The sequence below is a fragment of the Salmo salar genome, chromosome ssa13 (assembly GCF_905237065.1).
Source record: "Salmo salar chromosome ssa13, Ssal_v3.1, whole genome shotgun sequence".
Lineage (NCBI taxonomy): Eukaryota > Metazoa > Chordata > Actinopteri > Salmoniformes > Salmonidae > Salmo > Salmo salar.
In genome coordinates, this window is record NC_059454.1 from 16,804,179 (window position 1) to 16,871,116 (window position 66,938).

General features: G+C 42.6%; 1 protein-coding gene across 1 annotated transcript; it reads left to right on the forward strand.

Moving 5' to 3' along the window:
• Window positions 1–14,001: 14,001 nt before the first annotated feature.
• Window positions 14,002–47,746, forward strand: LOC106566530 (E3 ubiquitin-protein ligase TRIM39-like). The gene is made up of 8 exons (XM_045692724.1): window positions 14,002–15,507; window positions 15,631–15,726; window positions 28,963–29,193; window positions 29,330–29,352; window positions 39,619–39,623; window positions 46,607–46,791; window positions 46,928–46,950; window positions 47,740–47,746. Exons 1-8 carry the CDS (start codon window positions 15,106–15,108, stop codon window positions 47,744–47,746), a joined length of 972 nt encoding a protein of 323 aa, XP_045548680.1. The 5' UTR covers window positions 14,002–15,105.
• The last annotated feature ends 19,192 nt before the right edge of the window (window positions 47,747–66,938 follow it).

Below are 66,938 nucleotides of genomic sequence, written 5' to 3' on the forward strand. Positions count from 1 at the left end.
AGCATTGTTTCACTTTGTTTCAATTGTCTAACTGCAGCCATCATCTATGACTCAGGGCCTTCATGTCTCAGGCCCCGTCTCCAACGCCAGGACCCCTCAATGATATGACTGCCACCTACTGGTGGGATGAGTTTTTGGTGTTGAATGAAAATGGCTGAATTAATGTTAGCATAGTATTACAGCTTGTACGCTTTGTTGCATGGATCTTAATGCTTGTATTTCAATGACACTTTAGATATTCTGTATTTCCCCTGATTGTCTATGAAATTAAAATGTGGGTCAAAATGGAAATAAAAGTATTAATCAGAGTTTTTAATATAGGCTATGCTATCATTGTATTGTAAATCATGTGCAATTTGTTAGCTTAAAATTGATGTGTAATATGTTGATGCATTGGATAGCAGATGTAACATTAACAGAACTGCGGGAAAACAGTGCTCGTCAGACGGGGGCAAAGGACACTGTGTACCGTTCATACGTTCATTAGTTTAGACATAAAGTGCGTTTTCAGTCGTTTGGATGCTGTCCTCTCTGAGGTAAACAGAAAAAAAATCTTCCATGTCATGTGTCAGGCCCGGAAGTGATGACTATGGTGTTGGAGAGATGATGGGCCTGAGTGATGATGGGTCTGAGCGATGATGGGTATGAAAGATGTTGTGCCTGAGAGATAATGGGCCTGAGAGATGATTTGTCCGAAAGATGATTGATGGGTCTGAGAGATGATGGGTCTGAGAGATGATGGGTCTGAGAGATAATAAGCCTGAGAGATGATGGGCCTGCGAGATGATGGGCCTGCGAGATGATGGGCCTGAGAGATGATGGGTCTGAGAGATAATGAGCCTGAGAGACGATGGGTCTGAGAGACGATTGGTCTGAGAGACGATGGGTCTGAGAGACGATGTGTCTGAGAGATCATGGGTCTGAGAGATAATAAGCCTGAGAGATGATGCGTCTGAGAGATAATAAGCCTGAGAGATGATGGGCCTGAGAGATGATGGGTCTGAGAGATGATGGGTCTGAGAGATGATGGGTCTGAGAAATGATGGGCCTGAGAGATGATGGGTCTGAAAGATGATGGGTCAGAAAGATGATGGGCCTGACAGATGATGGGCCTGAGAGATGATTGGTCTGAAAGAAGTTCATTAAGAATTTACCTGTTTACTGGTGTGAATGGTTTAAGCTAAATTAGGGTAATTCCTTTTAGGATGCCTGTGCTCCTCATTCTAAGAGAGGTGGGCTATGTTGTTGCAGGGCACTACCAGATTATATTAAGTATGATGTTGCAGGGCACTACCAGATTACAATGCATTCAGAAAGTATTTAGACCCCTTGACTTTATCCAGATTTTGTTAGCCTTATTCTAAAATTGATTAAATAGTTTTTTTCCTCATCAATCAACACAATACCGCATAATGACAAAGCAAAAACAGGTTTTTAGAGATTTTTGCAAATGTATTACAAAAAAAACCGGAAATAACAAATGTACATAAATATTCAGACCCTTTACTCAGTACTCAGTACTTTGTTGAAGCACCTTTGGCAGTGATTACTGCCTCGAGTCTTCTTGGGCATGACTCTACAAGTTTAGCACACCTGTATTTGGGGAGTTTCTCCCACTCTTCTCTGCAGATCCTCTCAAGCTCTGTCAGGTTGGATGGAGAGCGTTGATGCACAGCTATTTTCAGGTGTCTCCAGAGATGTTCGATTGGGTTCAAGTCCAGGCTCTGGCTGGGACACACAAGGACATTCAGAGACTGGTCCCGAAGCCACTCCTGCGTTGTCTTGGCTGTGTGCTTAGTCATTGTGCTGTTGGAAGGGGAACCTTCACCCAGTCTGAGGTCCTGAGGGATCAAGGATCATCAAGGATCTCTCTGTACTTTTCTCTGTTCATCTTTCCCTCGATCCTGACTAGTCTCCTAGACCCTGACGCTAAAAAACATCCCCACAGCATGATGCTGCCAAGACCATGCCTCACTGTAGGGATGGTGCAGGTTTCCTCCAGACGTGACTCTTGACATTCAGGCCAAAGAGTTCAATCTTGGTTTCACCAGACCAGAGAATCTTGTTTCTAATGGTCTGAGAGTCTTTAGGTGTCTTTTGGCAAAATCCAAGTGGGCTGTCATGTGCCTTTACTGAGGAATTGCTTCTGTCTGGACACTCTATCATAAAGGCCTAATTGGTGGAGTGCTGCAGAGATGGTTGTCCTTCTAGAATGTTCTCCACAGAAGAAATCTGGGGCACTCTCAGAGTGACTATTGGGTTCTTGGTCACCTCCCTGACCAAGGCCCTTCTCACCCGATTGCTCAGTTTGGCCGAGTGTCCTACTCTAGGAAGAGTCTTGGTGGTTCCAAACTTCTGATGGAGGCCACTGTGTTCTTGGGGACCTTCAATGCTCCAGAATGTTTTTGGTACCCTTCCCCAGATCTGTGCCTCAACACAAACCTGTCTCTGAGCTCTACGGACAATTACTTTGACCTCATGGATTGGTTTTTGCTCTGACATGCACTGTCAACTGTGGGACCTTATATAGACAGGTGTGTGCCTTTCAAAATCATGTCCAATGAATTGAATTTACCACAGGTGGTGTCCAATCAAGTTGCAGAAACATCTCAAGGATGATCAATGGATGCACCTGAGCTCAATTTCGAGTCTCATAGCAAAGGGTCTGTAAATAAGGTCTTTTCATTTTTTATTAAAAAAAATCTGTTTTCGCTTTGGAAATTTTTTGGGGGAAAAAGTCAAGGTGTCTGAATACTTTCAGAAGGCACTGTATATTCAGATAGGAGGGGTTCGCTTTGTTGTTGCAGGGCACTACCAGATTATATTCAAATATGTTGTTGCAGGGCACTACCAGATTATATTCAGATATGTTTTTACAGAGCACTACCAGATTATATTCAGATATGTTGTTGCAGGGCACTACCAGATTATATTCAGATATGTTGTTGCAGAGCACTACCAGATTATATTCAGATATGTTGTTGCAGAGCACTACCAGATTATATTCAGATATGTTGTTGCAGGGCACAACCAGATTATATTCAGATATGTTGTTGCAGGGCACTACCAGATTATATTCAGATATGTTGTTACAGAGCACTACCAGATTATATTCAGATATGTTGTTGCAGGGCACTACCAGATTATATTCAGATATGTTGTTGCAGAGCACTACCAGATTATATTCAGATATGTTGTTGCAGAGCACTACCAGATTATATTCAGATATGTTGTTGCAGAGCACTACCAGATTATATTCAGATATGTTGTTGCAGAGCACTACCAGATTATATTCAGATATGTTGTTGCAGAGCACTACCAGATTATATTCATATATGTTGTTGCAGGGCACTACCAGGTTATATTCATATATGTTGTTGCAGGGCACTACCAGATTATATTCAGATAGGAGAGGTTCACTATATTGTTGCAGAGCACTACCAAATTATATTCAGATATGTTGTTGCAGGGCACTACCAGGTTATATTCAGATATGTTGTTGCAGAGCACTACCAGATTATATTCAGATATGTTGTTGCAGAGCACTACCAGGTTATATTCATATATGTTGTTGCAGGGCACTACCAGATTATATTCAGATAGGAGAGGTTCACTATATTGTTGCAGGGCACTACCATATTATTTTCAGCTATATTTTTGCAGAGCATTACCAGATTATATTCAGCTATGTTGTTGCAGAGCACTACCAGATTATATTCAGCTATGTTGTTGCAGAGCACTACCAGATTATATTCAGCTATGTTGTTGCAGAGCACTAACAGATTATATGGCCAACCACATTGCCTTTGCTGATAGCTACTTTATTGGGGGAAAATGTAGGTTCTATCAGAGACGGAAGAGGAAGCGAGACATCCCACTCCCACATTTTTTCAGTTCATATACAGTCAGTGAACTAAGCAGACCAGACCCAGCTGCTATCACATTGGTGCCTGTAAGTGGAAGCTGGTGGGAGGAGCTATAGGAGGATGGGCTCATTGTAATGGCTGGAATGGACGTTTGGAACGCAGTCAAACATGTCGTTTCCATTTTTGATGTGTTTTATACTGTTCCATGTATTATATTCCAGCTATTACAATGAGCCTGTCCTCTTCCAGCTCTTACCACCAGCCTCCACTGGTGCCTGTGAGAGAGCCAGCCCCCTAAGCAGACTGGAACATGACAAAGACTGTGGAACTATGACTGTGATATGTGGTTATCTAACCTAGCTAGGATGAATACACTAACTGTAACTCACTCTGAATAAGAGCCTCTGGTAAATTAATAAAATGTAATGCAAATGTAATACTATTGAGTAAGTTTATTGTTTTTCAAGATAACGGTATATATTTTTGTCAACTATTTTTATAATATTTTGCCATCTGGACATTTTGAAAATACTCAACTCTGGAACCAGTCACTTAAATACCACATGTTTTTGCACCTGCTCTACTGACACTGTCTCTGTCAACTGTTACTGCTCCACACCAACTCAATAGGCTACCGAGTCCTCTGTCTTAAAACACTACAGTATGACTGTAATAGATGCCTATAGCATGGCACTGAGGACAGAAAGGGGAGGAAGATGGATGAGAGACAGGGAGGAGAGAAAGAGAGAAGTAGATAGAGGGATGGGGGAGAGAAAGATAGATTAGAGAGAAAGAGGGATCCTGCCTGGTAATGCTATAGAAGAGGCTACTGAGTTTAGTTGGACAGAAAATGGTCCTGGAAGTTTCAGTGTAAGCCTACCCATTGCTGTTGCCGTTTTAAATTTTCCTGGCAACCTTCAGAACGAAAAACATTTTTTTTCCCTTTCCTCTCTTCCCGAGCTTATTCTTCCTTCCACAGCGATTAAGGAAGAGAGACTGGCACTGGTAAACCATGTTAAGATTATTCACAGTAACTTCAAGAGACTGGCTGAGTTCTCATGTTTGAATAGTAAGTAATCCTTAAGCAGACAGACTCACACGCACGGACACACACACACAAACACACACACACACACACACACACACACACACACACACACACACACACACACACACACACACACACACACACACACACACACACACACACACACACACACACACGTACATATTCATTTATGCCTTGGTTCAGTTTGATACAAGGATGATGTTAGAAACCATGAGAACCCCAGTGCTGATCTTATTATCATAAGGTAACTCATTCCAAGCATATGTGTAACTTTTTCTTCTTAAACGTACTCTGTGAAATGACTGAGGCAGCAACATGTCTGTCTCTGATTCATTATGTGGAAAAAAAGAACAAGCATCAAACAGCAAGGTTTTCTGAGAGTTGCATTATAGTGAGAAGATTAAAACAGCACCTGGACTGCTCTATATTCAGAGCACACACTGAATTGTTTTGCCCAAAGCATCACATTCCTCTTTATTTTTTTTACGGCCACTTCAATTAAACAAAAACCACTTTGCTGCTACAAATCAATCCATTATTTTTGCTTCTTTCTTTCATTCTCCCACCTTCCCTCCATCAGCTAATTTCAGATATGCAATCTCCTTTTAGCTCCTTCTGCTCTCTCATTGGCTGTGCTTCGGTGCTCCTTATTAAAATGTATATTTTCAAATCATTCTTCAAAGGGGAACTGTTAGCCCGGAGAACCAAACCAATGCTCCGTGTAACAGGAAATTAAAAGAAGGCTGAGTGAAACGAGATATCCCGTCTTTGTCGTTGCATTCTGCATTCGGCGCATCAGTGTGGTGACGCGAGGTGGCCATGTATCTCCCGGGTGACAAAACATGACAGAGATATCTTTGACTCCATCTCTAACAGTTTACTGAGGCCTGGATGTAATAAACACATAAGACTTTGATGTGTAGGTGTGTTGGAACGTCTTGTGTTGACAACAGCTGCCTTGGGTAAATTGCGAACATAGTGTAGGGGATGGTACTGTATCTCTTTGAAACCATTCACAATCACCATCCTTAGAGCGTATGTGCATCATAGAGTTGTTCACTGCTTGTTTCATTAACTGTTCAATTGCAAAACATTGACCCAGAGATGACAACAAGGCCATCCACTAAATCCTCAAGAAGTCAATATGATAACTGGTATGGGAAAAGAGGCTTCTGGCTGATGCAATAATACTTTGGTTGTTCTCTACATTTGTCCTATTTAACACATGTACAAGTGTGTATTATATGCATGAATTGGAAATGTGTTTTTTCATATCCCAGCAGCCCCTGAGACACCCTCAGAGAGTGCGGTCACACTGGCAACTCTGGAGCAATTAGTGTTAATGTGCCTTGCACAAGGCACATCAACAACAACAAAAATTCACCTTGTTGGCTGAGGGACTCAAACTAGTGACCTTTCAGTTACTGGCCCAAAGCTCTAACCGCTCAGCTACCTGCCAACCACAATGTGATTGGCCCAGGCTGCAATGTTTAATTAATCACTGACTTATCAAACCCAACGCAGGCTCTTTAACCTGCACATCAAAAATCTCCTATTTGATCAAACCAATAATTGACAATGGGTGATAACCCCGCACATTGTCTCCTACCGGCCATATCCCTGCTCACTAACTAACCCAGACCTTCTTATAAAGGGGGATAGAGAGAATGAAAGAGGGATGGAGAGAGAGAGCAGTCCTCTCCTCTGTCAATACCTTTCTATCATTAAAGTGCAGGACGCAGCAACAAGACTCAGGGCTAGGCCCCTTTTTTCTCAATTTCTGCCTGAATGACATGCCCAAAGTAAACTGCATGTTGCTCAGGCCATGAAGCCAGGATATGCATATAATTGGTACCATTGGAAAGGAAACACTTTGAAGTTTGTAGAAATGTTAAAACAATGTAGGAGAATATAACATAAAATATGGTAGGAGAATATCCAAAGAAAAACCAAACAGATATTTTTCTTTTGGAGAGACCAAGGTCAAATTGAAAATTAACTCCCTGAATACAATTCCTATGGCTTCCACGGGGTGTCAGCAGTCTATGTTCAAGGTTTCAGGCTTGTAACTTCAAAAACGAATAAGAAATATCAGTTTTAGTACAAGGACACAGTCTTGGAAATTTGTGTTTGCGCGTGCCATGAAGACAGGACGCACCTGCTAAAATCGGTTGAACATACTTTTTTCCATAAGAAATATTACAGTTTGGTTACATTTTAGGGTATCCGAGGAATAAATAGAAACGTATTTTGACCTGTTGAAACAAAGTTTAGTGGTAGATTTTTGGATTCCTTTCTCTGCATGTTGAATGAGTGGATTACTTAAATCGATGGCGCCAACTAAACTGACTTTTGGGTATAAAGAAGGATTTTATCTAACAAAATGACACTGCATGTTATACCTGGGACCCTTTGGATGACAAATCAGATGACGATTTTCAAAAAGTAAGTGAATATTTAATCGCTATTTGTGAATTTATGAAACCTGTGTAATGGCTGTCGTCGGAAGAAGACCAAGGTGCAGCGGAGTTAGTGTTCATCTTGATATTTAATACAAACAAAGAGAACACTATACAAAAAAACAAGAAAACTGACAGCCAAACAGTCCTGTCAGGTGAAAAACACTAACAGAAACAATTACCCACAAAACCCAAAGGAAAAACATGCTCCTTATGTGTGATTCCCAATCAGCAACAACGAGCTTCAGCTGTGCCTGATTGGGAGCCACACACGGCCCAAAACAAAGAAATACAAAACATAGAGAAATGAACATAGAACGCCCATCCAATGTAACACCCTGGCCTAACCAAAATAAAGAACAAAAAACCCCTCTCTATGGCCAGGGCGTTACAGTACCCCCCCCCCCAAGGTGCGGACTCCGGCCGCAAAACCTGACACTGAAGGGGAGGGTCCGGGTGGGCCTTCTTACGGCGGCGGCTCAGGTGCGGGACGTGGCCTCTGCCCCACCCTTGGCGTCGCCCTCTTAGGTGGCGCACCTGGCCACGCCGAAGGTCTGGTGGGCGACCCTGACTTCGCCCGGCTGGCGGGCGACCCTTGTTGCGCCCAGCTGGCGGACGATCCTGGCTGCACCCAGCTGGCGGGCGGCGATGGCTGCGCCCGGCTGGCGGGCCACTCTGGCAGCTCCGAACAGGCGGGCCACTCTGGCAGCTCCGAACAGGCGGGCCACTCTGGCAGCTCCGAACAGGCGGGCCACTCTGGCAGCTCGGGACAGGCGGGCCACTCTGGCAGCTCCGGACAGGTGGGCCACTCTGGCAGCTCCGGACAGGCGGGCCACTCTGGCAGCTCCGGACAGGCGGGCCACTCTGTCAGCTCCTGACTGGCGGGCGGCTCTGGCAACTCCTGACTGGCGAGACCCACTGGAGGCCTAGTCCTGGGAGGTGGCACAGGACGGACCAGGATGGGGAGACCCACTGGAGACCTGGTCCGTGGAGCAGGCACAGGACTGACCAGGATGGGGAGACCCCCTGGAGGCCTAGTCCTGGGAGGTGGCACAGGACGGACCAGGATGGGGAGACCCACTGGAGGCCTGGTCCGAGGAGGAGGCACAGGCTTAACCAGGATGGGGAGACCCACTGGAGGCCTAGTCCTGGGAGGTGGCACAGGACGGACTAGGCTGGAGAGATCCACTGGAGGCCTGGTCCGAGGAGGAGGCACAGGATAAACCGGGCTGTGGGGGAGCACTGGAGTTCTAGCCTTTACGTTCTTTACCCATACTCCAGGCTGACTGCCCACTTCGGCCCGGCACGGGCGAAGAACAGGCATTGGGCGAACTGGACCCTCCCAGCGCCCTGGGGACCCAGTGCGCAACGCCGGCGCAGGATAACCTGGACCGAGGAGGCGCACTGGAGACCAGACGCGCTGAGCTGGCACAACCCGTCCTGGCTCGATGCCTGCTCTCGCATGGCACTTGCGGGGGGCTGGCATGTAGCGCTCCGGGCTATCAACGCGTACTGGGGACACCGTGCGCTTTACCGCATAACACGGTGCCTGACCAGTACTGCGCTGCCTCCTGTAAGCACGGGGAGTTGGCCCAGAATTAAATCCTGGCTCTGCCACACTCCCCGTGTGCCCCCCCAACATTTTTGGGGGGGCTGCCTATCGTGCCTGTTGCGCTCTCTCTCCTCATACCATCGCCTCTCCGCTCTCGCCGCTTCGATCTCCCACTGCGGGAGGCGATAATCCCCAGCCTGAGTCCATGGTCCCTCTCCGTCCAGGATTTGTTCCCACGTCCATGAGTCCATCATGCTGCTCTCCTGGTGCTGCTCCTTCCTCCGCTGCTTGGTCCTTTTGTGGTGGGTAATTCTGTAACGGCTGTCGTCGGAAGAAGACCAAGGTGCAGCGGAGTTAGTGTTCATCTTGATATTTAATACAAACAAAGAGAATACTATACAAAAAAAAAAAAAACTGACAGCCAAACAGTCCTGTCAGGTGCAAAACACTAACAGAAACAATTACCCACAAAACCCAAAGGAAAAACATGCTCCTTATGTGTGACTCCCAATCAGCAACAACGAGCTTCAGCTGTGCCTGATTGGGAGCCACACACGGCCCAAAACAAAGAAATACAAAACATAGAGAAATGAACATAGAACGCCCATCCAATGTAACACCCTGGCCTAACCAAAATAAAGAAAAACCCCTCTCTATGGCCAGGGCGTTACAACCTGTGCCAGTGGAAAAATGTTTTGATGTAGGGCACCGTCCTCAAACAATCGCATGGCATGATTTCGCTGTAATAGCGACTGTAAATCGGACATTGCAGTTAGATAAACAAGAATTTAAGATTTCAACCGATATAAGATACTTATATGTACCTAAATGTTTAATATCCATAATTTTTATGATTATTTATTTGAATTGCGCGCCCTCTAGTTTCACCGGAAGTTGTCACGCTAGCGGGACGCCGAGGCCGAGAAGGTTAAATCAAATCAAATGTAATTTAATTTTGTTGGTCACATACACGTGTTTAGCAGATGTTATTGTGGGTGTAGTGAAATGCCTTTGCTTCTAGTTCCAACAGTGCAGCAATATACAGTTGAATTCGGAAGTTTACAGTGCCTTGCGAAAGTATTCGGCCCCCTTGAACTTTTCGACCTTTTGCCACATTTCAGGCTTCAAACATAAAGATATAAAACTGTAATTTTTTGTGAAGAATCAACAACAAGTGGGACACAATTATCAAGTGGAACGAAATTTATTGGATATTTCAAACTTTTTTAACAAATAAAAAACTGAAAAATTGGCTGTGCAAAATTATTCAGCCCCCTTAAGTTAATACTTTATAGCGCCACCTTTTGCTGCGATTACAGCTGTAAGTCGCTTGGGGTATGTCTCTATCAGTTTTGCACATCGAGAGACTGAAATTTTTGCCCATTCCTCCTTGCAAAACAGCTCGAGCTCAGTGAGGTTGGATGGAGAGCGTTTGTGAACAGCAGTTTTCAGTTCTTTCCACAGATTCTTGATTGGATTCAGGTCTGGACTTTGACTTGGCCATTCTAACACCTGGATATGTTTATTTGTGAACCATTCCATTGTAGATTTTGCTTTATGTTTTGGATCATTGTCTTGTTGGAAGACAAATCTCCGTCCCAGTCTCAGGTCTTTTGCAGACTCCATCAAGTTTTCTTCCAGAATGGTCCTGTATTTGGCTCCATCCATCTTCCCATCAATTTTAACCATCTTCCCTGCCCCTGCTGAAGAAAAGCAGGCCCAAACCATGATGCTGCCACCACCATGTTTGACAGTGGGGATGGTGTGTTCAGGGTGATGAGCTGTGTTGCTTTTACACCAAACATAACGTTTTGCATTGTTGCCAAAAAGTTCGATTTTGGTTTCATCTGACCAGAGCACCTTCTTCCACATGTTTGGTGTGTCTCCCAGGTGGCTAGTGGCAAACTTTAAACGACACTTTTTATGGATATCTTTAAGAAATGGCTTTCTTCTTGCCACTCTTCCATAAAGGCCGGATTTGTGCAGTATACGACTGATTGTTGTCCTATGGACAGAGTCTCCCACCTCAGCTGTAGATCTCTGCAGTTCATCCAGAGTGATCATGGGCCTCTTGGCTGCATCTCTGATCAGTCTTCTCCTTGTATGAGCTGAAAGTTTAGAGGGAGATTTGCAGTGGTCTGATACTCCTTCCATTTCAATATTATCGCTTGCACAGTGCTCCTTGGGATGTTTAAAGCTTGGGAAATCTTTTTGTATCCAAATCCGGCTTTAAACTTCTCCACAACAGTATCTCGGACCTGCCTGGTGTGTTCCTTGTTCTTCATGATGCTCTCTGCGCTTTAAACGGACCTCTGAGACTATCACAGAGCATGTGCATTTATACGGAGACTTGATTACACACAGGTGGATTCTATTTATCATCATTAGTCATTTAGGTCAACATTGGATCATTCAGAGATCCTCACTGAACTTCTGGAGAGAATTTGCTGCACTGAAAGTAAAGGGGCTGAATAATTTTTCACGCCCAATTTTTCAGTTTTTTATTTCTTAAAAAAGTTTTAAATATCCAATAAATTTCGTTCCACTTCATGATTGTGTCCCACTTGTTGTTGATTCTTCACAAAAAAATACAGTTTTATATCTTTATGTTTGAAGCCTGAAATGTGGCAAAAGGTCGAAAAGTTCAAAGGGGCCGAATACTTTCGCAAGGCACTGTACATACACTTTAGCCAAATACATTTAAACTCAGTTTTTCACAATTCCTGACATTTAATCCAAGTAAAAATTTCCTGTCTTAGGTTAGTTAGAATCACCACTTTAATTTAAGAATGTGAAATGTCAGAACAATCGTAGCGAGAATGATTTATTTCAGCTTTTATTTCTTTCATCACATTCCCAGTGTGTCAGAAGTTTACATACACTCAATTAGTATTTGGTAGCATTGCCTTTAAATTGTTTAACTTGGGTCAAACGTTTTGGGTAGCCTTCCACAAGCTTCCCACAATAAGTTGGGTGAATTTTGGCCCATTCCTCCTGACAGAGCTGGTGTAACTGAGTCAGGTTTGTAGGCCTCCTTGCTCGCACACGCTTTTTCAGTTCTGCCCACAAATTTTGAATAGGATGGGGGTCAGGGCTTTGTGATGGTCACTCCAATACCTTGACTTTGTTGTCCTTAAGCTATTTTGCCACAACTTTGGAAGTATGCTTGGGGTCATTGTTCATTTGGAAGACCCATTTGTGACCAAGCTTTAACTCCCTGACTGATGTCTTGAGGTTGCTTCAATATATCCACATAATGTTCCATCCTCATGATGCCATCTATTTTGTGAAGTGCACCAGTCCCTCCTGCAGCAAAGCACCCCCACAACATGATGCTGCCACCCCCGTGCGTCACGGTTGGAATGGTATTCTTCGGCTTGCAAGCGTCCCCCTTTTTCCTCCAAACATAACGATAGTCATAATGGCCACACAGTTCTATTTTACAATCTTTGTCCCCATGTGCAGTTGCCAACCGTAGTCTGGCTTTTTTATGGCGGATTTGGAGCAGTGTCTTCTTCCTTGCTGAGTGGCCTTTCAGGTTATGTCGATATAGGACTCGTTTTACTGTGGATATAGATACTTTTGTGCCTGTTTCCTCCAGCATCTTCACAAGGTCCTTTGCTGTTGTTCTGTGATTGATTTGCACTTTTCGCAACAAAGAAAGTTAATCTCTAGGAGACAGAAAGCGTCTACTTCCTGAGCGTTATGACGGCTGCGTGGTCCCATGGTGTTTTTACTTGCGTACTATTGTTTGTACTGATGAACGTGGTACTTTCAGGCATTTGGAAATTGCTCCCAATGATGAACCAGACTTGTGGAGGTCAACAATTTTTTTTCTAAGGTCTTGGCTGATTTCTTTTGATTTTCCCATGATTTCCAGCAAAGAGGCACTGCGTTTGAAGGTAGGCCTTGAAATACATCCACACGTACATCTCCAATTGACTCAAATTATGTCAATTAGCCTATCAGAAGCTTCTAAAGCCATGACATAATTTTCTGGAATTTTTCAAGCTGTTTCAAGGCACAGTCAACTTAGTGTATGTAAACTTCTGACCCACTGGAATTGTGATATAGTGAATTATAAGTGAAATAATATGTCTGTAAACAATTGTTGGAAAAATTACTTGTGTCATGCACAAAGTAGATATCCTAACCGACTTGCCAAAACTATAGTTTGTTAACAAGAAATTTGTGGAGTGGTTGAAAAACTAGTTTTAATGACTCCAACCTAAGTGTATGTAAACTACCAACTTCAACTGTAAGTAATTTCAAAACATTTCACAACAAAACCTAACAATAATACCTCACAAGCTTTTACAGATTCTTAATCGAGAGCATCCTGTCGGGCTTTATCACCGCCTGGTACGGCAACTGCACCGCCCTCAAACGCAAGGCTCTCCAGAGGGTAGTGAGGTCTGCACAACGCATCACCGGGGGCAAACAACCTGCCCTCCATGACACCTACAGCACCCGATGTCATAAGAAGGCCAAAAAGATCATCAAGGACAACAACCACCCGAGCCACTGCCTGTTCACCCCACTATCATCCAGAACGCGAGGTCAGTACAGGTGCATCAAAGCTGGGACAGAGAGACTGAAAAACAGCTTTTATCTCTAGGCCATCAGACTGTTAAACAGCCATCACTAACATAGAGAGGCTGCAACCAACATTCAGACTCAAATCTCTGGCCACTTTAATAAATTGACTTATAAAGGTATCACTAGTCACTTTAAATAACGCCACTTTAATAATGTTTACATATCCTACATTACTCATCTCATATGTGTATACTGTTCTGTACCATCTACTACATCTTGCCAATGCCGCTCGGCCATCGCTCATCCATATACTTATATGTACATATTCTTATTCATCCCTTTACATTTGTGTGTATAAGGTGTTGTTGTGAAATTGTTAGATTACTTGTTAGATATTACTGCATTGTCGGAACTAGAAGCACAAGCATTTCGCTACCCTCACATTAACATCTGCTAATCATGTGTATGTGACCAATAAAATCTGATTTGATTTTGATTTGATTGATACACACAAATCTAAGTAAAGGAATGGAATTAAGAATATATAAATATATGGATGAGCAATGTCAGAGCGAACGCTGTGGGAGAAAGGCAAGACTGCCAAATGCCTGCCTGATGCCCGTCCAAATTTACCCACAATCCTCAGCGTCCGTTCCCTCTCCTTTGCTCCCAGAATGCAAAGCCTCTTAGATGCTGGGACCCCACCACAGTTTGGCTGGGACAAAAGAATTGTGTGAAATACCCGGCGGGCCTGTGCTTTATGGCTGGCAGCTTTACATATAAAACAGGCAGGCCTATCTGTCTCCTCGCAGGCTGCGGCCACAAAGTCCGAATCCCAGCTTTGAGCACTCTGAGGATCCTCACTCTGGAGTTCTGAGGAGAGACAGATTAACACCACCAAACACTGCTCCTATCCTCTTGCCTGGCTGACGGAGGGATTGGTGAGGGAGGGGGGGAAAGCTGGATGATAGTGTTACAGAGGAAAGTTTATACTTGTGAATGTCTCTGACTAACTTTCACATGTTCTGTAGCAGAATACCTGTCCCTTGTTTGGGGAGTTGGTTTGTTGGGGTGGAGTCACCATCTTGCTCTTGGCAGACTGCTGCTGAAGTTGACTGCTTTGCACTTCCATACAGTTGCTGTCCATGGTGCTGAATTGACCAGAGACATAGATATTCAGAATTCAGCTAACAGTCAAGTCAGATGAGGAGAAACCTTAGATCAGTTTATTTGGTAAATTTCATACACCTGGCATTTTGAAGCAATAAAATCCAGTTATATTTAAGTAAAGACTGACATCTAGTGGAAGTGTCCTGCACAGACTGAAACTGATATAAAAGACAACTTCCACCCTACTCCTGCTCAGCAGGAAGGAGCAAAGCTCACAACAGAACAGCGCTGTAACATTCAGCAATTAAATATTCAGTGAACTGTCTTATAGAAGGACCAATAAACTTTGTAAACAACCAAGAATCAAAACAACAATTGAAGGCTAAGGAACACCGTCATCCAAATATAGATTTAGACTTTTTAAAAGTAAACCTTCGTCAAAAGACTTGAAAGTAAAGTGAAAGTAAACCTTCTGTTCCAAAGCCATAACAGAAAGATAAGCCGTGAGACATGGCCTCTAAAACTTCCCTCTCCGAGGTTGATTTCTCCTGTTCTGTGTGTCGTAACATCTTCAAGGATCCTGTGGTCGTGTTGTGTAGCCACAGCTTCTGTAAAGCCTGTCTGGAGGAATACTGGAAACAGAAGACATCTTGGGAATGTCCAGTCTGCAGAAAGAAATCAATGGAATTCCCCCCCTGTAACCTGGTTTTAAAGAACCTGTGTGAGTCCTACTTACAGGATAGAAGCCAGAGAGCTTCAGCAGGGGCTGAGGTGCTCTGCAGTCTGCACAGTGAGAATCTCAAGCTCTTCTGTCTGGAGGATAAACAGCCCATCTGTTTTGTGTGTCAAACTTCAAAAAAGCATAAAAGCCATGACTGCTGCCCAATAGATGAAGCTGTACTGGATCATAAGGTAGGATATGTATTTAACACTACTTGACTTACAGCATGTACATATAGTCACGTAAATAAAGATCTGTGTGCCAATCCACTCCTCTTACACACAGCATCTCTTTATAATGTTGTTTCTTTCCAGGTGGAACTCAAAACTGCACTGGAGCCCTTACAGGAGAAACTGAAGGTCTTTAGAGAAGTTAAACTGACATGTGATCAAACAGCCAACCACATCAAGGTAAGAATACAGAGTGAAGCTGAGATACAATGATACTGTAAATATTTATCATTACCATGTGGAATTATGGATATTGATGATATCTTTGACATTCCTCTCTACTGTCTCCAGAGCCAGGCCCAGCACACAGAGAGGCTGATTAAGATGGGGTTTAAGAAGTTTCATCAGTTTCTACATGAGGAAGAAAGAGCCAGGATAGCTGCACTGAAGGAGGAAGATGAGCAGAAGAGGTAGCCCGTTTGGTTCAGTATTGTGTGCGGGGTTAGGGTTACCCTGTGTGGGTGTATTGTCTGATCCCCAGGCCCCAGTATTGTCTGATCCCCAGGCCCCAGTATTGTCTGATCCCCAGGCCCCAGTATTGTCTGATCCCCAGGCCCCAGTATTGTCTGATCCCCAGCAGCAGGGGCCAGGAAATGGACTAGCACATGGGAAACCAGGTCCCCTTCCTTGTATGGGCAGAACACCACCTTACAATCATAATGATGTTTCATTTGCAGTTTAGCCATTGTAGACTGCTGGTCCGCCTCCTTGGGGGCCTATGTGAATCGTGTGGTCAGGTCTTGTGCATAAGCAGCGGGTGTGGTGGGGGCTGTTGGTGTAAGAGAGGAGTTACAGTTAAACAGGACATCCACTGGCAGACAAGGCTCTCTGCCATGAGCTTGAAAGTAAGGGTTGAAGCCTGCACTAGATTGCACACTTGAATTGTAGTCCAGCTCCACCTGTATATTTGTAGTGGCTGGGTGTATTGATACACCATCCAAAGTGTCATTAACTTCACCATACTCAAAGAGATATTCAATGTCTGCTTCTTTTTTTTTTTTACCCATCTACCAATATGTACCCTTCTTTGCCAGGCAATGGAAAACCTCCCTGGTCTTCGTGGTTGAATCTGTGTTTGAAATTCACTGCTGGACTGTGTGGCCTTACAGATAATTGTATGTGTGGAGTACAGAGATGAGGTAGTCATACAAAAATATATTTTTTAATACTATTATTGCTCACAGAGTGAGTCAATACAACTTTTCATGTGGCTTGTTCAGCAAATGTTTACTCCTGAACCTTTTTAGGCTTGCCATAACAAAAGGGTTGAAAACTTGTTGACTCAAGAAAAAAAAAAAAAATTACATTTTGAAAAACACAATTTCACTTTGACATTATGGAGTATTTTGTGTTCAACAGTGACTCTTTTTTCCAATTTAATAAATTTTAAATTCAGGCTGTACCACAACAAAATCTGGAAAAAGTCAAGGGGTGTGAATACTTTCTGAAGGCACTGTATACTGTACACACAGACAATTCCGGGCTCTTGTTTTAGGAGTTGGTTTGTTGGGGTGGAGACACCATCTTGCTCTTTACAGACTGAATGTAAAAACTAGTCCAATGTACAGTACCAGTCAACAGTTTGGACACACATACTCATTCCAGGGTTTGTGGGCTATACTCGGCCTTGTCTCAGGATGGTAAGTTGGTGGTTGAAGTTATCCCTCTAGTGGTGTGGGGGCTGTGCTTTGGCAAAGTGGGTGGGGTTATATCCTGCCTGTTTGGCCCTGTCTGGGGGTATCGTCGGATGGCGCCACAGTGTCTCCTGACCCCTCCTGTCTCAGCCTCCAGTATTTATGCTGCAGTAGTTTATGTGTCGGGGGGCTAGGGTCAGTCTGTTATATCTGGAGTATTTCTCCTGTCTTATCCGGTGTCCTGTTTGAATTTAAGTATACTCTCTCTAATTCTCTCTTTCTTTCTCTCTCTCTCTCTCTCTTGGAGGACCTGAGCCCTAGGATCATGCCTCAGGACTACCTGGCATGATGACTCCTTGCTGTCCCCAGTCCACCTGGCCATGCTGCTGCTCCAGTTTCAACTGTTCTGCCTGCGGCTATGGAACCCTGACCTGTTCACTGTGAATACTATTATTTGACCATGCTGGTCATTTATGAACATTTGAACATCTTGGCCATGTTCTGTTATAATCTCCACCCGGCACAGCTAGAAGAGGACTGGCCACTCCGCATAGCCTGGTTCCTCTCTAGGTTTCTTCCTAGGTTTTGGCCTTTCTAGGGAGTTTTTCCTAGCCACCGTGCTTCTACACCTGCATTGCTTGCTGTTTGGGGTTTTAGGCTGGGTTTCTGTACAGCACTTTGATATATCAGCTGATGTATGAAGGGCTATATAAATAAATTTGATTTGATTTATTTATTTATTTTCTACATTTTATAATAATAGTGAAGACATCAACACTATGAAATAACACATATGGAATCATGAAGTAAACAAAAAAGTGTTAAACAAATCAACACGTTGGCTCAAACGCAATAAGAGGGAAAGAAATTCCACAAATTAACTTACAACAAGGCACACCTGTTAATTGAAATGCAAAAAGGGTGACTACCTCATGAAGCTGGTTGAAAGAATGCCAAGAGTGTGAAAAGCTGTCATCAAGGCAAATGGTGGCTACTTTGAAGAATATGACATATCAAATATATTTCCATATGTGTTATTTCATAGTTTTGATGTAGTAAATAGTAAAAATACAGAAAAACACTAGAATTAGTATTTGTGTCCAAACTTTTTATTGGTACTATAGAATTTTCTGCTGCTGAAGTTGACTGGTTTACAATTCTGTATAGTTGATATTATTGCACTGTTGGAGCAAGGAACACAAGAATTTCGCTACACCTGCAATAAAATCTGCTAAATATGTGTATGTCAATAATAAGATTTTTTTGTTGTTGCTGTCCATGGTGCTGAATTGACCAGAGCCATAAATTGGAAGATATCTGCTTACTGTCCTCTGTCAACTCCAGTTCAGTTTCATAAACCTAGCATTTAGACACATTCAAGGTTGACTTTGGGCATGACAAATGGTCCAACTCTGCCTTTTTCTCAATTTCCGAACAGAAATGGGTTGTGGCTTTGGTGGTTCATTGATGTATCATTCTGGTCATGTGCGCTGTGACTGACGTAGCTAGTTCGTTAGCTAAGCTAGTCACAATAGCTAGTCAGTAACTCCTCCAGTCTGTGTTGACGTCAATTCAAAGGATTTGTAGAGATCGGTAAGAAATGGCACTTCAGTAGTCAAATATCTTATTCATCAATTTCTCATAGTTTTTAAGCGTTAAATTACCTGGTATGATGGTACATTGATCCGTTATACAGTTTAAAATCCAGTTATATTTAACTAAATACTGACATCTAGTGTAGTGTCCTGGAAATTAGCAGAGAGCTCCACCCCACTTCACAGTGACTATACGTACATACCCCAACCAGAAGCCATGGGTTACAGGCAAGATTCGCACTGAGATAAACGGTAGAGCTGCTGCTTTCAAGGTGTGGGACTCTAATCCGGAAGCTTATAAGAAATCCTTCTATGCCCTCCGACGAGCCATCAAACAGGCAAAGTGCCTATACAGGGCTAAGATTGAATCGTACAACACCTGCTCTGAAGCTCGTCTTATGTGGCAGGGCTTGCAAACTATTACAGACTACAAAGGGAAGCACAGCCGCGAGCTGCCCAGTTACATGAGCCTACCAGACGAGCTAAATCACTTCTATGCTCACTTCGAGGCAAGCAACACTGAGGCATGCATGAGAGCATCAGCTGTTCCGGATGACTGTGTGATCACGCTCTCCGTAGCCGACGTGAGTAAGACCTTTAAACAAGTCAACATTCTCAAGGCCGCAGGGCCAGACGGATGACCAGGCCATGTGCTCCGGGCATGTGCTGACCAACTGGAAGGTGTTTTCACTGACATTTTCAACATGTCCCTGATTGAGTCTGTAATACTAACATGTTTCAAGCAGACCACCATAGTCTCTGTGCCCAAGAACACTAAGGCAACCTGCCTAAAAGACTACAGACCCGTAGCACTCACGTCCGTTGCCATGAAGTGCTTTGAAAGGATTGTAATAGCTCACATTAACACCATTATCCCAGAAACCCTAGACCCACTCTAATTTGCATATAGCCCAAACAGATCCACAGATGATGCAATCTCTATTGCACTCCACACTGCCCTTTCCCACCTGGATAGAAGGAACACCTATGGGAGAATGCTACTCATTGACTACAGCTTAGCGTTCAACACCATAGTACCCTCAAAGCTCATCACTAAGCTAAGGATCCTGGGACTAAACACATCCATCTGCAACTGGATCCTGGTATTCCTGAAAGGCCGCCCCCAGGTGGTGAGGGTAGGTAGCAACACATCCTCCACGCTGATCCTCAACACCGGAGCCCCTCAGGGGTGCGTGCTCAGTCCCCTCCTATACTCCCTGTTTACCCACGACTGCGTGACCAGGCACAACTCCAACACCATCATTAAGTTTGCAGATGACACAACAGTGGTAGGCCTGATCACGGACAACGACGAGACAGACTATAGGGAGGCGGTCAGAGACCTGGCCGGGTGGTGCCAGAATAATAACCTATCCCTCAACATAATCAAGACAAAGGAGATGATTGTGGACTACAGGAAAAGGAGGACCAAGCATGCCCCCATTCTCATCGACGGGCCTGTAGTAGAGCAGGTTGAGAGCTTCAAGATCCTTGGTGTCCACATCACCAACAAACTAGAATGGTCCAAACACACCAAGACAGTCGTGAAGGGGGCACGACAAAACCTATTCCCCCTCAGGAAACTAAAAAGATTTGGCATGGGTCCTCAGATCCTCAAAAGGTTCTACAGCTGCAACATCGAGAGCATCCTGACTGGTTGAATCACTGCCTGGTACGGCAACTGCTCGGCCTCCAACCGCAAGGCACTACAGAGGGTAGTGCGTACGGCCCAATACATCACTAGGGCTAAGCTGCCTGCCATCCAGGACCTCTACACCAGGCGGTGTCAGAGGAAGGCCCTAAAAATGGTCAAAGACCCCACCCACCCCAGTCGTTGAATGTTCTCTCTACTACCGCATGGCAAGCGGTACCGGAGTGCCAAGTCTAGGACCAAAAGGCTTCTCAACAGTTTTTCTTCTCAACTCCTGAATAAATAATCAAATGGCTACCCAGACTATTTGCATTGCAACCCCTCTTTTACTCTGCTGCTACTCTCTGTTTATCATATATGCATAGTCACTTTTATTTTTTATATATTTTTTATTTCACCTTTATTTTACCAGGTAGGCCAGTAGAGAACAAGTTCTCATTTACAACTGTGACCTGGCCAAGATAAAGCAAAGCAGTGTGACAAAAACAACAACACAGAGTTACACACAAACAAACGTACAGTCAATAACACTTTAACTATACATTCATGTACATACTACCTCAATTAGCCCGACTAACAAATGCCCCCACACATCGGCTACCCGGACTATCTGCATTGTGTCCCACCACCTGCCAACCCCTCTTTTACGCTACTGCTACTCTCTGTTTATAATATCTCCATAGTCCCTTTAACCATATCTACATGTACATACTACCTCAATCAGCCTGACTAACCGGTGTCTGTATGTAGCCTCGCTACTGTTATAAACTCGCTACTGTATATAGCCTCACTACTGTTATTGTTGTATTTACTGTGTATTTATTTCTTTACTTATCTATTGTTCACCTAATACATATTTTTTACTTAAAAATCGCACTGTTGGTTAGGGCCTGTATGTAAGCATTTCACTGTAAGGTCTACACCTGTTGTATTCGGCACACGTGACAAATAAACTTTGATTTGATTTAGTATATGTAAAGACAAGATTAAGTCAAGAAGTCTGATGGGTGACAATATTAGCCTATCACTTGTGAATGATGCCCAGCGTAAGGCAAGAAACAGCACATACTTTTTTTTTACTTTTCCAAATCGTAGTCAACCACTTCATGTAGTCTAGACTATATGTAGCCTGTATGTTTTGATAAGGTTTGTATCACAACTAAAGTGGCCAAATAACTTCTTAAAATTAAGCACATCCATCCGCTTTAAAACGGGTGTAGAGCTTAACTGGCATATCCTGAGCGAGTGAGTTTCAAGTTTGGGGAAGATGCACCTTTACAATAAAAGCATTACATGCATAATCGCATTTGCAGTCACTTTTGATGACGGGTGTTTTCCCCCTAATGGAACATGTGCCTACTGCCTTGTGTGCATTGCTGCGCTTATAATGTGAAGAAATAGCCTAATAGTTGACATTTTAACCTTCTTGTCAACATTTTAACCTTCTCATCTGTTGCGTCAGCCTCATTGATGCTAGTGGTTATATTAATTTGGGATCTATTGCACCACACAACTGTCCCAGCCTGTGTTTGGAATATGTATTTATCACACAGAATAGAATAGGTCAACTTTTGTAATATGGGGGATTGTAGATTGTCATGTCCTGACCAGTAGAGGGAGTATTTGTTTTTTTATTTTGGTCAGGACGTGGCAGAGGGTATTTGTTTTATGTGGTTCGGGGTGGTGGTTTATTTAGTAGGGTGTTTGATTTATTATTTCCAGGGTTTTGGGTTATGTTCTGTTCTATGTTTGTATTTCTATGTTCTTTCTAGTTCTTTGTATTTCTATGTCTAGGTTTGGGTGTTGGACTCTCAATTGGAGGCAGGTGTTTTTAGTTGCCTCTGATTGAGAGTCCTATATATAGGTATGTGTTTTGTTTTGTAGTTTGTGGGAGATTGTTCCATGTATAGCTTATGGCCTTACAGGACTGTTTATTCGTCGTTGTGTTTCTTTTGGTGTACGTGTTTATTTTGGTTTTTCCCTCTTTCCTTAATAAAAGAAGATGAGTACACATATACCCGCTGCATTTTGGTCTCAATCCGACGACAACCGTTACAAGTAGATTGACATAGGCTAGTGATTTTGCTGTTCATTAGGCCTACTCATCTAGTTGGCTGACGAAAACTAAATGTGGACAGTTCTTCCAATATCTTCAATATGTGCCTGGGACTTGGATACGGACGCACGCTTTTGCGTCCCCGATGGGTCTGTTTTCACTTGTAGCCAGTGAGAAAGACCCAATCACATGACGGTGAGCCATGCGAGTGAGAGATGCTACATACCATGCAACACGTACAATAGTGAGGAGGGAATTCTAATTATTATATCCAGCCCAAGGGCACACAGGCCACTGGCCGCAAAAGACAATAATTTTTTTAGGGGGCATTACGGCCACACAAAGTGGATGCCACCGAGAAATTTGAGGCATTATCACGTGCTTGTCAAATTGTGAATGAGAGACTGATGAAGTGTGTACAGCCTGCACAAGAAACAAAGCAGAGCTCATACCTTTCATGCAACTTTTTTCAAATCATCATTAGAGTCTCATCATGCAGCCTTAGAATGTATTAAAAATCGAAACATACAGTCCAACGTTTGTATCCCAACTGAAGTTACATAAATAACTATAAATTAAGCATATAGGAATACCTGTTTCTTTGTTAACCGCTCAACACAGAAGAACCGCATGTGAGGACTACCTCAAATCATTTGGAGAAAATATCCTTTGTTCAATTATGTTCTTCATACTAGAAAATAATGCCACGGAATTCTAAGCATGCAAAATGAACTAGTGTAGCCCACAGCCATTTGGCATAGCCAGATCAGGACCTAACATAAGGACAACTCAGAGTATGCTATTCTGTTCTTCTGAAATAGACTACATTTTCTTCATATCATGCTTCTTTAGACCTGTGTAAAATTAATAATGAATTTATTGTGAAGGTGTAGGCTATATTACATAGATTTATTAGACTTTTTAAAATGTAGATGTTCCAAAGGTCTGCATCAGTGGCTTGTAGGCTACAGTATGTTTGGAAGCCAGGAGATGCTAAATGTGTTTGTTATTTGACTGTCAATTACTGTGAGACAGGCAGTTATTTGTTTGTTAACGAAATTTTGTGAACGCCAAAACCCTACCTGAGATACAATAATACAGTAAAGATTTACCGTAACCCTGTGGAATTATGGATCATCAATTATTTATGATATATTTGACAATCCTCTCTGCTGTGTCCAGATAGTAATCACTATCAATACCATCTGACATAATCTCACCTATCTGATAACAACGCTCATTGTATTAATATAATGAAAATGTCACATGTTTTTTCTTGTATTGTTTTTAATTAAATTTAGATTTTGTCACTGGTTAATTTTTCACCTGGATTATGTATACCAAAAATGATGGACTTCCTGAATGATGTTTGACTCATTTTGTTGAGATGTGGCCTTGGACCATGCCTCCGTTAGCTAGCTTGTAGACCGCAACACCTTTAATGTATGTCTGTTGAGTACAACACATTTTAATCCAATAAACATGTTTGAAATACCTGGAGCTGCTTCCATCTGTGTTAGGATTACGGGGTTAAGGTTAGCTGTACACATACAGTGACATCAGAAATGATTCATAACCCTTGACTCCACATTTTTTATTGTTGCAGCCTGAATTCACAACGGATTAAAATAATTATATTTCTCACCCATCTGCACACAATACCCCATAATGACAGTGAAAACATGTTTTTAGAAATGTTTAAAAAATATCTAATTGACATAAATATTCACACCCCTGAGTCAATACTTTGTAGAAGCACCTTTGGCAGCGATGACAGTTGAGTCTTTTTGTGTAAATCTAAGAGCTTTCCACACCTGGATTAATCAACCTTTGCCCAAGATTATTTTCCAAATTCTTCAATCTCTGTCAAGTCGGTTGTTGATCATCGCTAGACAACCATTTTAAAATCTTGCCATAGATTTTCAAGTAGATTTAAGTCGAAACTGTAACTTGGCCACTCAGGAACATTCACTATCTTCTTGGTAGGCAACTCCAGTGTAGATCTGACCTTGTATTTTAGGTTATTGTCTTGCTGAAAGGTGAATTCAACTCTCAGTGTCTGGTGGAAAGCAGACTGAACCAGGTTTTCCTCTAGGATTGTGCCTGTGCTTAGCTCCATTCCATTTATTTTTTATCCTGAAAACCTTCCCAACCCTTAAAGGAAAATAACACCCTGCGTATGATGCAGTTTCCATCATATTGCAAAACAAAGCATCATACGATGCAAGATGCGTCATATGGGGATGATTCTGTATTTTATAAGTTACAGACGTCTGTATAGGTCTATATCGCTACAGACGCCTATATCGGTGCTCTAATACTAGTACAGGCCCAGTTCAGTATTTTTATTAATCTTTTTTTAATTCAGAATTTTCAAGGGTTGCTGCAGCACCCTCAACACCCTTAATTCCCACAGATATGGGAGTAGCTACAATGTTGTTGATACATCCTAAGTTTCTCTTATCACAACTATTGTGAAATCCCTGAGTGGTTTCCTTTTTCTCTGGCAACTGACTTAGGAAAGATGCCTGTATCATTGTAGTGACTGTAGTGACTGACACCATGCTCAAAGAGATATTCAATGTCTGCTGTTTGTTTTTACCCATCTGCCAATAGGTGCCCTTCTTTGCAAGGCATTGGAAAACCTCCCTGGTCTTTGTGGCTGAATCTGTGTTTGAAATTCACTGCTCGACTGAGGGACCTTACAGATAATTGTATGTGTGGTACAGAAATGAGGTAGTCATTAAAAAAATCATTTTAAACACTATTATTAAACACAGAGTGACTCCATGCAATTTATTGTGTGACTTGTTCAGCAAATGTTTACTCCTGAAGCTATTTAGGCTTGCCATAACAAAATGGTTGAATAATTGTTGACTCGATTGCCCTCATTGGAAGCCTGTGTTTCAGACATAAGGAAGTGGATGGCTGCAAACGTTCTACTTTTAAACTCGGACAAAACAGAGATGCTTGTTCTAGGTCCCAAGAAACAAAGATATCTTCTGTTGAATCTGACAATTTATCTTGATGGTTGAACAGACCTCGGCGTTACTCTGGACCCTGATCTCTCTTTTGACGAACATATCAAAACTGTTTCAAGGACAGCTTTTTTCCATCTACGTAACATTGCAAAAATCCGAAATTTTCTGTCCAAAAATGATGCAGAAAAATTAATCCATGCTTATGTCACTTCTAGGTTAGACTAATGCAATGCTCTACTTTCCGGCTACCCGGATAAATACGGCTGCTAGAATCCTGACTAGAACCCCAAAAAATTATCATATTACTCCAGTGCTAGCCTCCCTACACTGGCTTCCTGTTAAGGCAAGGGCTGATTTCAAGGTTTTACTGCTATCCTACAAAGCATTACATGGGCTTGCTCCTACCTATCTTTCCGATTTGGTCCTGCCGTACATACCTATACGTACGCTATGGTCACAAGACGCAGGCCTCCTAATTGTCCCTAGAATTTCTGAGTAAACAGCTGGAGGCAGGGCTTTCTCCTATAGAGCTCCATTTTTATGGAATGGTCTGCCTACCCATGTGAGAGACGCAGACTCGGTCTCAACCTTTAAGTCTTTATTGAAGACTCATCTTTTCAGTAGGTCCTATGATTGAGTGTAGTCTGGCCCAGGAGTGTGAAGGTGAACGGAAAGGCACTGGAGCAACGAACCGCCCTTGCTGCCCTCGCCCTTGCTGTCTCTGCCTGGCCGGTTCCCCTCTCTATTACAGGGGCTGAGTCACTGGCTTACTGGTGCTCTTCCATGCCGTCCCTAGGAGGGGTGCATCATTTGAGTGGGTTGAGTCACTGACGTGGTCTTCCTGTCTGGGTTGGCGCCCCCCCTTAGGTTGCGCCGTGGCCGAGATCTTTGTGGGCTATACTCGGCCTTGTCTCAGGATGGTAAGTTGGTGGTTGAAGTTATCCCTCTAGTGGTGTGGGGGCTGTGCTTTGGCAAAGTGGGTGGGGTTATATCCTGCCTGTTTGGCCCTGTCTGGGGGTATCATCGGATGGGGCCACAGTGTCTCCTGACCCCTCCTCTCTCAGCCTCCAGTATTTATGCTGCAGTAGTTTATGTGTCGGGGGGCTAGTGTCAGTCTGTTATATCTGGAGTATTTCTCCTGTGTTATCTGGCGTCCTCTGTGAATTTAAGTATGCTCTCTCTAATTCTCTCTTTCTCTCTTTCTTTCTCTCTCTCTCTCGGAGGACCTGAGCCCTAGGATCATGCCTCAGGACTACCTGGCCTGATGACTCCTTGCTGTCCCCAGTCCACCTGGCCATGTTGCTGCTCCGGTTTTAACTGTTTTGCCTGTGGCTATGGAACCCTGACCTGTTCACCGGACGTGCTACCTGTCCCAAACCTGCTGTTTTCAACTCTCTAGAGTTGGCGCGGTAGAGATACTCTCAATGATCGGCTATGAAAAGCCAACTGACATTTACGCATGAGGTGCTGACCTGTTGTACCCTCGACAACTACTGTGATTATTATTATTTGACCATGCTGGTCATTTATGAACATTTGAACATCGAGGCCATGTTCTGTTATAATCTCCACCCGGCATGGCCAGAAGAGGACTGGCCACCCCTCGAAGCCTGGTTCCTCCTAGGTTTTGGCCTTTGTAGGGAGTTTTTCCTAGCCACCGTGCTTCTACACCTGCATTGCTTGCTGTTTGGGGTTTTAGGCTGGGTTTCTGTACAGCACTTTGAGATATCAGCTGATGTATGAAGGGCTATATAAATACATTTGATTTGATTTGATTCGAGGCAAATTTAATGTACATTTTGAAAAATATAATTCCACTTTGACATTATGGAGTATTTTGTGTACAACAGTGCCAAACAAATCTCAATTTAATCCATATTTAATTCAGGCTGTAACAAAACAAAATGTGGAAAAAGTCAAGGGGTGTGAATATTGCCTGAAGGCACCATATACTGTACACGCAGACAATCCCGGGCCCTTGTTTAAGGAGTTGGTTTGTTGAGGTGGACTGACCATCTTGCTCTTGACAGACTGAATGTCAAAGCTAGTCCAATGTAGGAGTTTCAGCTGCTGAAGTTGACTGGTTTGCACAGTTGATATTGTTGCACTGTTGGAGCTAGGAACACAAGCATTTGGCTACATCCGCAATAAAATCTGCTAAATATGTGTATTTGATTGAATTGACCAGTGCCATAGATTGGCAGATATCAGCTTACTGTCCTCAGTCAAGTCAAGTTCAGTTTCATAAACTTAGCATTTAGACGTGTTAAAGTTTGACTTTGGGCACAACATTTTCAAACAGAAACGGGGTGTGGCTTTGGTGGTTCATTGATGTTTCATTCTGGTCATGTGCACCGTGACTGACGTAGCTAGTTCGTTAGCTAAACTAGTCACTGTAGCTAGTCAGTAACTCCTCCAATATGTGTTGAAGCCATTTCACAGGATTTGTTTTTGGATGAAAGCTTTAGAGATCCGTAAGAAATGGTACATCAATAGTCAAATATCTTATTCATCAATTTCTCGTCATTTTTTAAGTGTTAAATTACCTGGTATGATGGTACATTGATCAGTTATCCAGCTTAAAACCAGTTATATTTAACTAAACACTGACATCTAGTGGAACTGTCCTGCACAGACTCAAGCTGAAAGGAAAACTAAGCAGAGCTCCACCCTACTCCCAGGGTGTATTAATTCAGCTGATTCTGTTGCAAAACGTTTCTTAAAAGGAAACAAACATTTTTCCAACATAAACTCACATTTTAGTTGCAGTTATTTGGACTAATGATTGAACCCCTGTTTAGCAGGAAGGAGCAGCACTCACAACAGAACAGCGCTGTAACATTCAGATTTTCAGCTAAAGCTGTGGATATAAAATAGTTTGATAACCCTGTTCGTAAGCTTTTAAATGATATCAATGTCATCTGTTTATCTTTTCAAGTGACGAAGACATGGATCTCTCATGGTAAGTTGGCGAATCTAAAATGGGTCAACTTTGAGCACCTTTATCTCTTGAATATTTTGGCATTTAGGTACAAAAAGTCACTTTTTGAGCACTTCTACAATGGGCAAATATGTATGGAGGATTTTGTTTAAATCAAAAGGGGTGCTGTCAAAAAGTGATTGAATTCAAATGGGTAGTGACGTGAATAAAGATCTATGTGTCAATCCATTCCGTTACACAAATTATCTCTCTTTAGATTTTATTTCATTCCAGGACAAACATAATACTTCACTGAAGCCCTTACTCAAGAAGCTCTTAGGAGAAGTTAAACTGACCTGTGATCTAACAGCAGAGCACATCAAGGTAAGAATACACAGTGAAGCTGATGGTCTTTAGAGAAGTTAAACTGACCTGTGATCAAACATCAGAGCACATCAAGGTAAGAATACAGAGTGAATCTGAGATACAATGATACTGTGAAGATTTATCATAACCCTGTGGAATTATAGATGATCAATTATTGATGATATCTTTGACATTCCTCTCTGCTGTGTCCAGAGCCAGGGCCAGCACACAGAGAGGCTGATTAAGATGGGGTTTAAGAAGTTTCATCAGTTTCTATATCAAGAAATGAGAGCCAGGATAGCTGCACTGAAGGAGGAAGAGGAGCAGAAGAGTCGGATGATGAAGAAGATGATTGAGGAGATGAGCAGAGAGATATCATCACTTTCAGACACAATCAGAACCATAGAGGAAGAGCTGGGAGCTGAGGACATCTCATTCCTGCAGGTAAGGACTAATCTACCGCTGATAAATCAACAGCCCTATCAATTATGAAATAAGTATTGTAGTAATCAATTTATATATTTACATTGATTTGCTATGATCAATACATCTATTAATGTGTTATGTTGTTTCCCTACAGAACTACAAGGATACAGTGAAAAGGTAAGGGGACTTTATCATCTCTCTCTTCTCTGTGGTTTTGTACTGTAAGTATTTTAAGATAATACACCACGCAGAGGACTAGAGATCAATAGGGAATTAACAATCAATGGAAATAGTTGTTTTTCAGTTCAACATCTGTTTAGAATCTGTGTAGGAATTTCAGTCCTGGACTCATAGCTACATGTATCAAGTTTTCATTGGTTCGAATGGTCTATGCAATGAACCTGAAATGGCATACTTGTTATTTGGCCATTGGCCCAATATTACTGCAAGGAATTTTAGTTGGTCAACCACAGGCTAGGCTTGGGGGTTATAAATGACATCTTGTCTCTTTGTTCTGTGGAGAGAATCACTGAGGACGGGGAAGAACTAACATATACGTCTCAGCATAACAACTATGATTTGTCTGTAGACTACCCCAGCATATCATTCACACACACTTTCACTGAGAGTCTTTCCATTCATTGGGAATTATTGTCTCCACCCTCTGAGGGTGTTACCAAGTTATGTGTACAGTATGACGGTGCCACGTTGAATGTCACTGAGCTCTTCAGTAAGGCCATTCTACCACCAATGTTTGTCTATGGAGATTGCATTGCTGTGTGCTCAATTTTATACACCTGACAACAACGGCTGTGCCTGAAATACTCCAATCCACTAATTTGAAAGCGTGTCCACATTCTTTGTATATACAGTGTATTCGGAAAGTATTCAGACCCCTGGACTTGTTCCACATTTTGTTACTTTACAGCCTCGTTCTAAAATTGATTAAAATTGTTTTATTTCCTCTCAATCTACACACAATACCCCATAATGACTAAGCAAAAACAGGTTTTTAGAAATTGACTAATTGATTGCAAATAAAAACCTGAAATATGACATTTACATTCAAACCCTTAATTCAGTACTTTGTTGAAGCATCTTTGGAAATGATTAGAGCGTCGAGTCTTCTTGGGTATGACGCTACAAGCTTGACACACCTGTATTTGTGGAGTTTCTCCCATTCTTCAAGCTCTGTCAGATTGGATGGGGAGTGTTGCTGGACAGCAATTTTCAGGACTCCAAAGATGTTCGATCGGGTTCAAGTCTGTGCTCTGGCTGGGCCATCTTTGCCTCGATCCTGACTAGTCTCCCAGTCCCTGCCCCTGATAAACACCCACACAGCATGATGCTACCACCACCATGCTTCACCGTGGGAATGGTTCCAGGTTTCCTCCAGACATGACACTTGGCATTCAGGCCAAAGAGTTCAATCTTGGTTTCATCAGACCAGAGAATCTTGTTTCTCAAGGTCTGAGAGTCTTTAGGTGCCTTTTGGCAAACTCCAAGCAGGCTGTCATGTGCCTTTTACTGAGTGGCTTCTGTCTGGCCACTCTACCATAAAAGACCATATTGATGAAGTACTCTAGAGCTCTGTCAGAGTGACCATCGGGTTCTTGGTCATCTCCATCGCTCAGTTTGGCCGGGTGGCCAGCTCTAGGAAGAGTATTGGTGGTTCCAAAATTCTACCATTTAAGAATGATGGAGACCACTGTGTTCTTCGGGACTGTAGTGGCTTCCTTATCAATTGACCATAACCACTGCCCAAGCCTGAAGCGGTGTTGTTTCGGCTGCATACAGTCCACATTCGAAGTTCCCAAACAGCAAAAAACATTCAATGAGATCCAGGGATATGGTGCAACAATAAGGCTTATTCTTCTCATATCTAATAAGAAATGTGTCACCAAGCAACTTAAATTATAGATTACTTGACTTGAACAATACATAATATGGCCTGTTTGTATGCATGTACAGTTGAAGTCAGAAGTTTTCATACATCTTAGCCAAATATATTTAAACTCAGTTTCACAATTCCTGACTGTCACGAACCGGCTCAAAGTTTGTAACAAAGGGAGACAACACGGCGATAAGGAATAACAAAATATATTTATTACCCAAAGTAAACTAAAAACAATTAACAATGGTGTGTGTAGTCAGTAATCAGTAGTGTATATGAGTGGTTGCGTGCATAAATGTGATAATTAGGGGTGTTGAAAGGTGCCAACGCAAACAATCAAAAACAGCCACAAAAATGCCACCACCAAAATCTCAGGGTCTGCATGGAGAGAGTCTCCTCAATGAATGGGGAAGAGGTGCATTTATCCTGGGACACACCCGAGCCCAGGTGTGTCCCATTTAGCTGACGTCCCTCCCGGCTCTGCCCACGACATCCTATTAAGGAAAACAAGAACAATTTGGCAGACAGAGTGGAAGGGTCGTCACCCCCCCCCCCCCAATAAAACCGGGGACCAACAAGGACCCCGGAACACCATACCAGTGACACAAACAAATTGACCCAGCCTGCGTCCCAAATTGATGAGGGGGTTACGTGTTCACACTTCCACTTGCCCCTTCCAACCTCGTCCTCCCCAGACCTCAGCAACCTTTGCAGACAGGAAGCAGCCTTTAAGAGGAAAGAAGAAAACGAGACCAGAAGAGAACAGACAGGAGCGACAGAACAATACCAAACGGTCGCCTGAGCAAACTCACATTTTGCCAGATTGATTGGGAGGTGACCCGCAGCTAGGCAGTCAAACAAGGCTTGAATACGGGACAGATGTTCCTCCCAAGTATCTGCATATATCACTACATCATCCAGATAAACAGTGCACCCGGCCAGACCGGAGACAACCCTGTTCATAAGTCGCTGAAAAGTGGCAGGTGCATTACGCAGGCCGAAACTCATAACTGAATACAGACCAGAGGGTGTAACAAAGGCAGCGATTTCACGTGCCCTACTCGTCAGTGGAAGAGGAAATTAATCTGGCTTAGTGACACTGTTTACCTTACGGTAGTCCGTAAAAAATCTGCTTGTCCCATCCGGTTAACTGGCCAAGATACAGGGAGAAGCCCAACTGGAGAAAGGCGGCTCTGCCATCTTACTCTCCAGCATGTACCTGAACTCAGCATCCAAACAACGCAGTTTCTCTGGAGAAACTATAGAACCGCTGACGAATGGGGTCAGCATAGCCAATGTCAATATCGTGTTCTATTAAGTTTGTACGTGTATTAGAAAACAACCCTGGAAATCTACTAATAAGACCAACCATCTTTTTCCACCCATCAACAGGTAGATGAGCGAGAAGGCTGTCTAAAATATCTAGTGTCTGAATTTTTCAATCTACCCTGCAGTATGCAATCGTCAGGACCAGGAATATCTTCCTCCTCATGCACAGACCTAGATTGACAAGAACTCAGCGGAATAACGGTAGCGGCCAAAAGAACAGGTTTACCGTCCTCTGTAGACTCCCACTGTTCAGCCTCAGGAACGTGCATAATAGGGTTTTAACAAATTTACATGGCATAGTTGGTGTGCTTTTCTCCATTCTGGAGTGGCAACTAGATAGCTTTGCTCAGTGCACTGGCGCACAACCGTTTATGAACCTTGAAACTTGGCTTGAAAAGGAGAACCAACAATTGGCTGCAGAGCAAGAACCTGGTCACCTGGACTAAAGTGACGAGGCTCAGTTCGCCGATCAAATGTGCCCTTCATCCTCTCCTGTGAAGATGATAGCTTCTCTTTAGCCATTTCACCAGCGGCATACAGGCGTCGCCGGAAATCACACACATAAGATAACAGGGAATGAGGGGGCTCGGGAGACTACCAGTCATCCTGGAGAACAGATAGAAGTCCACGCACTCTATGTCCATTTTTACATTTACGTTTACGTCATTTAGCAGACGTTCTTATCCAGAGCGACTTACAAACAACTACCATGTCCAAACACAAGGTCATTTGGACTGAAACCCATGCTCTCCTGTGAAACCTCCCTAGCAGCTAACAGCAACCAAGGCAAGCCCTCCTCCCAATCCTTAGCCATCTCAGTACAATAAGCTCTCAACAAAGACTTAAGTGTTTGATGGAAACATTCCAGCGCTCCTTGACTTTGCGAATGATAGGCGCTAGACAAATTGTGTTTAATATGGAGCTGTTGGAGAACCTGGCCAAACAGATTAGAGGTGGAATTAGATCCTTGATCACTCTGAATGACCTTAGGGATTCCAAACAGTGAGAGAAACTGAGTCAAAGCTTTTAGCACAGACTTAGTTGTGATAGACCAGAGAGGATAGGCAGCAGGAAACCTAGTGGTCTGACACATCACAGTGAACAGGTAACTACTACCCTTTTTAGAACGAGGCAGAGGACCAACAGTCAATAATCAGATACTCAAAAGGTTGGCTGAGTACAGGAATAGGAAACAGTGGTACCGGCTTAATAGCTTGATTAGGTTTACCAGTTAATTGACAGATGTGACAAGTTTTGATGAACTCAGAAACATCCCTCTTTAAACCTCTTAGATGTAAAGTCCCCTATTTAGAGCCACGTGCAAGATCCTAAACGACATGTTAACCGCCATCGATAAGAGACATTACTGTGCAGCTGCATTCATCAACCTGGCCAAGGCTTTCGACTCTGTCAATCACCACATTCTTATTGGCAGACTCAACAGCATGGTTTCTCAAATGACTGCCTCGTCTGGTTTACCAACTACTTCTCAGACAGAGTTCAGTGTGTCAAATCGGAGGGCCTGTTGTCAGGACCTCTGGCAGTCTCTATGGGGGTGCCACAGGGTTGAAGCCTCGGGCCGACTCTTTTCTCTGTATACATCAATGACGTCGCTCTTGATGCTGGTGATTCTCTGATCCACCGCTACGCAGACGACACCATTCTGTATACTTATGGCCCTTCTTCGGACACTGTGTTAACTAACCTCCAGACGAGCTTCAATGCCATACAACTCTCCTTCCGTGGCCTCCAACTGTTCTTAAATGCAAGCAAAACTAAATGCATGCTCTTCAACCGATCGCTGCCCACACCTACCCACCCTTCCAGCATCACCACTCTGGACGGTTCTGACTTAAAATATGTGGACAACTACAAATACCTAGGTGTCTGGTTAGACTGTAACTCTCCTTCCAGACTCACATTAAGCATCTCCAATCCAACATTAAATCTAGAATCGGCTTCCTATTTCGCAACAAAGTATCCTTCACTCAAGCTGCCAAACATACCCTAGTAAAACTGACTATCCTACCAATCCTTGACTTCGGCAATGTCATTTACAAAATAGCCTCCAACACTCTACTCAGCAAATTGGATGCAGTCTATCCCAGTGCCATCCGTTTTGTCACCAAAGCCCCATATACTACCCACCACTGCGACCTATATGCTCTCGTTGGCTGGCCCTTGCTTCATATCCGTCGCCAAATCCACTGGCTACAGGTCATCTATAAGTCGTTGCTAGGTAAAGCCCCGCCTTATCTCAGCTCACTGGTCACCATAGCAACACCCACCCGCAGCACACGCTCCAGCAGGTATACTTCACTGGTCACCCCCAAAGCCAATTCCTCCTTCGGCCACCTATCCTTCCAGTTTTCTGCTGCCAATGACTGGAACGAACTGCAAAAATCACTGAAGCTGGAGACTAATATCTCCCTCACTAGCTTTATTAAGCACCAGCTGTCAGAGCAGCTCACAGATCACTGCACCTGTACATAGCCAATCTATAAATAGCCCATCCAACTACCTCATCACCATATTATTATTTATTTTGCGCCTTTGCACCCCAGTATCTCGACTTGCACACTCATCATATGCCCATCTATCATCCCAGTGTTTAATTTGCCATACTGTAATAATTTCGCCACTATGGCCTATTTATTGCCTCACCCCCCTTATCCTACCTCATTTGCACACACTGTATATAGACTTTCTCTATTGTATTATTGACTGTATGTGTAACTCTGTGTTGTTGTTTGTGTCGCGCTGCTTTGCTTTATCTTGGCCAGGTCACAGTTGTAAATGAGAACTTGTTCTCAACTAGCCTACCTGGTTAAATAAAGATTAAGTAAAAAATAAATAAAATAGAGGACCTGCGTGGTTCTGGTACCGTTTCCGACCGACATTTTTGCTTATAAATCGATCTGTGGACACTCCTTCTCCTGTCTTCTTGGCATTTGAATACACTTGTGCTGATTAATGGTTCCAAACTAACAGCTCTGCCATGTGTTGGAAATGTTAAACTCTGCCTTGCACACCTGTGTGAAAATAGCCACAATAAGGATTAGACACAATAGTGGAATTTGCGGTTCTGCTTCAAAGTCCCCCAGTGAAAGCTATTAAAAATGGTACAAATAGTGGAATCATTACATATTTGGAGTAGATAATGTTGAACAAGGTTTGGATGATGAAGAGCCTTTAGCTGTGGTATATTGGCTATATACCACACCCCTTCGGGCCTTATTGATTAATTATAATGTTGTATAATAATGTTGCATATTCACCTGTAAAAAACATGGAAATTAAAAACAAAAAACAAAATTTTAAGTGAGAATAGGCATTGGTCTGAAGCGCCACAATGCCTATTCACGAGTGCCACAATGCCGAATCCACCATGATCTACCAAGGTTTTCCAGAGCACAGCTTTGACCTAATACAGTATCTATGTTGGCATTCCACTTCAAACTACACTATACTGTGCCTTTGGAAATTATTCAGACCCATTTACTTTTTCCACATTTTGTTACGTTACAGCTTTATTATAAATTGATTGAATATGACTTTTTTTCTCAGCAATCTAAACACAATACTCCATAACGACAAAGTGAAAACAGGTTTTTAGAAAACCTGTGAGACTCAAAATACTATGAGACTCGAAATTGAGTTCAGTTGCATCCTGTTTCCAACTGATTGGACATGGTTTGGAAAGGCACACAGCTGTCTATATAAGGTCCCACAGTTGACAGTTTATGTCAGAACAAAAACCAAGCCATGAGGTCGAAGGAATTGTCTGCAGAGCTCTGAGGCAGGATTGTGTCGAGGCACAGATCCAGGGAAGGGTACCAAGACGTTTCTGCAGCATTGAAGGTCCCTGTTAGAGCCAATTTAGACATATTTGTATAAAAGACAGAACATAGAGCTCCATGTACGTCTGTGTAAATATATGCCCGTTCATTGTACTGTGGTCTCATTGAATGTTTTTTACTGTTTTGGAACTTTGAATGTGGACTGTATGCATCCGAAATAACACTGCTTGGGCAGTGGCTATGGTCAATTGCTAAGGAAGCCACTACAGTCCCGAAGAACACAGTGGTCTCCATCATTCTTAAATGGAAGAATTTTGGAACCACCAATACTGTTCCTAGAGCTGGCCACCTGGCCAAACTGAGAAATGGCGATGACCAAGAACCCGATGGTCACTCTGACAGAGCTCTGGAGTTCCTCTGTGGAGATGGGAAAACCTTCCAGAAGGATAACCATCTCTGCAGCACTCCACCAATCAGATATTTATGGTAGAGTGGCCAGACGGAAGCCACTCCTCAGTAAAAGGCAAATGACAGCACGCTTGGAGTTTGCCAAAAGGCACCTAAAGACTATCAGACTTTGAGAAACAAGATGGTCAGGGGGTGTTTCCAAGGGTATGGAAGTCGGCCATAATAACGGCCATCTTTAAATCGGGTGACCCTGCTGACCTGAGCAGCTACAGGCCCATTAGTATACTACCTGTGGTGTCGAAGGTTGTTGAAAAGTGTGTAGCAGAACAACTGATTGCCCACCTCAACAACAGCCCCTTCACATTACACTCCATGCAGTTTGGCTTCAGAGCAGAACACTCCACAGAAACGGCCAACTGCTTTCTTTTGGAAAATGTGAAGTCCAAGATGGACAAATGTGGCATTGTTGGGGCTGTGTTTCTGGACCTAAGGAAGGCTTTTGATACTGTTAACCATGAGGTTCTCATCACAAAATTGTCAAAGTTCAACTTTTCCCCTGATAGATTTACATTTTAGTCATTTAGCAGACACTCTTATCCAGAGGGACTTACAGTAGTGAATGGATACATTTCATGCATTTATTTTATTTTATATATATATATTTTTTTTTATACTGGCCCCCAGTGGGAATCAAACCCACAACCCTGGCGTTGCACACACCATGCTGGCGTTGCACACACCATGCTGGCGTTGCAAACACCATGCTCTACCAACTGAGCCACAGGGAAGACATGCCACGATGCCTTGAGATGGATGAAATCATACCTTAAAGGCAGAACTCAGTGTGTCAGAGTGAGCAATGAGCTGTCGCCCACTCTCAGCTATGATTTGGGTATGCCCCAAGGGTCAATACTGGGGCCCCTCCTGTTCAGCCTGTACATTAATGATCTGCCTTCTGTCTGTACTGGGTCTGAAGTTCAAATGTATGCAGATGATACAGTGATATATGTGCATGCAAAGAGCAAACAACAAGCTGCACAAGAACTCACTACTGTAATGGTCCAGGTTACAAAGTGGCTTAGTGACTCGTCTTTGCATCTCAATGTGAAAAAAAAACTATCTGCATGTTCTTCACAAAGAGGGCAATAGATGCTACTGAGCCAGATGTTTATGTGTCAGGGGAGAAGCTCCAGGTGGTATCTGAATTACTTTGGCATCATACTTGAATTCCAACCTCTTTTTTAAAAAGCAGGTGAAAAAGGTAATTCAAATAATCAAATTCAACCTAGCTATTTTCCGATTTATATAAAAATGTTGACTACAGAGGAAGCAAAACTGTACTTCAAATCTATGATACTCCCCCACTTAACATACTGCTTGACTAGTTGGTCCTAAGCTTGCTGTGTCACGGCTGTCGTAGGAATAAGCGGACCAAAGTGCAGCGTGTGTGTCGTTCTACATTTTATTTATACTGTGAAACTATGCAATACATAAAAAAACTTGAATGACAAAAAAACAACAAACCGTGACGCAGAGGTGAAACAGACACTACTCACAACTAATCTCCCACAAACCCAGGTGGAAAAAAAAAACCTACTTAAGTACGATCTCCAATTAGAGACAACGAGGACCAGCTGCCTCTAATTGGAGATCATCCCAAACAAACCCAACATAGAAATACAAAACTAGAACCTGAACATAGAAATACAAAACATAGAAAAACAACCCCTGTCACGCCCTGACCTACTCTACCATAGAAAATAACATCTTACTATGGTCAGGACGTGACATGCTGTATAACATTAAAACCCATTCAGTCTGTCTACAAACAGGCTCTCAAAGTGCTTGATAGGAAGCCCAATAGCCATCATCACTGTTACATCCTCAGAAAGCATGAGCTCCTGAATTGGGAAAATCTTGTGCAATACACCGACGCATGTCTTGTATTCAAGATCCTAAATGGCCTGGCTTCCCCTCCACTCACAACTTTTGTTAAACAGAAAACCCTAACATATGGCAGCAGATCCACAAGGTCTGCCATGAGAGGTGACTGTATAGTTCCCTTAAGGAAAAGCACCTTCAGTCAATCTGCTTTCTCCATGAGAGCTTTCCATGTCTGGAATACACTGCCATCAGACACACATAACTGCATCACACTTCACAAAAAACATGAAGACATGGCTAAAGGCCAATCAGATTTGTGAACATAATCCCTAGCTGTGTCTTTTCGCTTTCCATGGTGTCTGCTGTCTGTACCTTGTGAGGTGTGGAAACACTTTGTTGCTTTTATGGATTTTGTCTTGTTGCTTTTTGTGCTATGTTGCTCTGTCTGCATGCTATGTCTTGCTTGTCCTATGTTGCTCTGCGTGTGCTCACTGCTCAATTATTGTATGTATTGGAATTGTTTTTACTAACCTGCCCAGGGACTGCGGTTGAAAATTAGCCGGATGGCTAAAACCGGCACTTTTACTGAAACGTTGATTAATGTGCGCTGTCCCTGTAAAAAGCTATGATCGCTTATTGATGTCATTTGTTAAATCCACTTCAATCAGTGTAGATAAAGGGGAGAAGGCAGGTTAAAGAAGGGATTTTTCAACTTTGAGATAGGTGAGACATAGAATGTTTATTTTTGCCGTTCAGAGGTCGAATAGGCAAGACAAAATATTTAAGTGCATTTGAACGGGGTATGGTGTCTAGAACTGCAACTCTGCTGGGCTTTTCACGCTCAGCAGTTTCCCGTGAGTATCAAAAATGAGTATTAGGAAGGTGTTCTTACTGTTTTGTACACTCTGTATATTGGACCACCACTAAAACTCTCCAATACTGAAAAAATAGAGTGAATGATATTTAGAATTACTTACATAGTGTACATTTGCTTTGTACGTTTACAGAGGATCTTCCAATAAGTAATGTAGACATATAAATAACACAAAACGTACAACATATCATATACAGTAATGTATTCCCCCTAAATTTGAATTAATCTGGTGGGTTTGTGTTCTCTCTACCCAGCTCCAGTGACTTTGGACCCCAACACTGCCCAACCACATCTAATCCTGTCTGGTGATCTGACCAGTGTGAGATACAGTAAAAATGAACAGCAGCTTCCAGACAACCCAGAGAGATTTGATGAGGATGGAAGAGTCCTGGGTTCTGAGGGTTTTAACTCAGGAACACACAGCTGGCACATTGATGTTGGGGAGAATACATTCTGGGACCTGGGTGTGACCACAGAGTCTGTCCAGAGGAAGGGCGACAGTGGTTATTGGCATGGATCCTGGGGACTAACATGATGTAAATGAGTCATTAACACTCACTGATGTCCTTCGTTAAGATTCTCACTGAGGGAGAAAACACTGTGATGGAGAGTATCATTGTCTGACTCACCTGTTACTATTATAGAATAGAAATGTCACCTGTTACTATTATAGAAAAGAAATGTCACCTGTTACTATTATAGAATAGAAATGTAATTTGTTACTATTATAGAATAGAAATGTCACCTGTTACTATTATAGAATAGAAATGTAATCTGTTACTATTATAGAATAGAAATGTCACCTGTTACTATTATAGAATAGAAATGTAATCTGTTACTATTATAGAATAGAAATGTAATCTGTTACTATTATAGAATAGAAAAGTCACCTGTTACTATTATAGAATAGAAATGTCACCTGTTGGTTGTTGGGTTTCTTTTTAACACATTTAGATGTTGTCTGGTTGTTTTAACACTGGCATGTATCCCAATACACTTGGGCTCCCTGAAAATATTTTGCTGTACAGTGTTGTGGCTGTGGACCAAGACTCCGTTAACTAGCTTGTTAACACCAACACGTGTAACGTATGTCTTTGGAATGCAACACATTTTCACCCAATAAACATAATAAATTATTTGGAACTTCTTCCAACTGTGTTTATGGGGTTAAATATAATTTGCACACAGACAGACACACACACATACACACATATTGTGGGCTCTTGTTTGGGGACTTGGTTTGTTGGGGTGGATTAACCATCTTGCTCTTGGCAGACTGAATGTAAATGTGAATCCAATGTAGGAGTTTCAGCTGCTGAAGTTGACTGCTTGGCACTTCCATACAGTTGCTGTCCATGGTGCTGAATTGACCAGAGTCATAGATATTCAGAATTCAGCTAACAGTCAAGTCAGATGAGGAGAAACCTTAGATCAGTTTATTTAGTAAATTTCATACACCTGGCATTTTGAAGCAATAAAATCCAGTTATATTTAAGTAAACACTGACATCAAATCAAAATCAAATGTATTTGTCACATACATATGGTTAGCAGATGTTAATGCGAGTGTAGCGAAATGCTTGTGCTTCTAGTTCTGACCATGCATTAATATTTAACAAGTAATATAACGTAACAATTTCACAACTACCTTATACACACAAGTGTAAAGGAATGAATAAGAATATGTACATAAAAGTAAATGAATGAGCGATGGCCGAACGGCATAGAAAAGATGCAGTAGATGGTGTAGAGTACAGTATATACATATGAGATGAGTAATGTAGGGTATGTAAACATTATATAAAGTGGCATTGTTTAAAGTGGCTAGTGATACATTACATCAAGATGGCAAGATGTAGTAGATGGTGTAGAGTACAGTATATACATATGGGATGAGTAATGTAGGGTAAGTAAGAATGTATAAAGTGGCTACTGATAAATTGATTACATCAATTTTTCCATTATTAAGTGGCTAGAGTTGAGTCAGTATGTTGGCAGCAGCCACTCAATGTTAGTGATGGCTGTTTAAGAGTCTGATGGCCTTGAGATAGAAGTTGTTTTTCAGGTCTCTCGGTCCCCGCTTTGATGCACCTGTACTGACCTCGCCTTCTGGATGATAGCGGGGTGAACAGGCAGTGGCTCTGGTGGTTGTTGTCCTTGATGATCTTTTTGTCCTTCCTGTGACATCGGGTGGTGTAGGTGTCCTGGAGGGAAGATAGTTTGACCCCGGTGATGCGTTGTGCAGACCTCACAACCCTCTGGAGAGCCTTACGGTTATGGGTGGAGCAGCTGCCGTACCAGGCGGTGATACAGCCCGACATGATGCTCTCGATTGTGCATCTGTAAAAGTTTGTGAGTGATTTTGGAGACAAGCCGAATTTCTTCAGCCTCCTGAGGTTGAAGAGGCGCTGGTGTGCCTTCTTCACCACGCTGTCTGTGTGGGTGGATCCTTTCAGTTTGTCCGTGATGTGTACGCCGAGGAACTTAAAACTTTACACCCTCTCCACTACTGTCCCGTCGATGTGGATAGGGGGCTGCTCCCTCTGCTGCTTCCTGAAGTCCACGATCATCTCCTTTGTTTTGTTGACATTGAGTGTGAGGTTATTTTCCTGACACCACACTCCGAGGGCCCTCACCTCCTCCCTGTAGGCCGTCTCGTCGTTGTTGGTAATCAAGCCTACCACTGTAGTGTTGTCTGCAAACTTGATGATTGAGTTGGAGGCGTGCATGGCCACGCAGTCGTGGGTGAACAGGGAGTACAGGAGAGGGCTGAGAACGCACCCTTGTGGGGCCCCAGTGTTGAGGGTCAGCGGGGTGGAGATGTTGTTACCTACCCTCACCACCTGGGGGCGGCCCGTCAGGAAGTCCAGGACCCAGTTGCACAGGGCGGGGTTGAAACCCAGGGTCTCGAGCTTAATGACGAGTTTGGAGGGTACTATGGTGTTAAATGCTGAGCTGTAATCGATGAACAGCATTCTTACATAGTTATTCCTCTTGTCCAGATGGGTTAGGGCAGTGTGCAGCGTGATGGCGATTGCGTCGTCTGTGGACCTATTGCGGCGGTAAGCAAGCTGGAGTGGGTCTAGGGTGTCAGGTAGGGTGGAGGTGATATGGTCCTTGACTAGTCTCTCAAAGCACTTCATGATGACGGAAGTGAGTGCTACAGGGCGGTAGTTATTTAGCTCAGTTACCTTAGCTTTCTTGGGAACAGGAACAATGGTGGCCCTCTTGAAGCATGTGGGAACAGCAGACTGGGATAAGGGTTGATTGAATATGTCTGTAGACACACCAGCCAGCTGGTCTGCGCATACTCTGAGGACGCGGCCAGGGATGCCGTCTGGGCCTGCAGCCTTGCGAGGGTTAACACGTTTAAATGTTTTACTCACGTTGGCTGCAGTGAAGGAGAGCCTGCAGGTTTTGGTAGCGGGCCGTGTCAGTGGCACTGTATTGTCCTCAAAGCGAGCAAAAAAGTTGTTTAGTCTGTCTGGGAGCAAGGCATCGTGGTCCGCGATGGGGCTGGTTTTCCTTTTGTAGTCCGTGATTGACTGTAGACCCTGCCACATACCTCTCGTGTCTGAACCGCTAAATTGCGACTCCACTTTGTCTCTATACTGAGGCTTAGGTTGTTTGATTGCCTTGCGGAGGGAATAGCTACACTGTTTGTATTCGGTCATGTTTCCGGTCACCTTGCCCTGATTAAAAGCAGTGGTTCGAGCTTTCAGTTTTGCACGAATGCTACCATCAATCGGCGGTTTCTTGTTGGGGAATGTTTTAATTGACGCTGTGGGCACAACATCACCGATGCACTTGCTAATAAACTCTCTCACCGAATCAGCGTATTCATCAATGTTGTTGTTCGACGTTATGCGGAACATGTCCCAGTCCACATGATTGAAGCAATCTTGAAGCATGGAATCCGATTGGTCGGACCAGCGTTGAACAGACCTTAGCGCGGGTGCTTCCTGTTATAGTTTCTGTCTATAGGCTGGAAGCAACAAAATGGAGTCGTGGTCAGCTATTCCAAAGGGAGGGCGGGGGAGGGCCGTATATGCATCGCGGAAGTTAGAATAACAGTGGTCAAGGGTTTTGCCTGCCCTGGTAGCACAATCGATATGCTGATAGAATTTGGGGGGCCTTGTTTTCAGATTAGCCTTGTTAAAATCCCCAGCTACAATAAATGCGGCCTCAGGATATGTGGTTTCCAGTTTACATAGAGTCTGATGAAGTTATTTCAGGGCCGTCGATGTGTCTGCTTGGGCGGAATATACACGACTGTGATTATGATCGAAGAGAATTCTCTTGGTAGATAATGCGGTCGACATTTAATTGTGAGGAATTCTAAGTCAGGTGAACAAATGGACTTGAGATCCTGTATGTTGTTATGATCACACCCCGTCTCGTTAATCATAAGGCATACACCCCCGCCCTTCTTCTTACCAGAGAGATGCTTGTTTCTGTCGACGCGATGTGTGAAGAAACCAGGTGGCTGTACCGACTCAGATAGTGTGTCTCGAGTCAGCCATGTTTCCGTGAAACAAAGAACGTTACATTCTCTGATGTCTCTCTGGAAGGCAGCTCTTGCTCGGATTTTGTCTACCTTGTTGTCAAGAGACTGGACATTGGCGAATAGTATTCTTGGGAGCGGTGCGCGATATGCCCGTCTACAGAGCCTGATCAGAAGACCACTCCGTCTTCCCCTTTTACGGCGTCGTTGTTTTGGGTCGCTGGCTGGGATCTGATCCATTGTCCTGGGTGGTAGGCCAAACAGAGGATCCGCTTCGGCAAAGTCGTATTCCTGGTCGTAATGTTGGTGAGTTGACGTTGCTCTTATATCTAATAGTTCCTCCCAACTGTATGTAATAAAACCTAAGATTTTCTGGTGTAGCATTGTAAGAAATAACACATAAAAAAACGAAATACTGCATAGTTTCACATCTAGTGAAGTTTCCTGCACAGACTCAAACTGATATTAATGACAACTCAGCAGAGAGGGCTCCACCCTACTCCTGTTAAACAAGATGGAGCAAAGCTCCACAATGTAAATTCAGCATTCAGCTCAATTGATAACTGTCTTATAGAAAGACCAATAATCTTTGTAAACAATCAAGAATCAAAACAACAACTGAAGACTAAGGAACACCGGCAGGAAAACACAGATTTCTAAGTTTAGAAGAGTTTTCAAAAGTAAACCTTCATCAAAAGAGTTGTCAAAAGTGAAAGTAAACCTTCTGTTCAAAAAAGCCAGAACAGAGAGATAAGCAGTGAGACAAGGCCTCTAAAGCTTCTCTCTCCGAGGTTGATTTCTCCTGTCATGTGTGCTGTGACATCTTCAAGGATCCTGTAGTCCTGTTGTGTAGCCACATCTTCTGTAATGCCTGTCTGGAGAAATACTGTAAAGAGAAGGTATCTCGGAAATGTCCAATCTACAGAAAGAAATCAATGGAATTCCCTGTAACCTGGTTTTAAAGAACCTGTGTGAGTCCTACTTACAGTATAGAAGCCAGAGAGCTTAAGCAGGGGCTGAGGTGCTCTGCAGTCTGCACTGTGAGAAATTCAAGCTCTTCTGTCTGGAGGATAAACAGCCCATCTGTTTTGTGTGTCAAACTTCAAAAAAGCATAAAAGCCATGACTGCTGCCCAATAGATGAAGCTGTACTGGATCATAAGGTAGGAGATGTATTTAACACTACTTGACTTACAGCATGTACATATAACCCTGTGGAATTATGGATATTGATGATATCTTTGACATTCCTCTCTACTGTGTCCAGAGTCAGGCCCAGCACACAGAGAGGCTGATTAAGATGGGGTTTAACTTCTTGGTGACAGGGGGCAGTATTCAGAAATTCAGATGAATACGTGCCCAAATTTAACTGCCTGCTTCTCGGGCCCAGAAGGTAGGATATGCACATTAGTAGATTTGGATAGAAAACACTCTGAAGTATCTAAAACTGTTTGAATGATGTCTGTGAGTATAACAGAACTCATATGGCAGGCAAAAACCTGAGAAAAAAATCCAACCAGGAAGTGACTTGTAGTTTTTCTATCTAATCCCTATTCAAACTACAGTGTCTGTGGGGTCGTTTTGCACTTCCTAAGGCTTCCATTGGCTGTCAACAGTCTTTAGAAACTTGTTTCATGCTTCTACTGTTACTGGGCAGAGAATATGAGCTCAGTCAATCAGTGGACTGCCTGGGACCAGTGAGTTGTTTACTGCGCGAATACACTGGCGCACCGCTCCTTCTTTTTCCTCTGTAATGAATACGCTATTGTCCGGTTGGAATATTATCAAAGTTTTATGTTAAAAAGACCCTAAGGATTGATTGTAAACATCGTTTGACATGTTTCTAACAACGGTAATGGAACTATTTGACTTTTCGTCTCTGGTTTTGCGCTCTCGCGTTATGCCTTTGTATTAGTGATCTGAATGCTCGAACAAAACGGAGGTATTTGGACATAAATATGGAGTTTTTCGAACAAAAATAACATTTATTGTGGAAGTGGGAGTCCTGGGAGTGCATTCCGACGAAGATCAGCAAAGGTAAGGGAAGATTTATAGTACTAATTCTGAGTTTAGTTGACTCCAGAACTTGGCGGGTAACTGTATAGCTTGCTTTGATGGCTGAGCTCTGTACTCAGAATATTTAAAAATATGCTTTCGCCGTAAAGCTATTTTAAAATCTGACACAGAGGTTGCATTAAGGAGAAGTGTATCTATAATTCTTTCAATAACTGTTGTAAATTTTATCAACGTTTATGATGAGTATTTTTGTAAATTGATGTGCTCATTCACCAGGAGTTTTGGTGGGAATACATTTGCTGAACATCACGCGCCAATGTAAAATGGGGTTTATGGACATAAATATGAACTTTATCGAACAAAACATACATGTATTTTGTAACATTGAGTCCTGGGAGTGTCATCTGATGAAGATCATCAAAGGTTAGTGATTCATTTTAGCTGTATTTCTGGATTTTGTGACGCCTCTCCTTGCTTGGAAAATGGCTGTGTGGTTTTTCTTGTTTAGGCGCTGTCCTAACATAATCTAATATTATGCTTTCGCCGTAAAGCCTTTTTGAAATCAGACACTGTGGTTGGATTAAGGGGCATCATATTTTTAAAATGGTGTATAATACTTGTGTGTTTGAGAAATTTGAATTATGAGATTTTTGTTGTTTTGAATTTGCCGCCCTGCTATTTCACTGGCTGTTGATAGTGTGTACCGCGGGTGGGACGCTCCCAGAGAGGAAGTTTCATCAGTTTCTACATGAGGAAGAGAGAGCCAGGATAGCTGCACTGAAGGAGGAAGAGGAGCAGAAGAGTCAGATGATGAAGAAGAAGATTGAGGAGATGAGCAGAGAGTTATCATCACTTTCTGACACAACCATAGAGGAAGAGCTGGGAGCTGAGGACATCTCATTCCTGCAGGTAAGGACTAATCTACCTCTGATAAATCAACTGCCCTGTCAATTATGAATTAACATTTTAGTAATCAATTGATATGTTTTACATTGATTTGCTATGATCAATACGTCTATTAATGCGTTATGTTGTTTCCCTACAGAACTACAAGGATACAGTGAAAAGGTAAGGGGACTTTATTATGTCTCTCTCTTCTCTTTGGTTCTGTACATAACAACTTGAGAACACCTTGTCAACCTGACAGAAAAAAACAGTAGAAGGGCTGAGCCTAATCATTCTAAGTAACAAAGTCCTTTAACTTGCAAGGCTTTTGACTGTACAGCTGGTGGGCGGTAAGACATAGTCCTGGACAATGAGGTGGGAGTGAGTCTATGTCTCACTGGCCTGAGGTGACACTGGGGGATTGTCAGGGAAGTCAGACAAATCACCGTTGCATGGCTTAAACCTCTTTGGGCTAGGGGGCAGTATTTTGAAGTCCGGATGAAAAGTGTGCCCAAAGTAAACTGCCTGTTACTCAGGCCCAGAAGCTAGGATATGCACAGAATTGGTAGATTTGGACAGAAAACACTCTATGGCAGGCGAAACCCCGAGGACAAACCATTTAAAAAAATTACAATTCAGCCTACCACTGTTTCCAATGGCTGTCATGTTAATTATGAGGCGAAGTCCTCCCAGATTGCAGTTCCTAGGGCTTCCACTAGATGTCAGTCTTTAGAAAGCGTTCAAGGCTTGTTTTTGGAAAAATGAGCTAGAATTTGTAGTTTGTCTAAGTGGCTCCCATTTCGGCTGTAGTGTTTTCATGTGTCGCCCATCTTCCCCATTATCCCATGTGTATTTATAACTGTGTATAAATACACATCGCCCATCAACCTGTGTATGTCTGTGCCAGTTCGTCTTGTTTGCCAAGTCTCCTAGCTCCTGTTTTTCCCAGTCTCTGTTTTTCTCGTCCTCCAGGTTCTGACCCTTGCCTGTCCTGACTCTGAGCCCGCCTGCCTGACCACTCTGCCTGCTCCTGACCTCGAGCCTGCCTGCCGCCCTGTACCGTTTTGGACTCTGACCTGGTTATGAACTCTTGCCTGTCCCCGACCTGCCTTTTGCCTACCCCTTGGACTATAATAAATATCAGCGCTCAAACCATCTGCCTCCCATGTCTGCATCTGGGTCTCGCCTTGTGCTGTTATAGTACGAACTGGCCATGACTGACCTAGCAGACTTGGACCAGCTCCGTCACGCTGTCTCCCTGCAGGGAGCTACCATTAAGAAACAGGAGGAGCTACTTCAGAACCTGATGGAGGGTTTCTGATCTCTAGTGGAACACCACGACCAGGGGTTCAAGGTGACAGCGGAGCAATTCCATGAATTAGCTAAGGCAGTTATTTATCTTAGAAGAAAAAGAAACGCACACCTATTAAAGCGAGGTGCTGGCTAGCGGAGTAGAAAACTTGAAAATAAGGGAGAGCCGCACACCCTAGGAGCTCAGATGCAAAAATGTAATGTCCAACGTTTCGACAGCCAAGCTGTCTTCATCAGGGTATGATCACAAACACTGTGAGATGACTCATTTATATAGTGTCAAAAGACACACAGGTGTCTGTAATCATGGCCAAGTGTGGCCTAATATCATTGGTTAACTCTGAAATATGAAAATGGCATACAAAGAACATACAAAAAAAACAAATGGATAGCATACGATCATAGATTCATTTTAGACTACACAAGCTTACAAACAATTACAATGGCAAAGTCACAATAATCACAAGAATGGCTTCAGATCAAAGTCTACGTTGAGACCGAAGGGAGAAAGGGTCTTTAAGTTAAAGATCCAGGCAGCCTCTCGTTTTAACAATAAATTGTCAAGGTCTTCTCCTCTCCTAGGGAGGGTGACATGTTCGATGCCAATATAACGCAGAGACGAAATTGAGTGGTTTGCTTCCAAAAAGTGGGCCGCAACTGGGTAAGTCAAGTTTTTGCACCTAATGGTGCTACGATGCTCTGAGATACGTACTTTTAATTCACGCTTTGTTTTACCCACATAATTTTTACCACAAGGACAAGTTATAAGATAAATAACTGCCTTAGTGGAGCACGTAATAATACCTTTGATTGGGATCGATTTCCCTGTTTGAGGATGTTTGAAGGATCTACATTTATAAGTGCCATTGCATTGAGCACTGCCATTACACTTGTAATTTCCATCCAGTAGTGGTGCAAATAGACATTGTTCAGGAATATCTTGGGGTGGTAAATCAGAGTGTATCAATTGGTCTCTGAGATTTCTGCCCCGCGAGAATACGACCAAGGGAAGGTATGAAAACACATTACTGATACTGTCATCAGATCTTAGAATGTGCCAATGTTTGTGAACGATTCCCTTAGTTTGTTCAGAGCACTTTGAATAGCGGGTAGTTAGAATGCAAGAATGCGTCTTTTTGCGAGACTGACCTTGAAAAAGGTCATGTCTCGTTTTATTTTGAATTTTCTCAATGGCAATATTAATCTGATCATTTTTGTACCCCCTCTCCTTGAACTTTCTGTGCGTCTCAGCCATATTTCTGTCGAAATCAGATTGTTTTTTTGCAAATTATTATGATTCGACAGAATTGGCTGTAGGGCAAACTATTTTTCAAGGGAAGTGGGTGACAACTGTCAGCCCTCAACAAACTGTTACGATCAGTAGGTTTCCTGTAAAGATCAGTGTATAGAACATTATTTTCACACAAGATCAGAAGATCAAGAAAACTGATTTGACGTGTATCAGATTGCATAGTAAATCTCAGATGTCACAGAACAGGAGTTAAGAAAAGCATGGAATGCCTGGAGCTGTTCTGCATCACCCCTCCATAGAACAAAAATATCATCAATATACCGTTTCCAAATAATGATGTTAGGCAAGAAAAGATTTTTGAGAGGATTGAAAATAGACTGTTTCTCCATGTAACCCACATACAAATTAGCATAGTTAGGAGCCATGGGGGATCCCATAGCAGTACACTTCGTCTGAATAAAGAAATCATTTACAAACATGAAATAGTTATGTGTGAGTACTATTTCAGACAATGTTATAATGCAGACAATGTAAGGTAGTTCATTAGGGTCACGTTGCAGGAGAAAATGTTCCATAGCTTCAATACCGCCCTCCTGTGGAATATTTGTGTATAACGACTCAACATCAGAAGTAACTAACAAGGTATTCTCAGGAAGAGGATTAAGAGATTCAATGATAGAGATCATACTGCTGGTGTCCTTTACAAAGGAGGGGAGCTGTTCTGCGAGTGGTCTAATAAAAAAGTCAACAAAAGTAGATAGAGGGGCCGTTACTGCATCAATGCCCGCTACAATAGGGTGCCCTGGAGGTTTTGTAACATTCTTATGTAATTTCGGCAAAGTATAGAAAGTGGCAATTTTAGGGTGTTGAATAGCCAGAAAGTCATGTTATTTTTTGGTTATCTGACCAGAACTTAAATACCCATCTAGGACAGTAAAGATAGTATTCTGAAATAGGGAAGTAGGGTCACTTCTGAGTTTCTTGTAAAAGGTGTTGTCGAGCAGCTGTCTATGACACTCATTTACATAAGCTGTCCTATCCATGAGTACAACCGACCCACCCTTATCAGCAGGACGAATAAGGACTGACGTATCAGATTGTAAATCAAGCAAAGCTTGTTTTTCATCCCTAGGTAAATTATGGAAAGATTTGGACTCCTGTTTGTTCTTAAGGAGATGAACAACATCTTTTTCAACAAGTCTGCAATATGTCTCAATAGAGTGATTGCGATTGGCTGGAGGCATAAAATAACTCTTGCTTCTAAAAGGACTCGGAGTATGTTATTTATCTTAGAACTTGTCCTTGTGGTAAAACAATTATGTGGGTAAAACAATGCGCAAATTAAAAGTACGAATCTCGGAGCATCGTAGCACCATTAGGTGCAAAAACTGGACTTACCCAGTTGCGGCCCACTTCTTGGAAGCAAACCATTCAATTTCTTCCTTACGTTTTATTGGCATCGAACATGTCACCCTCCCTAGGAGAGGAGAAGACCTCGACAATTTATTGTTAAAACGAGAGGCTGCCTGGATCTTTAATTTAAAGACCCTTTCTCCCTTCGGTCTCAACGTAGACTTTGATCTGAAGCCATTCTTGTGATTATTGTGACTTTGCCATTGTAATGTTTGTAAATTTATAAGGAATAAAAAACAGAAATACCTTATTTACATATGTTTTCAGACCCTTTGCTATGAGACTCAAAATTGAGCTCAGGTGCATCCTGTTTCCATTGATCATCCTTGAGATGTTTCTACAACTTGATTGGAGTCAACCTGTAGTAAATATAATTGATTGGACATGATTTGGAAAGGTACCCACCTGTTTATATAAGGTCCAAACACTGACAGTGCATGTCAGAGCAAAAACCAAGCCATGAAGTCGAAGCAATTGTCTGTAGAGCTCCGAGACAGGATAGTGTCGAGGCACAGATCTTGGGGAAGGGTACCAAAAAATGTCTGCAGTTTTAAAGGTCCTCAACAACACTCTGGCCTCCATCATGAAAGAATTTTGAAACCACCAAGACTCTTCCTAGAGCTGGCCGCCCCACCAAACTGAGAAATTGGGGAGAAGGGCCTTGGTCAGGGAGTTGACCAAGAACCCGATGGTCAATCTGACAGAGCTCTAGAGTTCCTCTGTGGAGATGGGAGAACCTTCCCGAATGACAACCATTTCTGCAGCACTCCACCAATCAGGCCTTTATCATAGAGTGGCCAGATGTAAGCCACTCCTCAGTAAAAGGCACATGACAGCCCATTTGGAGTTTGCCAAAAGGCACCTAAAGACTCTCAGACATAGAGAAACAGGATTCTGCAGTCTGATGAAACCAAGATTGAACCAAGCGTCACGTCTGGAGGAAACCTGGCACCATCCCTACAGAAAAGCATGCTGGTGGCAGCATCATGCTGTGGGGATGTTTTTCAGCAGCATGGCCTGGGAGACTAGTCAGGATCGAGGCAAAGAAGAGCAGAGCAAAGTACAGAGAGATCTTGATGAAAACCTGCTCCAGAGCACTCAGGACCTGAATGTCCTTGAGTGGCCAGCCAGAGCCCGTACTTATTGAACATCTCTGGAGAGACCTGAAAATAGCTGTGCAGCAACGATCCTATCCAACCTGACAGAGCTTGAGAGGATCCGCGGAGAAGAATGGGAGAAACTCCCCAAATACTGCAATGCTAAGCTTTTAGCTTCATACAGAAAAAGAAGGCTCAAGGTTGTATCGCTTCCAAAGGTTCTTCAACAAAGTACTGAGTAAAGGGTTTGAATACTTATGTAAATTATATATTTCTTTTTTTATACAAAAATGTCTGATTTGTGATTATGTGGTATTGTGTGTAGATTGATGAGGGAATTTGATCAATTTTAAGAGGCTGTAACATAACAAAATGTTGAAAAAGTAAAGGGGTCTGAATAGTGAAGAAGGGCCAGTATTCCTGTGGAATGCTTTCGAGACCTTGTAGAGTATATATATATTGGACCACTACTATAACTCTCCAATACTACAAAAATAAACAGTGATATTTAGAATTACTTACATACTGTACACTAGCTTTGTAAGTTTTCAGATCTTCCAATAAGTAATGTGCACATATAGAACACATATCATACAGTACATAGCATCATATATCATAATGTATTCCCCCTTCATTTGAATTCATCTAGTGTGTTTGTGTTCTCTCTGTCCAGCTCCAGTGACTCTGGACCCCAACACTGCCCACCCAGAACTCATCCTATCTGATGATCTGACCAGTGTTAGATACAGTGATGAGAAACAGCAGCTTCCAGACAACCAGAGAGGTTTGATGAGGATGAAACGGTCCTATCAATACCTACAAATACTTTCTGTAAAACTCTCACCTGCCAGATAATGATACTCATTGTATTACAGTAAATGAGATATAGGTAAATGAAGCTGTAGTGTAGTGTTAGGAAGCAAGCCTGATGAACCAAACCACTAATCTTTCTGATGATAGCAACAGACTTCACCACTTTGATGCAGACAAAGTGAATATGATCTTTCCAGGGCAACTTTTCATCAACTACAACACCTAGGGATGTAGTGGAATGACAAAGATGGTGATGACGGAGAATGGTGACATTTTACAAGTTCCAACCCAACTTTGCTATTTAGTGACTTTTATCATGTTAACCTTTACTTTTTGTATTTCAGAAAGTTCATACTTTATCACATTTGACCGCCATGCACTTCTGGACATCAGATCGATAGTCACAAACCTCCATTGAATTGAAGAGAAAAGCGAACGGTGCTCCCCTCTGTTCTATTCGGAAATGTCCAGTCACTCGAGAGAGAGAGAGTCTCTTATCAGAGAGACTTGAAAAGCTGCAATATTATGTCTTACTGAAACGTTGTTATGGGTGTAAGATGGCACGATGATGCCATCTGTTGGTAAATGTTAATTAATACAACACCATTGTTTTTAGCGGTGTGCTTGATATACTTTGATGTATTGCAACTGAACAAGACTGGTAACTCGCATCAATGACTGTCTCGTCATTTAACATCCAAACATGGTGTCAATATCGGGATAACTATCCATGATTTCTGCAAATTAGAGCGAACAGTTCTCATTTTCAAAAAAAATGCTTCCATGAGTACAATTTTGCCAGAATTCACCTTAGCTACAGTGAGTTTACTAGTTAGCAGTTAGATTCAGTGTTGTTAGCATCGGATAGACATGGCAGCGAACATTCCCCCTCCCGCCCTTATGAAGCTCAGCGGAGATTGGAGCACGAACTGGGATACGTTTAGTGGTGAATGGGAGGACTATGCACCACTAGCCACGGGACTTCTGGAAAAGGATGATGGTGTTGTGGCTGCCACGTTGAGGACTATAATGGGAGCTGAATGCCGACATGTATACAAACACAACCTGAACCTAACAGCAGCTCAGCAAGGTAACGCAACAGCTATTCTTGATGCTCTTGAACATTACTTTAGGCAAGCAAAGAATGTTATCCACAAGCGTTATGTTTTCAGCTGTTGCAAACAGGAGGATGGGGAGTCCATTGACAGCTTTGTCACTAGGCTAAGGGAAAAGGCAGCTACATGTGAATACGGTGCTTTAAGAGATGAACTGATCAGAGATAAGATAGTGCTTGGCATAACTGATGAGGGCACCTGCAGACGTTTGCCGAGAGAACGTGACCTGACGCTGGTCTTGGCAGTGGAGACATGCCGTGCAGCAGAGCTTACTGATATACGGATAAGGTCCATAGAGATAGAAAAGCAACATATGGACAATGTCAATGCTACATTTAGGCAGCCAGTAAAGAAATTCCCCTTTCCCACAGCTAATGCTACAGCCAACTCTGCAATAGACAGCCCCAATATGTGCAGATATTGTGGCCTATCTCATGGACGTGGAAAAGAGCACTGCCAAGCATATTGGAAAATGTGCAAATTCTGTGGTACAGCTATTCACTTCGCAAGGGTCTGCATGAAAAGCAAGAGAAACGAGGGTAAAATGCACCATGATGCCACGCTGCTGGCCCTGATGGACAGATGCAGACAGGTCAAGCTAATGCTAAAAAAAAGCTTCAGTTCAAAGTGCCTCTTTCCACATTCATGGGCACATCTTGTCCTCCACTGGATCCTGAGACCCCCCCCCGTCATGGACAAGGACGCCATCTGGCATTGGCTCTGAAAACACAACGCTGTCGTGAGGGGGAGAAAAGCAGCTGGTCACTCGGACACCTGTACTGCGATACAACGATGTGTCAAAACCTGTCACCATTCAGAGTGACTCGAGCCAGTATGGACTTGGCTGTTGCCTCATGCAGGAGGGCCAGCCTGTGGTATTCACCTCTAGGGCACTCACTCCAACAGAGCCGAACTATGCCCAGATAGAGGAGTGCCTCAGCATTGTGGTTGCATGCCAACGCTTGCAACACTATATGTACGGGCACAACAACACTTTTTTTAAAATTATAAATAAATAAACATTACCGCACATACAGATCCCAATCTCTTATTGCTATATTCAGCAAGCCTCTCCTGAACGCCCCAAAATGACTGCTGAGCATGCTACTGGCTCTACAAAGCTACAACCTCAAGGTGGTGTATAAGCCAGGGACGGAGATGTATTTGAGTGACACGCTCAGCAGGGCTACTGCATCAGTATCACACACATGCTCCATGCATGAACAACACGCAGTGTGCAGCTTACAAACAGAGCAAGTGGATGCTGAACACATCAACCAGGCAGACTACCTCAATGTTACTGACCAGCGCATTATACAAATCATACAGCACACAGACAGGGACGAGCACCTCCAGGCATTGAGGTCTGTGATTCTGATTGGCTGGCCAGACTGCAAGGAAAAAACTGCTTTGGCCAGTCAAAGAGGAGTTCAGTGTCCAAAACGAAGTAATATTCACGAGTCGTTATTCCCCAGTCTCTGCGCCCTGAGATGCTGGCGCATGTGCACTCAAGTTACGTTGGAGGTGAGGCCTGTTACAGACAAGCACGTGACACACTGTATTGGCCAGGAATGCAGAGTGAAATAAAAGACTATATCAATAAATGCACAATCTGCAATGAATACGCCATTGAGCAACAGAGAGAGACAATGATATCCCACGAGCTACCCATGCGCCCCTGGCAGAAAGTAAGTCTAGATCTCTTCCAGCACAGTGGCAAAGACTATCTTCTGGTAGTCAATCATTACTCAGACTTCTGGGAGATTGACCTCCTCTCAAACCTCTCAGCAGAGACAACGATCAAACGTTGCAAGGCTCAGTTAGCCCGCTATGGCCGGATAGGGTCATCTCAGATAATGGACCCCAATTCTCCTGCTTTGAGGTCCGGAAATTTTCTGCAGAAGGGGAATTCGAGCACGTCACCTCATTGCCACGACACCTAAAAGCTAATGGGACGGCACAGTCAGTAAGATGGATCTGATCATGGACTAGCAGAAAGAGAGGACAGCACCCGTCCATCCACATCTACGGGGCTGTTGTGGAGAGGGTCAAGAACTTCAAGTTGCTTGGCGTCCACATCACTAAGTATTTAACATGGTCCACACACATCCGCACAGTTGTGAAGAGGGCACGGCAGCGCCTCTTCCCCTCAAGAGGCTGAAAAGATTTGGCATGGGCCCTCGGATTATCAAAAAGTTCTACAGCTGCACCATCAAGAGCATCTTGACTGGCTGTATCGCCGCTTGGTATGGCAAATGCACGGCTCTCGACTAAAGCTGTCGCAGTGATCGCATTACACACAGGCAATCATGAGTCATAACCACAGTAAAAAATTCTATACGACTGTTGAGTCGTAGTAATCTCCTTTTATGCACTCTGGACATGTGTTAGTAGTACCCAACTTGCTAACGATCATCAGGTCGTTAATGGCCTGGTACTCAGGGCTCTATTGTCCCTCTAACCACTCTGACATCAATGCAAATGCGATCAAAAACCACATCAAACACTTATCATCAAAACATTTAAAGCTCTGACTGTGATTGATCAATTTGAAGAAAGAAGTGTCATGACGTTGGCGTGTGGGTAAGGTTTATGACCCCCCCCATAAATACCTTTCTCCCTTCCCCTCTCTTACTGACCCTACTGAAGGACTGCTGTCCTGTTAAATATAGAGAGTCTGGGAACATCAAACAAATGGGGAAAGGAACCATATTTTGGTAATAAAACCAGTTGGAAATATGCTTGATAACGTAATGAGTATGTATGTCAGTTCGTTGTTATCTGGGACATTATGATTGATGACAGGACGACATAAACTGTATCTGAGAAAGTATACACCCTCTAGTTATGAAAGTCACATGGAATTGTTATGCAATTGAAATGTTTGATATTGGAATTGTTTGTTAGGAGATTAAATGTAATTTTAGCTTCCAAATGAGAGAATTGGGTTTTCATAAGGAAAGTGCCCTGCTTGATCAGTGGCCCACCCCTGTGAAGAGACAGGGGTTATAAACGATGAAACACATCCCTCCCCCTCTCCACTATATAAGCCTTTGACGAAAAGATAACCAGGTTGTTCCAGTACGGGAGGTCTGCAGCCTCTACGTTAGAAGGACACACATGTCAAGTACAGAACTAAGCCAACCTCGGCGTGAGCTATGGTATGAACTGGTATGAACTTTGAGCTTATTCACTACAGAAGTGATACTTCCTAGCCGTTGAGTTAGCAGCGGCCGCTGCTAACGTGGGCTAGGAAAGGACGGACGACGGATCCAGTCTAACAACCAGACGAAGATACCACCACGTATCCAATTGACCACCATTGACATTCTTCCGAAAACAGGGAGATCTGTTGGCCAACCCGGCCAGCATCTACGACCAATCTACCGAAGCGCAGCTCAGAGTAAATATTTATTGCATTTTCCTTTTCCAAATGGGCGATAATTTAGAATGCATAAGATAATGTATTTACGATAGCATAGCTGCTGTTTCTGTGTTCCTAAATCTTCCCGCTCTTTCATTTAAGCCCAACCCCCTTTCCTTTGTGTAACCAGCTTTCATACAGGTTCCGTTCACCAGGGGTGAATTCTGTATGACATCATTGTATTCTGTGTATTTGTAATTCTGTGTGATTAGTTAGGTATTTAGTAAATAAATAATTAAACCCAATTTTGTATTGCTGATTCAACTTGTTAGCCAGGGTTCGTGAAGATAGCCAAGAATTTACAACTTTCATTATGAGACTGAAAATAAGATAAGGGTTAATATTGACTGCTATCGATGTAAAATATTACTAAGTATTTTAAGAGTTTATTCGGAAGATAACAGCTCTATAAACGTTCTTCCGTGGTGCCCCGACTTTCTAGTTAATTACATTTACATGATTAGCTTAATCAGGTAATATTAATTACAGAGAAATCATTTTATAAGTTAGCATGTCATATCACTTAATCCGGCATAGCCAAAGACACGACAGAAGTTCAACAACAGGTTGAAACTGAATGAAAAACATGCTCATTGTGGATGTTGTTTCAAAGCCTTACACAACTAAATGGACAGCGCTTTTCAAGGTGATGATTCATTCAAAACATCCCATATACATGTCAGAGCTTTGCATAACCAGAGGCCTATATACTGTAAAAGCCAGAAAAAAACAACCTGAATTAAAATAATGATTGTGCCGTTATACAATACATAGCCTACCACTTATTACACAAGGCGGAAAAACATTAATATTATGATTTCAGATATCTTTGGAACATAATTGGTAGAGTTATCCTACATTATAATGATTTTGAATAGCCTACTAATTGGGGTGTTTTTATATTGTCATAATTAACTACCGAATATCTCACCACCTTGCGTTTCCATCTCCTCCCCTCTCTTCTTCATTCCTTTCTCCAGCACACAGAAAGAGGGGCTGTCAACAGTGTAATTAAATATGTTTCGTTGTGAATACGTGTTACTATCAATGTTCCTGAACAGATTTCACTTGGTTCCCCAAATGAAGCACCGGGTAGCTGCAGGAACGGGGTTGGAGTTTGGGCGGAATATCACATGTTGCACAGTGAAATAACCGTTCACAGTGAAATAAAAGTGGCCTCCATTAGCTATTGGACTGCATACGGGTGACATGTATTTTTCCTCTTGCCCCTGTTCCTGCCCATTTGATAATGGGCCATTCCTAATCTAAACAAATGTTACATATTAGTAAAGACAAGATTAAATTGAGAATATTGTAAATAATGATCACTTGATAAGAGCTGGAGAGAACAGTGTATACAGCATGAGGCAAGGAACAGAGCACAAGCTTTCTCAAATCCTCAAAAGCCTATAGTAGCATCATGCAGCCTGAGGCAAGGAACAAAGCACAAGCTTTCTCAAATCCTCAAAAGCCTATAGTAGCATCATGCAGCCTGAGGCAAGGAACAAAGCACAAGCTTTCTCAAATCCTCAAAAGCCTATAGTAGCATCATGCAGCCTGAGGCAAGGAACAAAGCACAAGCTTTCTCAAATCCTCAAAAGCCTATAGTAGCATCATGCAGCCTGAGGCAAGGAACAGAGCACAAGCTTTTGCGACTTTCTCAAATCCTCAAGAGCCTATAGTAGCATCATGCAGCCTATATATCACTTTTACGCTCAACAGAGCTACTTCACATGCGCACTCTAGCTCCAGAATGGGAAAAATATCCTTTATATTTTCAATTCTATTATTCTTACTTTAAAATCATACAACATAAAATAATGACACAGGCCTTATAAGTATATGATTGAGTGTGAGATTGTGTTGGCATATCTTGTCTGCTTAATGAACAACCCTACAGCCCATGGCATCGACGGGACTGTAGTGGAGCGGGTCTAGAGTTTCAAGTTCCTTGGTGTCCACATTACCAACAAAATATCATAGTCCAAACACACCAAGACAGTCGTGAAGAGGGCACGACAACACCTTCTCCCCCTCTGGAGACTGAAAAGATTCTCAAAAAGTTCTACAGCTGCACCATCGAGAGCATCCTGACCGATTGCTCCCACCATCGAGAGCATCACTGCCTGGTATGGCAACTGCTCTGCATCCGACCATTAGGCGCAACAGAGGGTAGTGCGTACGGCCCAGTGCATCACTGGGGCCAAGCTTCCTGCCATCCTGGAGCTATATACTAGGTGTCGGAGGAAGGCCCAAAAAATTGTCGAAGACTCCAGTCACCCAAGTCATAGACTGTTCTTTCTAACCCCAAGCGATGAGACCACTGAACAATTAATCAAATGGCCACCCAGACTATTTACATTGACCCCCCCCCCATTTGTTCTTACGCTGCTGCTACTCCTTGCTTATGCAGTCACATTACCCCTACCTACAAATTACTTAAACTAACCTGTACCCCCGCACATTGACTCGGTACCAGTACCCCCTGTATATAAACTCGTTATTTTTAATTTTACTGTGTTACTTACTATTTCGGTTTTTACTTTAGTTTATCCTCTTGCATCTAGGCGTTCCCCTAGCCAACAGCCAATGGGATCGCATGGCGCGAAATACAAAAACTACTAAAATACCACAATTCAATTTTCTCAAACAATCAACTATTTTACACCATTTTAAAGATAAGACTCTCGTTAATCTAACCACATTATCCGATTTCAAAAAGGCTTTACAGCGAAAGCAAAACATTAGATTATGTTAGGACAGCGCCTAAACAAGAAAAACCACACAGCCATTTTCCAAGCAAGCATATATGTCAATAAAACCCAAAACACAGCTAAGTGAAGCACTAACCTTTGATGATCTTCATCAGATGACACTCCTAGGACATTATGTTATACAATACATGTATGTTTTGTTCAATCAAGTTCATATTTATATCCAAAAACAGCTTTTTACATTGGCGCGTGATGTTCAGAAAATGTATTCCCACCAAAAACTTCCGGTAAATTTACAAAAATACTCATCATAAACGTTGACAAAATACATAACAATTATTTTAAGAATTATAGATACAGAACTCCTTCATGCAATCGCTGTGTCAGATTGTAAAATAGCTTTTCGGCGAAAGCACATTTTTCAATATTCTGAGTACATAGCTCGCCATCACGGCTAGCTATTCAGACAAACGCGCATATCCAATCTCTTTGTCCTCAGGCAGACCACTCAGTAACTGAGCTCCTATACTCTGCCCAGAGACAGGAGAAGGCTCAATCCACTTTCTGAAGGCTTTAGACAGCCAATGGAAGCCTTAGAAAGTGCAACATAACAGCAAAGATAATGTAGTTTCGAAAGGGAAGAGAAAGAAGAACTAAATTTCTCAGATCCTACACTTCCTGGTTGACTTTTTCTCAGGTTTTTGCCTGTCATATGAGTTCTGTTATATTCACAGACACCATTCAAACAATTTTAGAAACTTTAGAGTGTTTTACATCCAAATCTAATAGTAATGTGCATATTTTCATTTCTGGGCAAGAGTAGTAACCAGTTTAAATCGGGTACGTTTTTTATCCGGCCATGAAAATACTGCCCCCCATCCACATCAGGTTATTTAGTAAATATTTTCTTAACTATATTTCTTCAACTGCATTGTTGGTTAAGGGCTTGTAAGTAATATTTTCACGGTAAGGTCTACACCTGCTGTATTCAGCACATGTGACAAATACAATTTGATTTGATTTGGTGCATAGCCAGATAACATACAGTGTGCCAACTCATATTCTATTCTAAAATACATTTTCTTCACATAATAATGTTTCTTTAGACCTGCCTCAAATAAATAATGGATGTTGTGTGATGTATATTCAATTGATTTATTTGACTTTTTAAAATGTAGATGTTCCAAAGGCGTGCATCAGCAGCTTGAATGCCTGGAGATGCTAAATGTGTTTTGCATGACAAAAACCGTCTGACAAAATTTCATGACCGCAACAGGCCCCACCCTTGACCGCAAAAAGCATTACAGAGGGGGGTGCAGGAAGCCCAGTACATCACTGTGGCAGAGCTCCCTGCCATACAGGACCTCTATATCAGGCGATGTCAGAAGAAGGCCCAAAAAACTGCCATAGACTCCAGCCACCAGCCTTCCAAGCCATTGACTGTTCACTCTGCTACCGTCTGACAAACGGTACTGGAGCATCTGCTCTTGGACCAACAGGCTCCAGGACAGCTTCTACCCCTAAGCCATAAGACTGTTAAATAGCCAGACTGCTAAATAGTAAATGAATGGTACCTAAACTATCTGCACTGACTCTGTCTGTCACGACTTCCACCGAAGTCGGCTCCTCTCCTTGTTCAGACGGCGTTCGGCGATCGATGTCACCGGCTTTCTAGCCATCGCTGCTCCATTTTTCATATGTTCATTTGTTTTGTCTTGTTCCATACACACCTGGTTTACATTCTCCAATCAATCTACATGTATTTAGTCCTCTGTTCCCCATCATGTCTTTGTGTGTAATTGTTCATTGTTAATGGTGTATGTTCACGCGCAATTCTTTTATAGTTTATGTTCCGTGTTTTTGGGCACTTATGTCATTATTTGTGCCTATTGTTGAACGGAATAAAAGTGCGCCTGTTTACTCTACTCTGCTCTCCTGGACCTGACTTCGCCTCCCTTACACAGCCTTAACACTGTCTTGAACTTACCCTACAGTAAAAACACTCACTGAACTATATATACACACCATATACACACACTCACTGAACTATATACAGTTGAAGTCGGAAGTTTGCATACACTTAGGTTGGAGTCATTAAAACTTGTTTTTCACCACTCCACAAATGTCTTGTTAACAAACTATAGTTTTGGCAAGTCGGTTAGGACATCTACTTTGTGCATAATACAAGTTATTTTTCCAACAATTGTTTACAGACAGATAATTTCACTTATAATTCACTGTATCATATTTCCAGTGGGTCAGAAGTTTACATACACTAAGTTGACTGTGCCTTTAAACAGCTTGGAAAATTCCAGAAAATGATATCATGGCTTTAGAAGCTTCTGATTGGCTAATTGACATATTTTGAGTCCATTGGAGGTTTAACTGTGGATATATTTCAAGGCCTACCTTAAAACTCAGTGCCTCTTTCCTTGACATCATGGGAAAATTAAAGAAAATCAGCCAAGACCTCAGAAAAAAATTCTCGACCTCCACAAGTCTGGTTCATCCTTGGGAGCAATTTTAAAACACCTGAAGGTACCACGTTCATCTGTACAAACAATAGTATGCAAGTATAAACCCCATGGGACCACGCAGCCATCAAGTGCAAATCAATCACAGAACAACAGCAAAGGGCCTTGTGAAGATGCTGGAGGAAACAGGTACAAAACTGTCTATATCCACAGTAAAAAGAGTCCTATGTCGACATAACCTGAAAGGCCGCTCAGCAGTGAAGAAGCCACTGCTCCAAAACCACCATAAAAAAAGCCAGACTACGGTTTGCAACTGCACATGGGGACAAAGATCGTACTTTTTGGAGAAATGCCCTCTGGTCTGATGAAACAAAAATAGAACTGCTTGGCCATAATGACCATCGTTACATTTGGAGGAAAAAGGGGGAGGCTTGCAAGTCAAAGAACACCATCCCAACCGTGAAGCACGGGGGTGGCAGCATCATGTTGTGGTCGTGCTTTGCTGCAGGAGGGACTGGTGCACTTCACAAAATATATGGCATCATGAGGAAGGAAAATTATGTGGATACATTGAAGCAACATCTCAAGACATCAGTCAGGAAGTTAAAGCTTGGTCGCAAATGGGTCTTCCAAATGGACAATGACCCCAAGCATACCTCCAAAGTTGTGGCAAAATGGCTTAAGGACAACAAAGTCAAGGTATTGGAGTGTCCATCACAAAACCCTGACCTCAAGCCTATAGAAACGTTGTGGGAAGAACTGAAAAAGAGTGTATTAACAAGAAATTTGTGGAGTGGTTGAATAACGAGTTTTAATGACTCCAACCTAAGTGTATGTACACTTCCAACTTCAACTGTATATACTCATTACACACTCACACACACACTTTTTCTTCTCATAATTTGCTGCTGATACTCTGTTCTTTATTTTACTCTTATTATTATTTATCCTGATGCCTAGTCACATTACCCTACATATCTACCTCCAATACCTCACACCTCTGCACATTGATCTGGTACTGGTACTCCCTGTATATAACTCCATCTTGTGTATTTTATTTTATTCCTCTTCTTTTATTACTCTGCATCATTGGGACGGGCTCGTAAGCAAACATTTAACGGTGAAGTCTACACCAGTTGTAACCGGCGCATGTGACAAATAAAATGTTTTATTTTTTTATTTAATGAAACCTGGTCCATTTAATTCCCACCAATTGAGATTCTGGCTTTTTTTATATATATATTTATTTCTAATTCCTACAAGTGAATGCAATGTAGTTGAATTTTACATTTAAAGATGATTTGTTTATATGGAACCATTCAGATTTGGCCATGCCTGAGTTAGCTTCATTGATTAGTGAATCAAAATTCTTGTGTGATAAAATCAAGTTGGTATCATCAGCAAAAATAATTGGAAGTATGGTAGAAGACACAGCAGCAAGGTCATTGATATAGATTAGAAATAACAACGGTCCCATGATCGAACCCTGTGGAACACCACAGGATATATTGGCCCTGGTAGATAAACAATCATTTGCATATAGAAATTGTTTCTGTCATAAACATAATTATAAAGCCATTCATATGTACAATCATGGAAACCATAATAATGCAATTTAATAAGTAACATTTCATGATCAACCATGTCAAAAGCTTTTGATAAATGTAGAAAGATGCCAAGAGCATATTCATTACTGTTCAGGGCTGTTAAGATTTTGTCCACAAGTTGCAAAAGAGTCACATCTGTGGAGTAGTTTTCACAAAAAACATTTTGGTGTTCATATAAAATAAAGTGGTTTAAATGTTAAAAAATGATATGATACACCAGTTTCTCTAGTATTTTACAACAGCATGATACTACAGATATTGGGTGATAATGTGTAAAATATCTTGCATTCCGAGATTTAGAACTTTGAACATTTTAAAATCTTTAGGAACAATACCAGTTTGCATTGATTTGGTGAAGATATACAGCATGTTTGAGACTCAATCATCAAGGAAGACACTGAAGCCCTATTACTAGCAGAGAAGGGAAATGTCCCTTCATGTTGTCCAAGGGATTTACATACAATTCTCAGATTTTCTTTGACAGAGAAAAACCCACATTCACAAAAAAGTTAATAAATTCAAATGAGATAACATCAAGATCATTATAGGTCTTCTTCCAAACATTAAATCTACTTTCCGGCTACCCGGATAAAGCACTAAATAAACTTCAGTTAGTGCTAAATACGGCTGCTAGAATCCTGACTAGAACCCAAAAATTTGATCATATTACTCCAGTGCTAGCCTCCCTACACTGGCTTCATTTTAAGGCAAGGGCTGATTTCAAGGTTTTACTGCTAACCTACAAAGCATTACATGGGCTTGCTCCTACCTATCTTTCCGATTTGGTCCTGCCGTACATACCTACACGTATGCTATGGTCACAAGACGCAGGCCTCCTAATTGTCCCTAGAATTTCTAAGCAAACGGCTGGAGGTAGGGCTTTCTCCTATAGAGCTCCATTTTTATGGAATGGTCTGCCTACCAATGTGAGAGACGCAGACTCAGTCTCAACCTTTAAGTCTTTACTGAAGACTTATCTCTTCAGTAGGTCCTATGATTAAGTATAGTCTGGCCCAGGAGTGTGAAGGTGAACGGAAAGGCTGGAGCAACGAACCGCCCTTGCTGTCTCTGCCTTGCCGGTTCCCCTCTTTCCACTGGGATTCTCTGCCTCTAACCCTTTTACAGGGGCTGAGTCACTGGCTTACTGGTGTTCTTCCATGCCGTCCATGCGAGGGGTGCGTCACTTGAGTGGGTTGAGTCACTGACGTGGTCTTCCTGTCTGGGTTGGCGCCCCCCCTTGGGTTGTGCCATGGCGGAGATCGTTGTGGGCTATACTCGGCCTTGTCTTAGGACGGTAAGTTGGTGGTTGGAGACATCCCTCTAGTGGTGTGGGGGCTGTGCTTTGGCAAAGTGGGTGGGGTTATATCCTGCCTGTTTGGCCCTGTCCGGGGTATCATCGGATGGGGCCACAGTGTCTTCTGATCCCTCCTGTCTCAGCCTCCAGTATTTATGCTGCAGTAGTTTATGTGTCGGGGGCTAGGGTCAGTCTGTTACATCTGGAGTATTTCTCTTGTCTTATCCGGTGTCCTGTGTGAATTTAAATATGCTCTCTCTAATTCTCTCTTTCTCTCTTTCTGTCTTTCTCTCGGAGGACCTGAGCCCTAGGACCATGCCTCAGGACTACCTGGTATGATGACTCCTTGCTGTCCCCAGTCCACCTGGCCGTGCTGCTGCTCCAGTTTCAACTGTTCTGCCTGCGGCTATGGAACCCTGACCTGTTCACCGGACGTGCTTGTTGCACCCTCGACAACTACTATGATTATTATTATTTGACCATGCTGGTCATTTATGAACATTTTAACATTTTAACATCTTGACCATGTTCTGTTATAATATCCACCCTGCACAGCCAGAAGAGGACTGGCCACCCCTCATAGCCTGGTTCCTCTCTAGGTTTCTTCCTAGGTTTTTGGCCTTTCTAGGGAGTTTTTCCTAGGGAGTTTTTCCTAGCCACCGTGCTTCTTTCACATGCTTTGCTTGCTGTTTGGGGTTTTAGGCTGGGTTTCTGTACAGCACTTTGAGATATCAGCTGATGTACGAAGGGCTATATAAAAATAAATTTGATTGATTTGATTTGATTTGATTAGATGGGATAGCTGTAGAACCCTTTCATTTTTCAACAACAGTTGATTGATTCCTTTCTAAGTTTACTTTTTATAGTTTGAGGAATTGCTAGTAAAATATATTTTGGGGATATCAGAAGTAGATGGGTACATTTGTTCTTATACTTTTTATCATAGGCAGAATTCAGGATTGGTGAGAAATGTTTCATACAATATATATTTTTTCAACTGAGGATGTAGGAATTAATACAGAATTGAAGGATTTGAGAAAAGTCTGGTAAGCATACATTTGCTGTACAGTGTTGTGGCCTTGGACCGTGACTCAGATAACTAGCCTGTTAACACCAACACATGTAACGTATGTCTATGGAATGTAACACATTTTCACCCAATAAACATGATTAATTATTTTGAGGGTCTTGCATCTGTGTTTGGATAATGGGGTTGATGTTAGGAAGAATAAAGGCTGGAACCTGGGTGTGATCACAGAGTCTGTCCAGAGGAAGGAATACAATGGTTATTGGCATAGATCCTGGGGTGTGTTATTTGGTGGTGGTGATTATAACACACATGTACCAAATAAGCCACTCACTCCCTTCACAGTGAGACAGAATCCCCAGAGGATCAGAGTGCAGCTAGACTGGGAAGGAGGAAAGCTGTCATTCTCTGACGCTGTCAATAACACACATCTACACGCATTCACACACACTTTCACTGAGAGAGTCTTTCCATACATCAGGAATCTATGTTTTCTCCACCCTCTGAGAGTGTCACCAGGTAAGGTGTCTGTATCATTGGATACTGTCTCTGTCTGAATCAGGGACTAACATGATGTAAATTAGTCAGTAACACTCACTGATATCCTTCATTAAGATTCTTTCTGAGGGA

Excerpts from the sequence above, each read along its gene's own strand:
- LOC106566530 (XM_045692724.1), top strand. The coding sequence starts at position 15,106 with ATGGCCTCTAAAACTTCCCTCTCCGAGGTTGATTTCTCCTGTTCTGTG. Across the intron at positions 29,194-29,329 it reads AGGACATCTCATTCCTGCAG|AACTACAAGGATACAGTGAA; the intron begins GTAAGGACTAAT and ends GTTTCCCTACAG. Across the intron at positions 46,792-46,927 it reads AGGACATCTCATTCCTGCAG|AACTACAAGGATACAGTGAA; the intron begins GTAAGGACTAAT and ends GTTTCCCTACAG.